This window comes from Eretmochelys imbricata, chromosome 2 (assembly GCF_965152235.1).
Source record: "Eretmochelys imbricata isolate rEreImb1 chromosome 2, rEreImb1.hap1, whole genome shotgun sequence".
NCBI lineage: Eukaryota > Metazoa > Chordata > Testudines > Cheloniidae > Eretmochelys > Eretmochelys imbricata.
Window position 1 is genome coordinate 243,583,646 of NC_135573.1, and position 72,089 is coordinate 243,655,734.

The following is a 72,089-nucleotide window of genomic DNA, read 5'->3' on the forward strand; positions in this document are numbered from 1 at the left end:
CACCTGCTGCTGTTGCCGTTAATCTAGTCCTTCATCTGCCTGCAATTTGCTCCTCATTCATTCACACACACAATTTGTTCATCACATGATACATCACTGCAGTTGCAGGACAAAGGTGTTGGCAAATGTCTACCATGAGTGAAGCAATAAATAGCATTTTGTGTTGTGTTTAAAAATCACTCTGTCTGCAGGTCATTTCATAGGACCTTGTCAGTGTAATCCCTGTTCATTTTCAAATTCAAGTGAACTCTGTGACCTGATGATTTTTCCACATATTAGTTTTGAAAATAAACCCTTTTGATAAGGTCACTTGTTGCTTAGTTGGTGATTGCTCTGTTCCTAGTAGCATAATGCTTGCTTATGTTTACTGTAAAGTACAGGGGCAGGGGGAAAAACATGGGCCAGACTTTCAGAACAGCTGAGCATCCTGTAGGATCCTAAAACTCCTACTTTAGGTACCTAAACAAGTTTCAGATTCTCAAAAGAGCCCGATTCTCATTTATTGGTCAGATTTTCAAACATGGTTAGCCCCCAGCAGCTCCTGTACAGAAAAATGGGTTCTGCTGCGTGTTTAGCTCTTTAGAAAATCTGGCCATTTTATTTGGGTGACATAAATGGAAACTCTGTTCCCATGAAAATCTGTCCTTAAGTCATATATTCGCAAGAGAAAATAGAAATAGTTTTGCTTCATGTTAAGTCTGTTGATTCAATAATATTCTGTTAATTTTAATAAGGTGATAGTGATTAAATTATCCAGTGTCTTTTGAATATCAATCTAAATAGAAAGGCCTCAATCCAAAAAGAGATTTAGGCATTGCAATGCTGAGTCACTGGAGCATGGGGGACTGAATCTTGGGTCTCCCAGCTTGGTGCTCTAACCACTAGGTTACAGAGTCATTCTTACTCACGTGCTCTTTCTGGCTCAATTACTCTTTCACTAGTTACTCACAGTGGAATAGTTTCTAAGGCGAGATGGCGGGAATCCCCACCTCAGAATGTCACATAGCTCAGTGGTTTGAGCATTTTCCTCAGAGGTGGAAGTCCTTTCTTCTCTCCCAGCAGCAGTCTGTGTAAGTGTTTTATCCACTGGGCTAAAAGTTATAAGGTGGGCACCACCTTAGTTGCCTAGGGAACTTTTGCAGCAAAAACATAGGTGCCAAGCGAGTGTAAGCAGGAGTTATGTGGAGCCTAAAATTGGATGTTAAGCATGTAAATCTGGGGGTACCTTTGCAAATCTGGGCCAAAGCCCATACATTTTCTGATGTATTATTGTTGCTGTAAAACATCTTTGTCATTTTGAAACTAATTAAAAACAAAAATTGTTAGCATCAGGGACAATATTACAGAAAAAAACAATTAGCAGAACTACTCATCCTGAGTAGATAATTAGCCTACTTCTAAAATAACATAGACTGAGAGCTTGTTGCTCAAATGCAGTACCCTTGTAGTAGAAAATCTTGTAACTGCAGGATCTAGTTACAGAGTTCCTCTCTGTGGGAAAAAAATAAAAACAAACCACTGCTCGGTCACACATATGTATATGTATTTTGTATCTACTACAAAAACAGTGTGAAAATGAAATGACACATATATCATGACATTAAATGGTTTAGATTGTAGCACTACATGTGATTACTGAATAATTGTGTCCTAAATTAAAATGTAGAGACAATTTAGCAATTCGTTTGAAAGGAATTTTGCACGGCAAGTGAAAACTACCCTAGATAGAAATATAGCATATCAGGAGACTTTCAAAACAGGAATCCCAACTTAATCTTGAGCTAAGTGCTCTGTAAATGAGTCTGTTAGCAGTCAGACACATAGCAGATTTGGGATGTGGGAAATCCCTAACTTGGGGATGAGACAAACCCACAGAAAAATTGAAGCGGCAACTGACAGCTTTTGGCAAATTAGAGAGTCTTCCTTTATGTTAAGATGTGAGCGAGGGCAGGAGAAAAGCCCATTGCATATTTGATTCACTCCCCCGCCCCGCCCCCCCCCCCCCGAAATGTTAATCCAGCTTTCTGAAGAATAAGTAGCATTTCTAAGGAGTAAGTGATTAACAAAATCTGGATTTGCTCATGATGCAGTATAAAAACCCTCAACCTTGCTGCATTGATATAAAGTACTATATTTTTCATTTGTGTAAGCATGTTGACCAGATGTCCTTGAATTTAATTTATTAAAGCTCACACTCTTGAGATTGTTCAATAATTTATATAGCCTTCACTGTAGAATTTTGCATTTGGTGATCTATTGAATCATTGTTTATTAATACAGAACTTTTAATTAAATATTAAAATCTTTGCTACAGTATACAACTGCTTTATGTAGGAATATCATATAATCAATAAATTGGGTACATGTAATTAATAACCATGACATAGAATGCTACTAATGAATGTAATATTTGCTAAGGTTTCTGACATATTTCAATAAAATTGAACTCATGTATAGAGGTTATTAAAACCAGAACAGATACAAAGTAGACAACATTGGCTTTCCTAATGTACAATATACAGTAGTTGAAAAAAAGACACCATACACTAGTAATGCTATTTTAAGAGTACCGTATCTAAAAATGTCTACAGGTATATACAAGAACAGAAATCCCTTAGAAGTAACCTGGAATGCCATGCTAAGGCAAAAATATAAATACAAAGTAGCAGTATACAGAATAAGGCAGAATAGCCAAAAGTTAACATTGATCTCATATATGCACTTTTGTCCTATGTAAAACTGCCCCCATTTTATGCTAGATTGTGGATACACCTGAAGCCCTGAGACTGATCTCTTTGAAACCCCAAATTTAAAAGTGTTTGGATTTAAGGTTTTGGTCCAGACCCATGTTTCCTACTTGTAAAACTGGTACAAAAATCACCCACTTCTTCCCCAGTACCTATTATCCCGAATAACCTCTTTCTCTACCCAGTTACTATTGATGGATTTCCAACATATATCGTAACAAGGAACACATAGGATTAAAATCTGCCCTCAAATACACTAAAAGCAAGCATATTGATGTTGATATGGTTACATGACATAAATCAGGGCTTATCTACATGTTGTTTTAGCATGTAGTAATGTTTGAAATGGGTTTACTGTGTTTCCACATGGCCCGGTTAGTACATGACACACTAGTGCAGACTAAAATTTACAGCTCTCTGGTGGGGACTAATGCAACATGTAGACAAGCCTTAGAGTGAATTTGCCACATTATACATAAGGCAGAATATAAGCTTGCTATGAAGCAGATTTGAATCAATGTTTAGACTTAAAAATGCCAAAATTCTCATTTCTAAACTAGGCTGCAAGTAACCCTGGAGGTTTCATATTATAGACTATCAACCACCATGTTGGGTAGCGAGGGTGGATATTATAATGGTACAAGTGTGGTATTTGTTGTTTGTTTTGTTTTGTTTTTTTGTTTTTGTTTTGTTTTTGTCAAGGAAGCTTAGCAACAAGATGGCAATAACATCAGTGGGTTTTTTTTGTAGAGAGGATTGCTTAGACAGTAGTTTCCATGGAAACTCCTGAAAATAGCATTTTGACTCCACCCTTTAAAAAGCTGAGGAGCTTCTTTATTCTAAATTTTTTGTGTTCATAATAAATGTCTAAAATCAGTATTTATATAAAAAAATCTTAAATTACTTGCATGCAAATTGGTAATAGCTTATTTAAAATAATCTATTTAGTTTTAGACCGACGCGGAAAATAGTTCTGCTCCTGGCCCTCTGCTGCCAAAGAATATGTAGCAGCACAAAAGGTCACTGAAAGGAACATTGTTTAAATTAACTGTCACTATAAACAGCCTGGACTGCAAAAGTTTTGTACTGCACTGTAGCTCTTTATTTGATAGGATATGAGTCACAGGGAAAAAATTATATACCTAGCTTTTAGAGCTTGTTAAAATAGCTGCAGCTGGGAGGTGTAACTCTCTCATGAATGAATAAGATAGTAAAAAAATATATATATCCTCTATAGGGAAGCTTCTCAATGAAAAAGCTGGTAAACAAGCCTGAGAAAAAAGGAAACAGATGCTGAGTGATAAGAAAGTGCCTGTTCTGACAGGGGAACACCAGTTTGTGTGAGCAGTGGATTGAAAAAGGGGACAGAGGGGGGCTTATTCAGCTGTTTCCTCATTGCTCTCCGTAGTGAATTAGTAAAAAATAATTTTGTGCCTGAACAAGGAAATGACATTTTGCCTCTGTGTTATAAAGGAAGTGTTCCTTTTGTTCTCTTGCGTAGAGGCCACCTCAGGAATTCAAGATGGCTGGGGCACAGCCAGGATTCAGAGAAAATATTTAGAAGGCACAAAATGTGCACACAGTTACAAAAATAACCAAGAGGCCAAAGGCAATGGACAGGGTTGACAACTGGTAACAGGCCACACATGGAACCTCAGCCAGCAGCCATGAAACACTTCCGAGGTCCAAGTTGCCTAGACCACTCCCACAAGTGGTGCTGCAGGGAGTCGAATTTCTGGAAAACCCATGACAGACAAAATTCATACTGGGGAAACATAGATTTTAATTTTTGTTTTTGCAAATACAGACCTCCTTTGTGACCTTGGAAACTGGGGATAATAACACTTTCCTGTATCTAAGTGTCGTCGCAAAGCTAAACATAAAGATCATTGAGATCCCTCCAATGGAAAGCACTATGTATATGAGAAATATCACAATTACTTTTTCATGTATCTAGATGCAGCACTTTTACTCCATTTATTTTTTGTTTCATTTAGACATGACTAATCATCATGTATTAGGGTTCTTTAGTGGTTAAGACTTGAGCGAGTCCAGTATTCTCTGGGCTGAAACAATTGTGACAGTCTTGGTCACTGGCACTCTCAGTCCAAAAAAGCACCAAGGAGATTGTGCTCCAGCCATAATGCTGTTGGCCACAGGCTAGTGGCAAAGTAATGTATTTAAACATAATACAATACTTTGCTGGATGTGAGGGAAAGTTTTCTTTTTGTCACCATGTGATCTGTGAACTCCTGACCAGTGGAACTGTTCTGGATGCCAGGCAGCCTGGTGAATTTGGGTTGTCTTCACTCAGATATAAATGTCAGTGCTTTTCTGGGAGAAGATTTTGATCTATTTTATAGCTAAGAATGCTGGGATTCAGACCAGATGGGTAAAATTTTTGGTAGATTTTATTTTATTTTCCCTTTATTTTTGGAGATTGTCAAAATCTGCATTCCAGATGGCAGGGTGTCAGCATTTCTCATACAAACTATTGCTAACCCTGCTAAAGAAACAGTCTTGCCCAAATGCTTAAGGTCTATCTAATCACCATATTTTCCCCTGGGTCAGATTGGCAGAGACCCTAAGAGTTTCTTTGCCTTCGTCTGCAGCATGGGGCGTGAGCCACTTACAGGTTTAAACTAGTGTAAATAGTGGATTCTCTGTAACTTGAAGTCTTTAAATCATGATATGAGGACTTCAGTAACTCAGCTAAAGGTTAGAGTTCTATTATAGGAGTGGATGTGTGAGGTTCTATGGCCCGCAATGTGTAGGAGCTCAAACTAGATGTTCATGATGGTCCCTTCTGAACTTAAAGTCCATGAGTCATAAGTAATCTCTTAAATCTGGTTATTGCATCAGTTATCACTCTGCCTCTGATCTTCCCCCATATAAAGAATATAACTGAGAAGGTTGTGTTGGTGATGAAACTGTGGCAGTACCAGGGAGTCCTTGGAGTTCTTTGAGATCTTCAGTGTGGGTTTAGCCCTTCAGTCTGGCCTGATAAAGAGGCTGCACTGGTCAACGTTCTGCTCCTGGACAAAGATCAAGAGCTGCTGAAATATAAAGGGGAGGAGACAAAATTTAGAATAAGATTAATTCTATAGCTTTGAAATAGACAAACAGAGAACATCATTATAAAGTCAGTATTTGCCAACCGTTACCACATGGTACTATTGAAGATTAGCACAGTTTTCCCTATGAGGACAATAACAGATATCTTTGTTAACTGTCTACAAACGTTGACTTCTAATGACTTCTCCTGTAGATAGCATGGTGAATTTATTCATGGCACTTCCCTCCACTCTTAACACTTGCACCACACAGCACTTCTGGTGATCTACAACTGAGGTGGTTAGCCTACTTTGAAGTATGCAGGTGCTCACTGGATTTCCTTTTAACATCCTTTGCAGGCTTGAAGGGAGTAAGCAGAGCCTTGATTCCATGTCCTCCATGCGCATGCCAGCTCACCTGAGCCATTGAGGAAGGTGTTCTAATTTGCTGGTAGAACAGACCAGCAAGGGGCAGCACAGTGCCTTCCCTGCGATGCTATGGCGAAAAAGCACTATATGCTGTCCTATAGAGAGGACTTATGACAAAGCCACAATGTGATATTCTTGGATTTCACACTTCAGTCAACAGAATGTATTCTTCTGATGTTGCTTGGTGCAGGAGGTGAGCTATGGCGGTCATGAACTTAGATGCTCTGAGAATATTCAGACTCAGTCAGCATCAGATTTTGTCCTTTCTTCCCCACTCTATCTCTCAGTTGAGCAATGTGATGTGCAGCCGTTAATAGCAACACATCTGTAATACACTTAAATTAGTGCCTCTCTTTCACAACAGCTGGGTATAATATGATTAAGGTGACTCAAAAGTCTTGCCTTTTTTGCTCTCTCTGATGTCACTCTGTACAGTCATGAGTTGTGCCATTTCTTTGGGTTTCTCTCCTTTATATTTGATCAAACTTCACCTGTAGTCCTGGCACTGGTTTGAATCTGTGATGTACAAATACAAACCCCTTTGTTTACAAGGCTGCGGGAAAAGATTAAATAACATCTGTTCAACAGTGCTGGAGAAGGGTTGCCTGCAGGACCATTTTGGAATGAAATTTCCAAATCCTTCCCCAACATTTTTTGCCCCCTGTGCCCAAGGCAAAAGGCTGGATAGTGGGTTTGCTACACGGTAACTTGTAGTTATGCTGCCCCAGGAGCAGACCAGGAACCAGATTGTGATGGAGAGATATCCTGGTTTCCCTCTTGCTCCAGGGGGAAGCAATTGGTGCCAGCCAATGTGGTGCAGATAGGGTGACCACATGTCCCATTTTTAAAGGGCGAGTCCCGGTTTTTTTGCTTTTTCTTATACAGGTGCCTATTACCCCCCCCACACACACACCCCTGTCCCATTTTTTCACAGTTGCTATCTGTTCACCTAGGTGCAGATTACTTCCCCTGCCACACCCACCAATGCACCCAAGGTGTCATTCACTGTCCAGTCCAGACCCACCTGCGGGAGGAGAAGTAGCAGCAACCCCCAGAAATCTGCTCTCTCCACATTTGCTATGGGTAACCTATGCAGGGGAGTAAGGAGCTACTGGGCCTTTGAGGTAGAATTGGATTAAGTGTAGTGTTTTGATATTTGGTGGGCTATTGACCTCAATGGTAGTTCATTTTTTTTTTTATTTTCTATTTTGTTTGTGTGTGTCGGGGGGCGGGGTGACTGTATGGTAAGGATAGGCCTTCGGATTCAGTGTGAGTTGTGCTCTCTTTGGATCTGTATGATTTGTAAGATATGTGCAAGTTGCCCAGAGTCTGTAATAGGTGCTTTCCTTATGTAGGTCCAAACTGAAATGCATAAAGGAGTAATTGTGTACAGGCGTGTGGGGAGGCTACAACAAAGACCTACCTTTTCAAAAGTGACCAGTGATTTTCAGTGCCTCAGTTTCTGGGTAGACAGCCTGAAATACCTGTAAGATGCTTAATTTTTCTGAGAGTGAGTGCTCAGCACTTCTAAAAATAAAGCCATTTATAATGTCTCTAGCTGGGGACTCAGAAACTGAAGCACCCAAAATAACTGCTCACTTCTAAAAATGTAGCTTGTATCATATATTTAAAAGTTATAAAAAGGACTTCATATTAAAAAAAAAATTCCCATGAAAATGCAATTTTATAAAGATTCCTGAAAATGACAAAGCAGTACATTTAACTGTCCTTTGCAAAAGCAGATGCTACCTGTAATAAAATAGCAGGTCACTGACAATCCTTACCAGGGTTCAGCTACTGGGACCAGAAGCAAGCAAATTCGCAGAAATGTAGCAGACTGCTGGGGCACTTGTCATCTGCAGTAATGTGCCCTCCAGCTAATACTAAACTCCCCTGTCTTTCCCAAACAATCAATCCGCTAAATTTTACCAGTAGTGATACTTACAATCAGCAAACATGTTCAGATTGTAAACCAGCATTTCATATGAACAGGGACAAGTTTGCTTTTTGTAGCGAGGCAACACCTTAAGGCTAGCAGGGAAGTGTAGCCATTAAAATACTTTTATTTTCACTCCTACTGCTGGCATCCCTGCAGGATAAAACTCCTACCATTCATTGCTTCTCAATTATTAGCTCTCTTCCTCTGCACCATTTATTTTTGTAAATTAACAACACCATATTAGGTCCCCAATCCAAACTCCCACTGAAGTCAAAAGAAAGACTGGCATTGAGTTCAATGGGATCTGATCCTAAAAGAAAAGACAAAACAAAAAGCACTTAAAAACTATATGACCGCTTCTATAACAGCTCCCATTGTAGTGTCAGGCTACATTTACACTAGGAGCTGGGGATGTGATTCCCCTGCTTGCTTACACATACTCGCACTAGTGCTCATCGCGTTAGTGTAAGTATAAATAACCGTGTAGCTGCAGTTGATGGGTGGCGGCAGTGGAGGCATGGCTTAGCTGCGCCAAGTATGTACCCATTGGTTTCGGGGGGGTTGGGGGGGAAAGGGGGGAGGTTTAACTTGGCCGAGCTCAAACGTGTCTCCACTGCCACCATTTGTGCTACTGCCACACTGTTGTTTATAGTCAAGCCAGCTTGCTGAGAGCTAGGGTAAGTATGTGTACACGAGCAAGGGAATCACACCCCTAGCTCATAGTGTATGCGCAGCAGCTGTCAAATTCAGTACTGTAGTCTCTCTGCTTCGTTTAAAATTGTCATGGTGTGAGGATAGCACGGTTAGGCGTTGGGGTGAAGCCAGAGAACTCCATATTACTGAAATTCAGATTGGACACATAAGTTTCCCCTCACTCAAAAGACGTAGAACCTTAAGGACAGAGGGAATAATAATCCTTTGAACTCCAGCAGGGACCTGGAGAAACATCTCTTTCCCATATCTCTTAAGAAAAATGAGAACGTAGTGAGGGGTGGGGGCAGGATGACAAGTCTGAGGGCTTTGGTGTATTGTTTGCAAACTTTATGCTTACTTTGGTAAGAAAAATAATTAAGATAAAGGATCCTGGATTAAGGAGATTTTTAACTTCTACATTTGTATTGGACTCCTAACACAGAGCCCTGAAATCTCTCTTGTACTTGAGGTTAATTTAGATTTATGGCTTTAGAAGAACAGTTCAGTAGTCATCTCTAAATATCAATTTAGCAAGGAGAGCTTGAGATAAGACATGCAATTATCTTGAAGTCTATCTGCACAGCCTGTTTTAGGAAAGATGCCACTATCGCATCACTGTCCTGGGAAGTCAGATTGGTCTCTGTAATTAGTTCTTCCTAAAATGCATTTGTCATATATTATAGGTATCTTTTTGGATACATTTAAGCAAGTGAACAGTTACTCCAAACAGATTAATACTGAAGATGGGCTCTGAGGTGGAACAAGGAGAGGAGAGGAGCTGAACACAGCAGAAGTGATGATCATTCTGGGAGGCATATTAATGGAGCAAGACCTTTTTAATCTGCCTCTCTCTATTTCTCAATAGGTCTAGGATATCCCTACATTAAACGATGTGACATATTTCAAAAATAAATAAAACCAAGTGCCCAGATGTCTAAAAGCACAAACGGCCTGAACCAACTCCCTTTAAAGTCAATGGAAGTCTTTCTTTCACTTCAGCGAGCATTGAAACATGCCCTGCTTTATCAGAAAACATACCATGGCAAGTAAATATAAAATTCAAAGGAAGGGGTGGGTAGACAAGAATAATATGATAGATTCTCACTTATCAATCTAATGTCCAGAACAAATGAAGAAGAAATGTGTATTAAAAGAGGAGAAGCTGCATTTTTCATTATTCTCTTCTGCCACTGCTACGATTTAGAGCTTGATTCTTCAAGGTGCTGAGTTCAAGCTGGATGGAAAACAGATTTTCTATCTGTGATAAATGAAAGGGTGGGTAGCTCCCTTTTATGGACACCCAGCCAGCCAGTTAGCTATAAAATTCCTCTTAGTAGTTGTTCTCTACTTGCTTTACCTATAAAGGGTTAAAAGATTTCCCTGCATAGGTAAAAGGAAGGGAGTGGGCACCTGACCAAAAGAGCCAATGGGAAGGCTAGAACTTTTTAAAATTGGGAAAAAAACCTTCCCCTTTGTCTGTCTGTCTGTTGTTCTCAGGGAGAAGCAGAGACAGGGCTGGAACTATCCTGTAAGACACTTGGGGCCAGGTACGAAAAATCATCTGATTCATACCTAGAAACTACTCACTTAAAACCCCCAGATATGTAAGTCGATCAGGAAATGTCTAGGAAAACGGGATTAGGTTTATTTCTTTTTATTTCTTTATGGCTTGTGGATTCATCTATGCTAACCCCAAATGCTTTTGTTTTGCTTGTAACCTTTAAGCTGAACCTCAAAAAGGTTATTCTTGATGCTTAATTCTTGTAAGTGGGGGTTTTAAATCTAGCAATAGCCTGAGTTTTCAAATGTATTTTCTTTCTTTTTGTTTTTAATAAAAATTACCTTTTTAAAAAACAGGATTAGATTTTGTGTCCTAAGAGGTTTGTGTACATGTTGTTTAATTAGCTGGTGGCAACACTTGATTTCCTTTGTTTTCTTTATGAGCTCTTCCCCAAAGCGGGGGTGAAAGGACTTGAGGGTACCCCACAGGAAGAAATTCCCAAGTGCGACTTCCTGGGTTCTCAAAGGGGTTTTTGCACTTGGGTAGTGGCAGCATCTACCCATCCAAGGTCAGAGAAAAGCTGTAACCTTTGGAGTTTAATAAAAGCCTGGAGTGGCCAGTATTAATTATTAGAATCCTTGCGGGCCCCCACCTTCTGCACTCAAAGTGCCAGAGTCGGGAATCAACCTTGACACCATTCCATGAATAAATTCAAGATTTTGAAAACAAAAAATTCTTCATTCTATATATTTTTTTAATATATAAAATAGTGTATATTTCTAAATGAAAAGTTGTTTCAAAAGCAGAAAAAAACAAGGTTTTATTTAGAAAAGGTTGAAACAATACATTTTGACACTTGCAAAACTTTTTCTAGTTTTTCTTCTAAATGAAATTTTGTCAAAAATCTATATGATCTCACAACAATTTCAGTTTTGTTGAAATGAAATTATCTGACAGAAAACTGTTTTGACAAAAAATTTCCAACCACCTCAAGGGCCAAGCACTCTCTCCTCAATTCAGCAGAGAACATAAGCATGTGTTTATCTTTAGCACGCATGACGTCCGATTAAAATAATTTCCTTGTCTAAATTGACAAAAAATTATGCGATCACTCACATACTTCAAGTTGAGCATGTGTTTAAGTGCTACACTGAGTCAGGGCTAGAATGCTCAGCAGCACTGTACAGGATCAAGCCTTTAATGACCTGCTATAAACAGGGTGTACCCTCAGATACAGGAATAACACTCTACCCCGATACAGTATGTCAAAAATTGGATAGAGCTGTTTCTTTGCACGTTTACACATTTTTAAAATTCCTGTTTGATGTTTCTTTCCTTGAATGTGTGTAAAGAGCTCACTTGAGTTTTGTGTTTCTTCTGACCATTTTGTGAGCACATTAAGGAATGCTATAATTAAATTCCTCCTTCACTTCCTTGAGTACATAAATGTTAAAATGTGTTGCCCAAATTCTATTTATTTTATTAGCACAGAGCATGTTAGTCAAAATACTATAAGCCTTACTAAAAACTCACCCTTTTTGAGAAACACTCAGATGCTAATGGCCAGTCGATAGATGTTCTGCTTTGTTTGCTCAGTTCATTTCCTTTCTGTCTTTCGACTATAAGTTCTTCAGGCACTGCTTTATTACAGTACAGTGGAACATACATTTATGGTGTTTTACACTTTCTATTTTAATGCATGCATATTTTACATTTTAAAATACAGTGACAGATCAGACATGTCTCTTTTTGTCCTAGGAAAATTTTTTGCTTCAATGATTGCAAGGGTCATATCGTGGTTCTTTTTTTTGTTGCATTGGCCGCAGTCTGCATGACATTGCATATGGGAAAATCTACCAATGAGAGACTTTAAAAACATTTGAATTTAAGAATTTTCTTAGAGAGTAACTAGAACAGTTCTACAGCTTACATTTTAAACCAAACATTCTGCACTTTTAAAAAGCAGCCTGTTGAACTTAGACATCAAGCACAAATCTCTGCTTTCCATCCATCCATTGCAAACGTCAATCACTGCTCAGTGTGTGTTACATTTTCTACTATGTGCCAAATGCACAAAGAACATGCCTGTTACAGCTCACAGCCACAGAAAGCTAGGCTTTCAATATCAAGATGTAGTGAATCATGTTTTCATTTGTGGAAGTTCCCCAGTTTAATTCCTAGGCTGTTGGCCAAAATCATGACTATCACACAAACACACATGTAAAGAGCAAGCTAGACAGAAGAACTCAGAAATGAGGATGTAATGTGGGGAAATAGATAAGGCTACTAGGTGACTTGCTTAATGAATCCGTAGTCCAAGTGCTATATAAATATTGCAAATAGTTTCTCCTTAAAATATAACAGTCTTGCTCAGCGCTATCCTGTAAGGGCCAGAAACTTTGCTGACGTCAATAGAGTTGTGCTGATTTTCACTAGCTCTATATAAAGAAAAGGAGTACTAGTGGCACCTTAGAGACTAACCAATTTATTTGAGCATAAGCTTTCGTGAGCTACAGCTCACTTCATCGGATGCATTCAGTGGAAAATACAGTGAGGAGATTTATATACACACAGAACATGAAAAAATGGGTGTTATCATACACACTGTAAGGAGAGTGATCACTTAAGATGAGCTATTACCAGCAGGAGAGCAGGGGGGAGAAAACCTTTTGTAGTGATAATCAAGGTGGGCCATTTCCAGCAGTTAACAGGAAGGTCTGAGGAGCAGTGGGGGGTGGGGGAAATAAACATGGGGAAATAGTTTTACTTTGTGTAATGACACATCCACTCCCAGTCTCTATTCAAGCCTAAGTTAATTGTATCCAGTTTGCAAATTAATTCCAATTCAGCAGTCTCTCGTTGGAGTCTGTTTTTGAAGTCTTTTTGTTCTAATATTGCGACCTTTAGGTCTGAAATCGAGTGACCAGAGAGATTAAAGTCATTACACAAAATAAAACTATTTCCCCATGTTTATTTCCCCCACCCCCCACTGCTCCTCGGACGTTCCTGACTCCATCTGTGGACGCATCTGGCCTCTGACTCCAGCTGTGAGCCTGGGTTCCCATTCCTGACTACCAATTCCTGCTCTGAGCACTAGGCCTGACTCCTGCTCTAATCCCGGCACCCAATCTCTGACACAGCGTAACTGAGATCAGCATTGGCTTTTTTATATTTATCATAAAGACCAATTCAAATGGCAGACTTACACAAAGGTAATTTAAACATAAAAGACATTAATTCTAGCTCATGATTTCAATATTTAAGAAATGTACTGGGAAAGGTCATCACCATTAAAAATGAAAATATCAGCAAGGGTTTGTCCTTCTTTTCAATCTCAAGATTCTTGTGGTAGACTCTTAATTGGAGACCTAGGATTTCATTTCACAGCTAGGGAAGGCAGACTATTAGAACTATTAGAAATGAACAGGTAGAGAGTAACAATACTTTGTGTGTATCAGAAAGAACAGTGAGGAAAAATACTCTTCCATCTTTGCAGCCTTCTCTAATGAATTACTAACCCATGATCAAAATGTTCAGGTCACAGAACCAATGTCAAGTCTGACCTGCCATCAAGATGTCAGAAAATGAAAATTGTTATACCATAAAAGGCAAATATTGCACTACTAGATAGCTGTATTTCAGCCCAGGATGGTGAAGTTGTGGAGGAAAAATTTGCCCTCTGCTAACATAGGTTCACACTATTGTCACAGACAAATGTGATCTGATACTATTTATGTGTGGACAAGGAAAGCTGGCTTTTCAGGGAGTTACTGACATTCGTCTCTTCTCTTGCCACTGGTCTTTTGTGTAGTAAAGTAAGTTCTGAATAGGAAGTGTTTTTATTCCTTTAAGCCTCTTTTGCTTCCGCTCAATGTGAAATATAAATGATTTTTTAGTTACACTTGATACTGAAGTGACATTTATCCACTGTGAGACTAGACCATGTCAGGAGAAAATTTATCTGCCAGAACTGTGAGAGATGTAAGATGCCCAGATCAAACTGTTCATCCTAGCATCAGATGCCTCACAAAAAAGCAGGGTGCAGCCCTAACCAGGCAGGCATAGATCAGGGATCTACAGGTTACTAGTACTCCAATCCTGTATATCTCCAGCTACATTCAGTAGCAGAAACTCCTCTGCAAAATCCAGGACTCCCCAGGCCAACGTGATACTCAGAACTCCCACAGATGTAACTGATGCACCCTTCTCCACTTTTACATCCAGCGCCTGCAGCTAGGAAAATTCATATGGATTTTGATCTGAGGCGTGGGCTGCTCAGTAGAATAATATGTTAGACTGCTGAGCTATTATTCTACTGAACTTTAAACCCATCCTTACTCTCTGATGAAGTACAAAAGAAAACACAAGGCATATCAGTGTGGTAGCTGGACTGTGGGTGGATGTGTGTAGATTGATAGCGCATAGTTGAAATCTGAATCCATCAATCAAATAAAATGAAAGCCATAGTCAGCAGCTTGTGTCATTGTCTCTTCACAGAGATTATCAAACCATTTGCTCCAGGTGGAAAGAAGGCAAGTGTGCTTAAACAATCTTGCGTTATTGATCCAGTGCAACTCTGGAAAACAGCAGAGAAATTGCACTGTGGTAGCAATTTGATAGATGACATTAGTAGCTAGACTAGCATGATCATCATCCACACTGATTTAATAAGGGTATAGAATAAAACAGGAGCAAACTGACGAAGCATATGGAAAATATGATAAATAACAATCCAGCTATGTTAGGTACTTCCGTGGCCTCTGTCATGTTAGTATCTCAGCAACGCACCATCTTCAATGCACTTGCCCACACAATACCCCTGTGAGACTGAAAAGTGCTATTATGCCCATTTTACAGATGGGGAACTGGGGCACAACTGTTAAACAGAGAGACTAAATAGCTAAGTGATCCCTTCTGGCCATAAACTCTATGATTCTATGACTTATTTTGTGGAGGGAGGGAGGATTTTGTAGTAAGTCAATCCTTTATGGAGCAGAAGTCCTGGGAGCATGTGACCTTATGATTGTATTGTCACTACGCTAATTATGCATCAAATTATTTATAAATCTGTTGTGGATTTGTGGTAACTATTATCTTTTTCTTCTGAGGTTCTAGGGAAAAAGACCAATCGCTTTGATGTACACCTGTTCTTCGTGTGTTGAAACTTTAGCTGAAATTAGTTATCCAGGGTCATTAGTTGAGCTGTATGAATAGTCAATTTTCCAGTTTGGTACCTGAACTGAAAAAAAATCATTTATGGATTACCCAAAATGAAAACAAAAAGATTTTTTTCAGGAAATCAAAGATGTTAAAAAAACCATTTTTGATCAAACTATCCCTTTTGTTTAACCCCAAAGGAAATATTTTGCTTTGTTTTAAGTGATTTTTAAATAAAATTGGTGGAAATTCCAAAGCAAAACATTTTTCCGAAATGAAAAATCCAAATATTTTGTTTGTCTAAACGGACTGCATAAACCTTCCTGATTTGTTTCAACATTTCTGATTTGTTTCCACTGAAACTATTTGCCAGAATCAGCCCAAATTTGCAAATTGTTTCAGTCAACATGAATCTGTATTTTTTGGTGAAAAAAGTACTGATATGAAAAACTTGGCAGTGCTCTAGCCATGACTAAGATTTTATTTCATTTTAGTTAAAATGCCAAATGTTTTCAGTTTGCCACAGTTTAGTAGTTTAAGGGGAAACCATGCCTAAAACTAAAGTATATCAATTTCCTCAGATTAAATCATGTTCTCAACTGTTAAACAGAACTCCCCCTTAATTTCAGTGCCAGGATCAGTGCAACGATATGGTCCATTGGAAGGGAGTGCCAGTAAACCATATTAGTCCCTTACCATCTGAAGGAAAAAAGAGAAATATGTGTTTCACATAATTCACAATTAGCCTGTGATATTCATTGTCACAAGATATCACGGAGGCCAAGTGCTTTGTAAGCTCAAGAGAGGAAGGATGGATCAGTAGTTAGGATCTAGACTAGGACTGGGGTTTAAATCCCTGTTCCACCATACATTTCCTGCATAACCTTGGGCAGATCACTTTGACTCTCTGTGCCTCAATTCCCCATCTGTAAAATGGAGATAATAGCACTTCCCAACCTCAAAAGGCCTTGTGAAGATAAATAAGTTAAAGACTGAGGTGTTCAGATACAGTAGAACCTCAGAGTTATGGACACCTCAGGAATGCAGGTTGTTTGTAACACTGAACAAAACGTTATGATTGTTTTTTCAAAAGTTTACAACTGAACATTGACTTAATACAGCTTTGAAACTTTACCATGCAGAAGAAAAATGCTGTTTTCCCTTTATTTTATTTTTTTTAGTAGTTTACGTTTAACACAATACTGTGTCGTATTTTTCTTTTTTTTTTTTTTTTGTCTCTGGTGCTTCCTGATCGTGTATTTCTGGTTCCAGATGAGGTGTATGGTTGGCTGGTCAGTTCAGAACTCTCATGTTCTACTGGGGGCCATACAAGTACCTAAAATAGATTTTAAAAGAAATTAGGCATTCCTCTGAGTGATAGCCGGAGTGATAATATTAATAAAATAATGAAGGGATATAAATTCTCAGGGCTTTAGGCACCTCTAACTTTTGGGATTTAAGAGCGAATTTTCCGTAGGCACAGGGCATCCCACAACTGCTTATTTCAGGGTTTCTTGAACCTCGTCTGAAACATCTGGCACAGATCAATGTTGTAATAGGATGCTAGACAAACAACTGAATCAGAACCATCTCTACCTGTCCCCCTGGGGCCCGACAACGTGTATCACTAGAATTCTCTTACATAATTTGTGCTGCTAACTGTGACAAAGAACCAAGTATTATAAAAATAGAATTACCTTGAATTTCTGAATGCAAGGTTACATAAGTTGCTAAATGTGAAATAATTATTCCACAACTGGATCATCCGTGGGCACATGTGCTTCATATAGCTGAATGACAGGATATAAATGTACTCTCTTAAGAAAAGTCTCTAATGAGCTCTTAAAATTTTAATACCTGAACTTAAAATGTTCACTGTACATCAGCTAAAGACAAAAGTGTTAAGACTAGGTATGAGTATATTGAACACTCTTCAAAGGAAATATAATATGAGAACAACTGAAAATAGCAGGAAGATCCCATGATAAACTGTAATATATAATTACCAAGTTAAAAATAAAAGAAGAAATTATTTTTATTCTAATACCAATAAAACCATGAGAACCCACAAAGAAAGATGAGTTGGCAATTCTAACCTCAGAAGGAGACTGCCTGGAGGAGATATATTGTATAAGACAGAGGAAAGGAAAAGAATGTTACAACAGTCTGCAAATATGTTTAAAAAATCACTGAGCGGGAACACAAGAGATATGGTGATTCAACAGAATTAAACTCACTACTTCACCTATTTAGAGTGGCTATTCTTTAATCACAATCTGCAGTGCAGCTAGTGTGGACTGGGGCAAAAGGGACATGGTTTAGCATCTAATGAATAATTTGATACACAGCACTTGTTTTATATACTAATTATATACAAGATGCTGAAAATTGTTACTTGAAATTAATGAGATTAAAAGGACCCATCTTTTTCTGTAATGCATGAACTAGGGAGCTGATCAGATCTCCTTTTATTGTTCCTGGGGGTGGGAAAGAGACTTTTTATTACAAAATTCCCAAGGATAAATTTTCAACATGGTAATACCGGAAAGGACAGTTGTGTGTCTAGAGTTATAGGTCTAGTCCTGCAAAACTGTAGAGAACACAGGCTAGGGGGTGATGTGAAAAGATAGCATGAATCTTACTTTTGCATTCCTGATTTGCACTGGCTAGCCTCCATGCACTGTTACAGTCAATTCAAGCCAAAGTCTGCTCTGTGTTACATGGGTGTAAGTGTGTAATCCACCTCCACTGCAGTCAGAAAAATCCCCAATTGATTTCACTTGCAACGAGTCTGAGCTATAGCTAGTTGGAAAAGGGATGTGCAAAACTGCCTAAAACTGAGACAATTTCAGCCAAAAGAGTAAACGATTTAAAATGAAAACATTTTTGGTCCTAGTTTTCCCTTTCCCCCTCCCCCATACCCCCACAACATATTTTGGTTTTCCAATTAATACATTTTTTAAGGAAAACAGGTCTGTTTCGTTGAAACCACAATTTTCCATAAAAAATTAGGTGGATATTTTTTAAATCTAACTACCTAGTAATTCTACCATTGGAATGAAGTTACTGGGAATGTAAAGAGGTGTCACTGAGAAGAGAATTGAATCACATGGACTTCAGTGAGTTCAATTGCCTCAAAATGAGATTTGAAGTTCAAAATTTAAATGGAGATGTTCAGAAAGAGACTCTGTTTCAGTGCTAAGAAATATCTTCTGTTACTTTCAAGTTTTTGTTCTTCTGACTAAGGTTCTTCAATAAAAATAATTTTATTTACATTGTTTTCACTCTCGCAAAAACAGTTTTATGTATCAGAGAAACAAACAAACAAAAAGCTAGAGATGGAAAAGATTGATTACCAGTCTATTTCCTTGCTAGATCAGGGATGTACATTTTCTAGTGTTTTGTCTGATGTGGGTTTTAAAAGTCCCAAATTACAAATCAAAGGGCTTGACTAGATGGAGAAATGTGGCATGGCAAGCTGTGGTATAGAGCACTGGTGCGCAACTGACTAACTGGCTGTGTGGACCCTGCTACCACGTGCTGAATGTTCTCAGAGCACATTGACCTACTCCTGTGTCATTCATAAAGAATTAAGGGAGGGGGGAATGTAATTAATGCTAATCAACATAGGTTTATGGAAAATAGATCCTGTGAAACTAACTTGATATTTTTTACGAGATTACAAATTTGGTTGATAAAGGTATTACTGTTGATATGATAGACTTCCGTAAGACATTTGACTTGGTGCAACACAACATTCTGATAAAAAAATATTTAAAAAAATATAAAATTAACATGGCACACATTAAATAGATTGAAAGCTGGCCAATCCATAGTTCTCGATATTTAACTGCAAATGAGGAATCATCATTGATCAGGTGTGTTTCTAGTCAGGTCCTGTGGGGATTGATTCTTCACCTATGATATTTAACATTTTTATTAATATGTTAGAAGAAAACATAAAATCATCTCTGATAAAGCTTGCAGATGACAAAAATATTGGGGGAGAGGTAAATAATGAAAAGGACAGGTCATTGATACACAATAATCTGGATCTCTTGGTAAACTGGGTGCAAGCAAACAATATACGTTTTAATACCGTATGACTAAATGTAAATGTATATATATAGAAACAAAGAATGTAGGCAATACTTACATGATGGGGACTCTATCCTATGAAGCGGTGACTCTGGAAAAGATTTGGAGGGTCATGCTGGTTAATCAGCTGAAATCAGCTCTAGGGCAACACTGTGGCCAAAAGGGCTAATGAGGTCCTTGGAGATGCAAACAGGAATCATGAATAGGAGTTGAGAGGTTATTTTACCTCTGTATTTGGCACTGGTGCAACCACTGCTGGAATATCCTGTTCTGCTGTCTCCAGTTAAAGAAGGATGTTGATAAATTGGAGATAGGTCAAAGAAGAGCCATGAGAATGATTAAAGGATTAGAAAACATGCCTTATGATGATAGACTCAAGGAACTCAATCTATTTATTTTAACAAAGGGAAGGTTAATAGGTGACTTGATTACAGTCTATTAGTCCCAACATGGAGAACAGATATTTGATAATGGGCTCTTCAACCTAGCAGTGAAAGGTATAATATGATTCAATGTCTAAAACTTGAAGTTGGACAAATTCAGACCAGCATAAATTTTTTAAAAGTAAAAGTAACTAGCTATTGCAACAATTTTCCAAATGTCATGGTGGATTCTGCATCACGGACAACATTTAAATCAAGATTGGATAGGTTTTTTTCCCCCTAAAATATATGCTCTGGGAATTATTTTGGGGAAGTTCTATGGCCTATGTTATGTAGTAGTTCAGACAAGATAATCATATAGGGGTCCCTTTTAGCCTTGGAATCTATGAAAGCGCACTAGAGAACTTTTAATTCATGGCAGCAGAGTCCGCATGGTCAGTTAGTGAGCAGCATGTTAGTGTGCTATAGATTTACACCTGAGCTTGCAGTGCACTAACTCTACATGTAGAGAAGTCCTATCTATATTAAGAAAACTGCAAGGATCATATGCTGATGCAGGGCATCGAAAGTTCAATTATGCAAGATTTAATGAATGGAGATTGGAGGATATTGCCTTGCTAAGGCATATTCTACACAAGATCCTTTGTATCATGCATGTATGATCATTGAATTTTTTGCTGAGAAAGAGGCAGGATCCACCATTTTTCAGGGACATTATTACAAAGTCTAACAGATCTCACAAGTAATAAGTTCTTCCTGATAGTCAGCCTAAAATTTCCATTTCTTAAAAAAGTCCTGTCATGCAGTTATAAACCCTCTTGCCACCATAAATTCCTCTTCTAGATTGTGGTTTATGTGTTATAGACTGTTATGTGCACCACTCCATTACCTCTTTGCCAAGGTAAATGAGAAGACCTTGAACCTTTAAGATATTTTTGTAAAGTAGAAACTCTTTAAATAGGGATACATTATAATAGCAGCATTCATGAATGGGAATGGGTTTGTGGTCAATAGAATAAACAAAACTGAGATAGGCCCCCGCTAATATAAATCAACATCTAAATTCTGTGAAGTCATGTAATAATTAATTATTGCCTCCCATAATAATGGTTCCTATCTTGCATCAAGTTCTATTAGTATGGACTCTTGTGCGTGTTGCTACAGAGTTCCTCTGAAGATAGTAGGAATCCACATGGGTGCAGGGATCCGATATCGTGGATCTCAATTTAGGATCAGAGCCTCAGTTTCAATCTAGCTCACCAGAATGATAATGAAAGCGCAAGCAGTGGCATTTCCTGCAAGCCTGCCAAAGAATAATGTGAATTGCAGTAAGTGCCAAAGGGCAAATAGTAGGGGAAGGAACATCAGGGTGGGGGTGGGACAGAGAGAAGTTTATGCAGTGTCTTTTGTACATGACAACTATTGCACCTGAATACAGTTAGACCTTTCACTCTTGATGAGGTTAGATAAAGTGGAGTCACTTTGTTTTTATTATCTTTTATCACAGACAAAAAGCTGCAGCTAGTTAAATAACTCCAGATTTCCAATTCCAGTTATTTAATTGCTAGATCCATCATCTCAAAGAGATAATCTTATGAAAATGTATGATTTGAATGTAATTATTCAGGCATTATGTCTTTCTGCTCATTATAATCTACTTGAAAATGTTCAGAGTCCTTGTAACTCCTCAATAACATGCTTCAAAAAGAAATTGGGCTTTTCACTTTCATCTCCCATCCTTATACTACAAGGTATATTATGGGTGTCTGGATTGTTTTCTCTGTGTCTGAGCTAGACTTAAGCATCTGGCAGGTGGGTAACATCCCTCTTGCATTGTATCTTTGTACAGCACAGAGCACACTGTCAGCCTTCATTAAATTAATACTTCAGTTAATAATCAGCTCATTTGAGCCTTTAGGTGCCCTGGGAGCAGCTCAAAAAGGAATTCAGCCTCACACACACACAATTCTCCAGAGCTACTTTTGTCCATAGAGGGCTGGGAGAGGGTTTAATTCATCTGCCCAGTTCCAGATGCATTATACTAACTGACCCCACCCTTGGGCTGGTGAATGAGGAAGGGGCAGAAGTAGGGCCTTCTTCTGGCCCCCTCATTTACAGGAAGGTGTAGAGGACGTGCAGCACTTACTTTCCCCACCTGTACCTGGATCTGAGATTTAGGCAGGCGTTGCATAGCCACACAGTTATGTGTAGGGAATACTCTTACTCTACTGCCTTCTAAGACCCAGGCACAATCTGGCCTATTAGTAATTATAGCTCTTCCCTTCCTGCCAACAATTTGACAGGAATTTTAGAGGAGGCTACCCAAAGCTTTACTGCACATAAGCTGGTGAGTGCTGGGACACTAAGAGAAAAACAAAACAGAAAAATGTGTCCTTTGAATTTCTTTATTGAGAATTAATCAGAATATAATAGGTGGGAATATGTGTAAATCGAGCTGTCAGTCACTGGATCAGGTCAGCTCTGAGTCATGACTCATGGGGCTTCCTCTCCAAAATCCAATTCCATTTCTGCAAAGATAGGAATGTGTTAGCATCGTCAGGAACCACCTAATGGAGGGCAACCACCTTAAATGATAAGGAAGACTTTAAGACAGACTTGGACCATGAAAACTGCTTTTCGCTACAGAGAAGCCACACGGAAATATTCATGGCTAACAGCCAGCAATGTTTGCTCTCAAGTGAAACTGGAAAAAAGCCAAAAAAGTCCTGGCTTTGCTTTTAATACAAACATTATCACACAGTTCTCATCATGACACAATAAAAGACAAAGCAGTACTCAAGGGACTGAAGACATCATCCGATGCCACAAATACAAGTGTCCTGTCAGTCTCCCCTAACAAAAAAATAGTGAGAATGAATTCAGGGGTTGAAGCTATTGGCTAGATTGTGGAATCCTTATTCACACTGGTAAAAATGTACACTTTTTGGACTGCTCATGAGAGTAATTGCTCACTAAGGACTCTATCTTGCAAGTCATCCTATTTACCTTTTTCAAATTTTGGCACATTAGCTTTCTTCCAGTCTTCTGTAACTTCCCCTATGTTCCAAGAGTTATTAAAAATCAACATTAGCAGTCCAGCAAGCTACATAAACTTCAGTATATATGGATTGCAGTTAAATACCTTACGTGCAGAGGGCTACATTCTGCTGTCAGTTTCAGAGGTGCAACTCCTAATGAAGTTAAAGGAAACTGTACCTAAATAACAGAGGGTAGAATTTGTCCCAGAGTATTGGCCCTAAATATGCTTCAGTGTTAGATTTTAACTCACACAATTAACTCAAAAAAATTAATCATGATACAAAAATTAAATACTGTTAAGCAGTAGAATACCAATTGAAATTTATTAAATAATTGTGGATGTTTTTCTATATTTTCAAATATATCTATTTCAATTACAACACAGAATGCGAAGTGTACAGTGCACACTTTATATTATTTTTATTACAAATATTTGCACTGTAAAATGATAAACAAAAGAAATTGTAATTTTCAACTCACCTCATACAAGTACTGTAGTACTTTATCATTAAAGTGCAACTTACTGATGTAGTTTTTTGTTACATAACTCCGCTCAAAAACAAAACAATGTAAAACTTCAACGCCTACAAGCCCACTCAGTCCTACTTCTTGTTCAGCTAATTGCTAAGAGAAACAAGCTTGTTTACATTTACGGGAGATAATGCTGTCCACTTCTTAATTACTATGTCACCGGCAAGTGAGAACAGGCATTCGCATGACACCGTTGTAGTTGGCGTTGCAAGATATTTGCATTCCAGATGCGCTAAAGATGCCTCTTCATGCTTCGGCCATTGTTCCAGGGGACATGCTTCCATGCTCGTTAAAAAAAAATAATGCATTAATTAAATTTGTGACTTAACTCCTTGGGGGGAATTGTATGTCTCCTGCTCTGTTTTACCCGCATTCTGCCATATATTTCATGTTACAGCAGTCTCAGATGATGATCAGCACATGTTGGTTTTAAGAACACTTTCACTGCAAATTTGACAAAATGCAAATTTTTTAATTCACACGATTAATTGTGATTAATTGTTTTAATCTCTTGACAGCCCTAGTTTTTACCTTTTCTCAGGCTGATCTGTTTTATATATTATACAAACCATGTGGCTAATCTACTGGTGTTGGTACCAATAACTATTGAGCAGCAATAATACAATGTTATTTCAGTTCACATTAATAAAATAAAATACAAATAATGAGCAATTCTATTGGTATAGTGGTTTTCCTACATCGATTTCAAATGATGCACGAAAGCAGGTAAGTATTATTATCCTGAATTACAGATGAGGAAATAAAGGCATAGAGAAGTTAAGCGACTTGCCAAAGGTCACACAAAGGTGCCATCATAAAGTTTATCTAATTGTATCACTTTTGGTATTCCAAAATATGTAATCCCTTTCTTTTTCTCTTTCTTCTGATGCATATATAGAAAAAAAACATTCTATAGCATTAAAAATCCTCCTATTTTCTGCAAACTTCTTGCCTCACAAAATGAATGCCATTGCAGATGACCTTGTGGTTAAGGCACTGAACTAGGACTCAGGAAATCTGGATTCAGTTTCTGGCTCTGCCACATGCTTCTTGTGCTACCTTCAGTCAGTCAGTTAATCTCTCTGTGTTTTAATTCCCCGTTTTACAAATGGGGTAATACTTCTTTTTGCCCATCTTTTGTTTATCTTGTGGCTCTAGACTGTACGCTCTTCGGGTAAGGAACAGTCTTTGATGATGTGATTGGACAGTGCCTAATATAACGGGGCCCTGATCTTGGTGTGGGTCTTTCAGTGCTCCTGAAATACTACCTACTACTACTAATAATAATAATAATTAACTCATAATAATTTTCTGTAAAGGGAACTGTGCCTTCCTGCAGGAGAGGAATTTCGTTTTAAGGCTTCAAGACTATGATATTTAAATGCTTCCTGTTCATGAATCTTGCTCACAATGTATCACTTTCAGTGTCAGAATCTTTGTTGTGCTTTTAAAGGGGAGATGCTGGAGGGTTTCATTTGTTTTGTTTTTGTTTCCTTCCACATTGTCAGTCTGTTTCTGTATTGGTCTGTTGGTTACCTAGGAAACCACTACAGGATGGAACTACTGGCTGCTTTCTGAGGCTGTTTTCCAGTGTTTCCAGGTGCTGGGCATGAGAGTGATGAAATGCAGAAAAAGGAAGCAAATACTGTCACAGTGACCATTGTTTACAAAGTAGATTTCAGGAGTGGGACTAATGTCAGGTCCTCTTTATCCTGAGTTGTTTAATTCTAACCTACCTGCCTGTTTGTCAGTCTCACATATTATATGATTATCATATAATGATAATCATATAATACATTATTTCTGCGACCATTGAATAAACTGTATGACCACAGAGAACATTAATCTACAACCTTTGTCTACTCACCTGCATGCTGCCCATTGATCCATCTCTGACAGAACTATTACTAGCATTACAAACTTCTTAGCTGATATAACAATTTTTTATAAACATACAAAAATATTCCTTTCACACACATATTCCACATAGTGGGAGTTTTCTGGCTTGTGGTCCATGACTTGCTATAATCAATCGTGGATCTATGACAAGTTCAATGTTTCATCTCTTTCCATGTATCAATGCTGGAAGAACAGTTGGTGCAAACTGATGTAAGTCCATGGTGCAGCAATGCCAGTTTATACCAGTGGAGGATCTTGTTCCCAGGACCACTCTTGGGAAACTGGAATGCCCGTAGTGCCAGCCACAACTTATTCCTAACTGGAACATTGTGAGATATTAGACAATAAAATACATTTTTTTAAGAAAACCCTACTCTAGACTTTTAAAAAGGTTTTAATAATCAATTAGTGCTATTTTTTCCTGCACTGGTACAATATTGACATTAAGCCAATTGGGTCCTATGAGCAGAGGCATATGAAAAATAGTTTAACTACAATGATATAAAACATTCTAGTACCTAACTAAATTAGCTTTTTGGAAAAAAAAAGTGGGATAGACAATATAGATCGTGGTATGTCACCTATAAAAGTTTTATTCGCTGTATCAGGTATTTCATCTTTTTTTATTCCCTTTTCCCGTCATTGACTTTTTTTCTCCTTAAAAGTACCAGGGAAATTAGGAAATTAAATGCAAAAGAAAGAAAGAAGAGTGTTAGTATAAGATCAAGGTTTAAAAATCAAGCACTCAAAAGCCAGGAAAGGACAAAAAATATTTTTCTAGTGTAGCATTAACTTGGCATTATTCCACATTTTCCTTTTAAATGTAACCCTCAAAGTATTACTGTTTCTTATTTAACATATACCATCCACTCCACAGGATATTCAAGTTCATTGGAATTTCCTGGTTTTGAGTGCTTTATTTCTCAGTTTTAAAGTTCCATCAACACTTTTCTTTTCCATTTAACTTTCATATATATTACACACACACACACCAATTAGCTGTAAATCTTTCTCTCAGTAAATCTTTTGGATCAGAATATCTGCTGCAGCTAGCTTCAGCTGAGCACTGGTGCTATATGAGACCCTCTACAGCTTCCTGGATCTCTGCCTAGCTCCAGCCCTCAAGGTCCAATTGCCAGCTAGGGATTAATTTGACAAAATGAAGTGTTTTCTGGCCACTGTTCCTCTCCCATGCCTTCTGCAGGGGGGGAGGGATGAGAACCAAGTATGCCAGCTCTATATTTTCTTGGAACTTCCTTAAACAAGTCTGTTCCCTTTGTGTCACTTAAATGGCATGAAGGAAGCAGAACAGGCCAAAGAACTTGGCTCTGTAGCTTTAGACAATACAACCAAAACAACAGCATCATATTATATTGCATCACAGTGGCAAGTACAAAATGTTTCCTGAGGCCTGTATTCATAGAATCATAGCATCATAGAAGATTAGGGTTGGAAGAGACCTCAGGAGGTCATTTAGTGCAACCCCCTGCTCAAAGCAGGACCAATTCCAACTAAATCATCTCAACCAGGGATTTGTCAAGCAGGACCTTAAAAACCTGTAAGGATGGAGATTCCACCACCTCCCTAGGTAACCCATTCAAGTGCTTCACCATCCTCCTAGTGAAATCGTTTTTCCTAATATCCAACCTAGACCACCCCCACTGCAACTTGAGACCATTGCTCCTTGTTCTGTCATCTGCCACCACTGAGAACAGCCAAGCTCCATACTTTTTGGAACCCTCCTTCAGGTAGTTGAAGGCTGCTATCAAATCCCCCCTCACTCTTTTCTTCTGCAGACTAAATAAGTCCAGTTTTCTCAGCCTCTCCTTGATGGGGTAGAATTGTCCTGCAGGTCTTTCCCTTTTTCATTCCTACCATTCTCTTAACCATGAGGGAGCTGGTCACTTTCACATCTTTTTTTCATTCTCTTCATGAGACATATAGTGAAATGGATTTGCAAATACAGGCCAAGAGGGTAAGTGCTGGACATCTCTGAATTTAATTTAAGTTTTGTTTTATTTCCCCTGCAGAGGAGAAAGATGCTTCTGAATATTAAGTTATATTTTTTCTTTCTTAAAATGGTTTATTTGGTAAAGAAATTGAAAGAAATTGGATGTTTTCTATTTTCAGCCAAGTTTTAAAACAAATACATGATTAAAACCCATTCTTTCATATAACAACACATGAAGATAACTTGTATGTCCCCTCGTTTTTGACATTATTGAAATCAATTATTCAGAAAAACAGCTTCATTTTACAATTAGATGTGCCACCCTTTGAATTTTTAGCTCATTATTGTGGGCTTTTGCAAAAAAAAAAAGAATTAAAAAAAAGTGTTTATTCAATAATGGATTGATTCATGTTTACTAGAGAGTTAGTCTTTTGTATGAGATTCTAATCTTCTTTCCTGCCACCAATATATTTAACAATTTAAGAAAGCCTACAGACCAGAATATTACATAATGAGAGATAGGGAAGCAATTTGTTCAGGTGTGTCAGTGGAAAATATCCAAACAAAGTAACTGATTGGAGTATTTCTGTGTTTCTGTTTCACAAAAGCTATTGTTATTTTAAAAAAACGCTTTCTTATTTTTAAAAATCAGCATATAATGGCATGAAATCAACAAAGTTACAGCTGGTAAAGATCGGATCAGATCAAATACACCATTTCTGCAAACACTTTGGGATACACATTTTTCATGGGTATATAGAGAGCTTGGAAACAGACAGACTCTGATTTCAGCTGGCCCTTGCATCTGGCTTTCAACCATAACATTTTATGCATGACAGTAAGCATTTTGAAATTCAAAAAACTGCATTTTATTAACGTTAAATGAGAAAGAAACACAGAAAGCTTAAGGCTTACAGTGAGAACACAGTGTAAAATTATACTATGTAATAGAGCAGTAGACAAGCAAGCTGCCTACAAGGGTAAGTGGAGGAATCTACCTGGATAAAATAGAAACAAATCTAACTCTTTGCACAAGGCCCCAGACGCACACAAATTAGGGAGCAAAATCCTTTTACAGATGGGAAAATGTCCTCCTAACTTTTTATTTCATTATTTTTCATTTTTGCAAGTGGAAATGTTCAACATTGCAAGATAGATCGTTCCTACAACACGTTTGGCCAAACTATCAAGTGCTGGAAATCACACACATGGGCTTTGCAGACTTGCAGCTCAGTCTGGTAGATCTAAGAGGTTCAGATATAAATATTTCAACTTGTAAGTGCCCCTGTAAACTGAACCAAATCTCCTAAACTTTTTGAAGTTCACCTACACTATTTCATATTGAATTAACTTACCAATCAAGCTTCTTGTGCTCTACAGAGCAAGCAATAAGGCCTATATTTTTTTAAACGGACACTGATGCCTCAATTTGTATGTCCTTCTGAGACAACTTTTGGGCCTGATTTTCAGTGTCTTAAGTAGGACAACCTAGGATAGTCTAGGATACTTTTGAAAAATTTTACATAAATGTCTGGAGATGTGACCCTCTACAGCCGATGAAAATGGAAAGTCAATGTATGGGCCAGATTCTCTGCTAGTGTAAAAGATGTGCTAACTATAGTAGAGTTTCACCCATTTACGCCAGTAGGAATGAGGAATTTATCCTCACATGTTCCATCACTGCGTTCTGTGCCCACCCACCCCAGGTGGGAGATGAACTCATGTGAATGCACCTCTGAACTCTGGGTCTTCACTGACCAAGGATGACAAGTGGAATGGAGGGTGGTGGAGGGAGAGGGGAGTGACATTGAAGGAACTTCTGTTTGTTGGACTTTCTCACCACAAGGTAAGAATCTGAGGTAAAGAACACTGCCCAGCATACTCTGTGGTGGGTGTTCTGCTCATGGTCCTGTGCTTCTGAACCATGCTTGCAGTGTTTTCCCACATTAATGCCAGGTTATTTTCTCCTTTTTATTAAAAGTTTCTACACATGGACTCAGTCCTTTTGAGGGGAAGTATTGCCTCTTAGAGGTGCCCGGGGTGGTGTGTCATTTTTCCCAGGTTACTGGGTGGGGGCTGGAGCCAGTTTTGTGCTATATTGTTAAAAAGGAACCTCTAGATATTGAACCCAGCCCTTGTCACTGTCGCCTCCACCTACCAGAAGCATTACATTTTATTATTTGTTTATTTGAGAATAAAGACACTTTACTTTTCTACTTTTCAACATTGAGGTGTTGTCCTTTCCCTTTTCACAGATTCCAGTGCTAGAAGAGATGATTGTGACCATCTAGTCTGACCTCCTGTATAACAAAGGCCATAGAGCTTCCCCAAAATTATTCCTAGAGCATATCTTTTTAGATTTTAAAATGGTCAGTGATAAAGAATCCACTACCACTCTTTCAGTAAATTGTTCCGATTGTTAATTACTCTCACTGTTAAAAATGTATGCTTTATTTCCAGTCTGAATTTGACTAGCTTTAGTTTTAAATAGCACCAAGGGAGATCTAGGGCAAATTATTGCACCAAACTCCCCTTTATAACTGATTTTAAAGCAAATGGAATAAGGCAGTGTAGGATGAATTATGCTGGATTGTATTATAGACAGACAGTGATCCCATTACTTTTGAACTGATTCAGCAAAAATGCTTTTATTCCCTTCAAACAAACCAAATTAACTATTCTTCTCCAATCAAAGGTTATATGTTATTACACACAGCCAAATTATTATATAAAGACAATTATTTTTCTAGCTTTGATCTTTGTGATGAATTTTCTCTGGTGATAGAGCAAAGCCACATTGTCCCGGATGGAGCATCAGGAGGTACTGGGAATCACTAAAAGGCACAATTCCCCTCAGTGCTCATTCTTTCCTGTGAGTCAAGCTACCTCTGCCACCCAGAGTGGGTGTTAGGAAGGAGCAGTATCTGTGCCCAGCAGAAAGCAGAGACTGTGATTATAGATAGCCCCTGTCTGTGTAAAGTTACCAGGGACGAAAGTTTCGGACACTCTCCTCACCACCTTCTACAATGCTCTTCACACTCTGGCTGTTAGGGATGGAAGAACCTGAGAAACACATCTGCCCTGGATCTCATTTGAAGGCTTCTAGGTTAACAAAAAAAGCAGCCTGACAGGGTGGACTCTATTCCCATCCATTCAAAGTAGATGGGTGGAGTCAGGAAGAGACAAGGGACCATAGACTGCAATTTGAGCAGAGGAGGGACTTCTTTATTCAGCCACTTTTCACAGGCAACATGTGAAGCTACACCTATCTTATGAAGGGAAGACAAGCCCACTTATTAATAGCAGAATCATAATAGAGGTTTCTGGGGTCAGGTGCTGCATAAGATTTTGCTCATATCATTCAAGATGTGAGGTGAATATCTCAATGACATAAAAGTAAGGCAATATTTTACCCTGATGGAAAAATGCTGCTAATTAAATCACTGTGTTGCTACAGGCACCAGAAAAGATGGTTCCAAAGCTCAGATGTATGACAGTGGCATTTATTATGTGCAACTAACAATCAGAATGTGTGGCACACAACAAAAACATAGCAGAGGACCTTGGACTAGCATGGGCTGAATTTCTGAAACATATTTCAAGGTTTCTAAAAACTTGTTTTCACCTAGTATTTCTGATATTAATAATTTCGTAGTTCTGCACAGCCAGATAACACTGGACTTGTATGCCACAGAAGAAAATGTGTGTGATGTACTTCACAGTAAGTAATTGTGGGTAGGATGGAAGGAAAGGGACCTACCTAAGAATGAATAGATGGAATAAGAAGAAAGGCCAGAGTCCATATTTAACTCCACATCACATTTCTGTACACTCAAGGGCCATTCTTCAAGCCCAGATGCTTCTCCCTGGAATGTTTAGAGGTTTCAGACCTACTATATCGTTACTTTATTTACTATTAATTCATGCTTCCTTTATGTTAATTCCACTTGACTGCATAAATATTTGAGATTCTTCTCAAGTCTAATTTATGTCTTCCATTTTCCTGTCTTGGCAGAAATTATGAAGAGCTTTCTTGTGTTTACACTGTACAAAAATAGCCAGCAGCCCTTCTATCCAAAGAAAGGGTTTGGACATTGCTGAAGAAATTGTGTCAAAAGAGCTCTAAGTAACTTGGTCATTAAAGATAACCTGAGGTCACCTAAGTGCCAGTGCTGTAACATTCTTTTTTTTTTTTTTTGGTAGATTTCATAGGCAAGCAAGAAGTTAAGCAAGGAGACTTCAAACTATCCAACAGAAACTAGCCTACCTAGCTTCTGTAACAGAGAACCTACTGGATATATAGGCATGGAAGCTCATCCTTTTTCAGAGATGGTACTTCCATCTGAGTAGTGGCTATGTAATGCCCATTCAGGCATTACATCAAGGCCCAAGACATAGGGAAAGAATCAATGAGAGCTGCTTTAGGCTTTTTTTTTTTTTTAATTTAGACAACAGTAAAAAGAAAAGGAGTACTTGTGGCACCTTAGAGACTAACCAATTTATTTGAGCATAAGCTTTCGTGAGCTACAGCTCACTTCATTGGATGCATACTGTGGAAAGTACACAAGATCTTTTTATACACACAAACCATGAAAAAATGGGTGTTTACCACTACAAAAGGTTTTCTTTCCCCCCACAAACCCACTCTCCTGTTGGAATAGCTATTCTAAAGTGATCACTCTCCTTACAATGTGTATGATAATCAAGGTGGGCCATTTCCAGCACAAATCCAGGGGGGGGTAGGAAAAAACAACGGGAAATAGGTTACCTTGCATAATGACTTAGCCACTCCCAGTCTCTATTCAAGCCTAAGTTAATTGTATCCAATTTGCAAATGAATTCCAATTCAACAGTCTCTCGCTAGAGTCTGGTTTTGAAGTTTTTCTGTTGTAATATCACAACTTTCATGTCTGTAATCGCGTGACCAGAGGGATTGAAGTGTTCTCTGACTGGTTTATGAATGTTATAATTCTTGACATCTGATTTGTGTCCATTTATTCTTTTACGTAGAGACTGTCCAGTTTGACCAATGTACATGGCAGAGGGGCATTGCTGGCACATGATGGCATATATCACATTGGTGGATGTGCAGGTGAACGAGCCTCTGATAGTGTGGCGGATGTTATTAGGCCCTGTGGTGGTGTCCCCTGAATAGATATGTGGGCACAGTTGGCAACGGACTTTGTTGCAAGGATAGGTTCCTGGGTTAGTGGTTCTGTTGTGTGGTATGTGGTTGTTGGTGAGTATTTGCTTCAGGTTGGGAGGCTGTCTGTAGGCAAGGACTGGCCTGTCTCCCAGGATTTGTGAGAGTGTTGGGTCATACTTCAGGATAGGTTGTAGATCCTTAATAATGCGTTGGAGGGGTTTTAGTTGGGGGCTGAAGGTGACGGCTAGTGGCGTTCTGTTCTTTTCTTTGTTAGACCTGTCCTGTAGTAGGTGACTTCTGGGAACTCTTCTGGCTCTATCAATCTGTTTCTTCACTTTTGCAGGTGGATATTGTAGTTGTAAGAATTCTTGATAGAGATCTTGTAGGTGTTTGTCTCTGTCTGAGGGGTTGGTGAATTTAATATATTTTTACATCTGTAGTACAGAATTCTATATGATGGTACAGAAAAAACAACAACAACAGAAGAAAAGCTATCCTTCTCCAGGAATGATGTAACTATTTAATTTCTGTTAAATCCTGCACATTTCTGTAAAACCCTATTGATTTCATCACAATAGGACTTTTCAAAGGGAATAATAAGGAATAGATTGCAAGGATCTGCCTTAAGACACTTTTCTTCCAAGTTTTGTGCTATTGCAGAGTATACAAATGTCTACCGTGGGCTCCCTAGTTCCAGTGGAGGGCTGGATAGATCCAGGATAGGGTGTTTGAGGAGTACAGGAGTTTATTTGATTGACTTCTCTTTACCTCGAGAACCTCTGTGTCTGCCTGATGTACGGGAAAGGCTTTTCTTGACCTTTCATGCAAACTGGTCAGCCAGCATTCATGCCCTTCTGCAGCCTATGCAATCTTGGGGTGAGGGGTGGGAGGATGGCTATTTTCCACTGGCATTTGCCTTTTGACATGTAATATGCAGCAATATGGAGCTGAGCACAGTGCCAGCAGCAGCCAAAGCATCATCCAGTTCACAGGCGAAAATATGCCCCTAGCAAGGAATTGGAAATAATGTGCCTCTTATAAATCAATAAGATCTGAACTATCTAGTGTGATAGAGAGAGCATCTTTTCTCAGAGATGATTATATACCATAACATAAAAATGGGGAGAAAAAACAAAGCAAAACAGAAACGGTGTCTGCCTATTGTTGTTTGCACTTTATCATTCTTCTAATAAATTGGTTTTGGTTCCTCAAAAGTAGATTAGGCAGAATGGGATTTTTATTTTTTTTATAATTTCAACAGATAATATTTATGTTTACCTTAAAGCATTTTTTAAAATCAATTTAAATGTTCAAACTTGTGTGAAATTGGGGGGGGGGCAATATAATAATGGGGTTGGATAATTATTTAATAACAGTAGATCCATATAGTTAAAGCTTTATAACCATTAAAACACAAATTTTCAACATCACATGTCAAATTCTACAAAGTTTGATATTTAATATATTTAAATTAAACTCTAAAAAGTTCTTAAGTATCATTGTTCTTACTTTCTGTATCTGTACCTGTATCTGTAAATTTCTATTATTATTGATGAAAATAATTTTTCAGAAGTTTCTGTGTGTATGGTGAAATCAACATTTACTGACATTTAACAATAAAATCTAATCCTTCCAAGTTTACTCAAAAAGGACAAGAAGTATTTTTTTTTTCTTTTTTAAGTTGGTGATGAATAACTAACACTCTGTTGGATTCATTTTCTCCTGATCATTCTCATTTTATGTTTCTACCATATTTTTTTCTTGTATGCTCTTTTATTTTTCATTCTTGTAGTATTTTTTCTCTCCTTTGTCTATCTTTCCCCAGCTCCCTTTCTGTGACTACCCCTTCAATCCCTCTCTCCCATCAATGTAATCCATCAGCTTTTCTCCTTCCTCCATTTCCTGTTTCCAGTACAGTTCTCTCTCTCTTTTTCTCCCATTTGTCCTCCTTTTCCATCACACTGTGTGTGTCTCTCTCTCCCTCTCCAAATCTTCCTTTTTCAAATCTCTGTGTCTTTCCTATTACTCCATTTCTTTATGCCTTTTCCATTGCTTCCTCTGGGCTTCAAATCCATTCTGATGTAAGATAATTGCAGACAGATGCCTGCCACCACCTCTGCTTCTGCACTCTAGGGCCTGGCCCACGCCAATGCAGTTTCTTCAGGAGCTGCAAGGCCCCCATGCTACAGCCATAATCAATTCATTGCCTTTTTGGGGCCTACAGACCATCACTCTCTCAATGAGTGTGGGAGGGACAAAGGGAGGGATAGCTCAGTGGTTTGACCATCGACCTGCTAAAGCCAGGGTTGTGAGTTCAATCCTTGAGGAGGCCATTTAGGGATCTGGGACAAAAGTTGGAGAATGGTCCTGCTTCTTAAGCAGGGGGCTGGACTAGATGACCTCCTGGTCCCTTCCAACACAGATATTCTGTGCTGCTTGCGGAATTCTAGAGTCTAGGTTCAGCCATAGAACTTCTACTCCTGCTAAAATTCTGTGCAATGCAGACCAATTGTGATTTCTCCATGCAAAGCCCTTCCATACACTCCATTCATTTCCTAACCCCCTTCAAGTCCTGCCAGCATAGGCTGTACTGTTTTCTGTTTGTAGCCCTCTCACCCACCTTTGGAACATCACTTGTCTTAGACTTTTTAGCAGGAGTAGAAGTTCTATGGCTGAACCTAGACTCTAGAACTCCACAAGCAGCACAGAATATCAGGGTTGGAAGGGACCACTTAGACTGTGACCTCTTTGGGGCAGGGACCATGTCTCTGTATCTGTTGTATAGAGCCACATAAACAGAACTCCAGTTCTGACTGAGGCTTTTGGGAGCTGCTGCAATAAATATATTATAATAATTGGAAACATAGTATATTCCCATTTATCCAAATAGCCAGGGTGACTCAGATTTTATTCGGATAATCGGGAGTTCAGATAATTGATAGGGCAGGAGCAGCAATGCAGGGAGCCTCTCTGGTTCCACTGTCATGTCCCCGCTCACTCACTCCCGTGACAGTGGGCTGCAGAGGGCTCCCTGCACTGTCACAGCAGCCATTCAACAGCAGGACTGCCTCCTCCGCAGCTGGGAGTCTCTACTCAATTGTCTGAACCTCTGGATTATCCCCTATGGGGGACCGGGAAGGGATTGGGAGTATGCAGATGTTTGGATAATAGGATCATACCCAGCTCTTACGTTGCAATTTTTAGTCACTGACCTCAAAGGACTTTACAAAAGAAGAAAGCAGTGTTATTGCCATTTATCGATGAAGCACAGGGTGGTGAAATGACTAGTGCAAGGTCACTTAGCAACCCAGTAGTACCTCAGTCTCCTCAGATCCGCTTAAAAGCTTTATCCATGCTGCACTTAAGCATTAGGAAAAAGCCACTTAAAATGACCAAGAGAGTGCAACTAATTTAAGACTCAACAGAACATCTGTTTTCTAGCATAGAAGGCTCTCCAAAGATCATGTCATCAGTGTTTTACCAAAGGGCGCCAGCAGCATCTGGGCTGTTATTTAACAGCTCAGGCCCTTCCACTGGAGCAGACATCCAGCTGCATGCTCAGATTGTTTGATGTGGCACTCGTGGAGAAAGTTTTAAAGACAGTTCAATAAAACTGGCGTGCCTAAACTGTGACAAAAAGTGGATGATGATTCATCCGACATAAGGAGGTTGCCTTTTCCCCACACTATTGGTCTGCTCTGCCATAGAGAGCACATGGCAGTAGCAAAGCCTGCCTTAATACTGCTCAGGCTGTTTTTTTTTTTCCCCTGCCAAATAAAACCCAAATGGGAAATAGCTCCAAGTACTGTAATATCAGAGAGTGATTCATCTCCATAAGAATTATTACAGGCAAAGCATCCTTCTTTGTGGAGTGGATTGCCTTCAGTGAGGCCACTCACTGTTTTCCTTCATCGTTATTTATTAGCATTTGGTAGTGACTCAGAATTTGTAATAATGTTATAAATTTAAAGGGCGGGAAAGGCTGGCTTTATCTTTTCACTTTTCATTATACAGTTTGCTGCCATAAATCTTTCACATTTCTTCAAAAAATAGAAATACCCCATTACAGCTGTTTGAAGCAGAATAAAGCTATGACATGATAACTATGTTTGTTATTTCGTTGTATGGCATTGGTCCTACTCCCTTAATGAGATGGATGTCCTTGCTCCAGTGGTAGCTCTAAATTCAGTTTGGATACTGGTTAAAGCACTTTCTACTCCCCTGGAAAAAAGGATTTGGTGGCTGAATTGCCTGGTTGTAGGAATATTGCTGCAACGAGATTCTGCATATCTCTAGCTGTTCCCATCCATTTTATTTTCCAATTGGCAATTTCTATTTTCATTCTTGGTTCACAGTTCATTTGTACTTGATCCTCTGAGACTTTTCTTGAGCAGGCAGCATGTAAAAATACAGAAAATGGATTAACCTCAGTAATCTACTGTTCTTTGGATGTGTGTACACTCTAAAAAGCACTTACGGTGGATACATTGGACCTCTTTTCCTGTCGATTAGCAACTGCAGCCTGGTTCCTTATGGTCTATTCCACAGCTTTTGTCTCTCTATAAACATGAACTGCAATGCATGTTTTTTACAGTAAGTTAATACACCAGATTCCTTCACAAGTCACTTGAGACACAGTGCAAGAATGAATTACTCTGAGCTGTCTTTCTGTCTCCTGACAGGTCTGTTTGAAAAGCAGCTTGCCTCAAGCAGAATTCATTGTTATTTCACTTATCTCAGAGTCAGCTAGAGACAGTTTTACAAATCTCTAGCATAAGGCATGAAATGGAATTCAACAGCAACACTGAGTTTCCTCTTTTCATTTGGCTTTAACCAAATGAGTAAGGGCTGGTATATTGTTAACACAGAAAACACACTTTTGTGTGTGTTCCTTGAAAAGTTAATCATCTTATAATCAGTCGTCCTGTGAGAAATATAGTGTAATTTAATGGAAAACCAGATTTTTCTGATTCATCTATCTTTCCTTTTATCTACCTCAAACTAAAAACTTCTTGGGTGAAGCATGATCATAGATGGTAGCATTTTGTATTTTTGACAAATATAGGTGGCAAATTAGTTATTTCTCTGATGACCAATTAAAACAGAAATATTATTTTATTTATTTATTTATTTATTTATTATTATGGGCCAGGTAAAACCTTGCTGTTATGGGTTCGGCATAACCTCCACCTTTCATTCAGGATGAACATAAGGAAGTGACTGAAATAATAGGATTCTCCAAACCCAAAACACAGACACATGTCCCTGCCCAAAACAAAGGCAAATGTAAGGCTGCCCAGAGATTTGGCTGATTTGCATGGAGGGAATTTCTGGGCATGTCTGGGGTTGTTGGGGAGAGGGTGTGCTAAAGACGGAGGAACCAAGATGACTTGGACAGAGAAATACAGTCTAGACAAGCATTGTGCATGACCCTGAGGGAGGGAGATTTGGGTTCTGATGCTGGCTAAACCCCTGCCACAGACCGGAACCACCTCTCACACCCTGAACCCCTCATTTCTGGACCAACCCCAGAGCATGCACCCTCAGCTGGAGCCCTCACCCCCTCCCACACCCCAATCCCCTGTCCCAGTCCAGTGAAAGTTAGTGAGGATGGGGGAGAGCAAGCAACAGAGGTAAAGAGATTTGAGTGAGCAGGGACAGGGCCTCAGAGAAGGGGTGGGGCAGAAGTGGGGCAAGGGTGTTCAGTTTTCTGGGATTAGAAAGTTGGCAACCATATCAGAAGAACAGGCATGAAGCAGCCTCTGCTCTCCCCCTCAACAGGAGGGGAAGATTTTCAAAAGCACCTGAGGAATTTAGACCATTGGGTGAGATCCTTAACCCTTGCAAGCCTTATTACACCATGTGAAAGGCCCTAAAAGTGTTACTTCTGGCCAGAGGAGAACTTCCCCAGCACAGAAACTGGGAAAGACAGCTGTAGTAAGGCTGCCTTCTGAGATCCCTCTTGGAAGCCCTAGCATAGGGAGCAGTGGGAGGGAGGGACAGGGGAGCAGAGGAGCATGTCAGGGATAGGGTGCAAGCACACAATGGTGCAAAGGTATTGGGTAGTGCTGTGGACCATAGAGCAGCCCTGGAAGGCTGCATAACTTTTGGGCTCCCAGGGCTTCCTAAGTTATGCCAGGAGCCCCTGGAGCAGCCCAAAGTCAGGAGGGTGCAAAACGTGGCTTAAAGCTACCTTAGCTCCCTCCCTGCCCCCTGTGTCTCTTGAGCAACACAGACTCCCCACCCCACACTGAATTTCAATTGGATTTGTGTTTCTAAATCCCTGAGGTGCTTTGGAAAATCTCCCCCAAAGGCTGCAGTGCTGCCTGACTCTCACGCAGGCTAGGCAAGGTGCGGGAAAGGCTCCTTATACCCTTCCAAATGTCACCTCTGTCAGGACCAAGCCTATAATTAGCATCATTGTATTTATATGAAATGTTTGGGAGCTCTTCACAGAACAAATTCTGCAGCTGACTATTAAGACAAACTGTCCATTGAAATCAGTAAGAAGTTTTCTGCCCAGAAATTCCCTCCATGCAGTGAGTTGCATTGTTAGGTTCTCAGTGTTAATTTATCAGTTAATAATGCACAGTAGGTTTTCTTAGCTTCATCCAAAAGACCAGATAAAGCATTACATGGCATTGCAGGGATTTTTAATCAACTGTAATTATACATGTAATGATACAATATTAATCCATGGCAGTCAGTTTAGAGCAGATGACTGTTTCTTCAGGGGTCTCTCACTTTCTGCCGTAAAAACTGGCACAGGATAGATTCCTAATCGGCAACTCAGAGAAGCTCAGGTCCCTGGGGAACGTCAAAGACAAAGAGATTTCCCCGAGCTGTACTACTCTAGTATCATTCTAGCTCCTCCTCCCTTTCTTTTCACTGTTCATTTAGTGAGTTAGTCAGCTTTAACTTAGTAAGTCTAAAAGTTTTGCATGAACACCGTAACTGGCGAATGCAAATGTTCAGGAGTTGGGGAGCTGCCACTGTACACATTGTGTTTTCCTTCAGCATCAGCAGATTTCAGGGCCGAAGTCTGTATGTTGGTTTATGCTGCTAGAAACAACTTTACGCGTTTCCCTTGGCAATATGCCTTTGGAACAGGGGTGAATGTGCAGTTAGGGGCTTGGTGGGTAGTCAATGGTAGTAGAGTTTTTAACTGAAACTATTAGCACTGAAATTTGGTTTCTGATAATTTTAATAATAATGCAAATAATAGCATCCCTTTCCCCTTCTCCAGTGCCCTGAGGGTACTGAAGAATAGAGCCAGGCAAGATTTTTTTTTCTTCTGTCCTATGGGAATTTTCAAAATTTATACAAATTTTCCAGCCCACATTAGGACAAAAAGTTGAAATCTTGATTATTTAGATCAGGTCAATTAAAACTTTTTTTTATATATAATTCTGAAATATTTTGTTTCAATTTTGACCTTTTTTAATTTCTTTAACTTTTTTTTTACTACAAATTAACTTACATTTCAAAACGAAAGGTCATTTTGACCAAGGACTAAAACGTTTTTGTTTTGAAAATGTTGAAATGGGACCATCAAAAGTTTTTTGAAAAAAAAAATTTTTTTTTTTGAATCAGGCAATTCATTGAAATCAAGACTTTCTCAGTTTCAGTTTTGGCGAATCAGCATTTTCTGACACAAAGATGTTGGGTCCAAAAATTCCCAGTTCGTTCTACTGAAGAAACAGAATTAAAATATCATAGAATTAAGGTGTCCGGGAAACAAAAAAATGAAATATTTTAAACCATTGAAACTGGCGCCATAAATAAGGGTGGATCCTACACAAGAGTGTGTATCTGTGTGTGTGTAAGTTCCTCTCCGTTTTCTGCGGATAGGAGGAAGGAATGCGGAACATTCTTTTTTCTTGTTCACAACTCACTCTTTTCTTAAAAGTCAAACAAATGACCTTTATGATAAGTTATTTTTCACTATATATCATCAGAATTGGGGAATAATTGAAAAATATAAGGTGAAAACAGAAATATTCATCATTATCCTCCAAATGTACAGTGGATCCTGTCCAAAATTCCTCATTTGCTTGAGTGCTCAGACTTTACCCAACTGTTATATGATCACCCTGCCTCTGATACCTCTCTTACACGCACTGTTCTAATTACATATTTAGAGCTTCATCATCCATCTGGCTTTGATTTTAACAATCCAATGTGACATACAAAACTGCAAAACAGAATATATATCACCCTTGTTGACTGGTGTATCTACAACTAGCCATAAACATTAATCATAAACATTACTCTTGTAATTCTACAAAATTCAAAACAAATGCAATGGAAGTATATGTTATGGTACGTGTAAACACATATCAGTTATATCTTTATTGTTCTGGTTCCAAATTACATAATTACCTTGTATTTAAACCATGTAGTAAAATGGATTTTTTTTTCAAGGCAATACGTCAGAGAGCCAACCTAAACAAGAACAGAACATACATGGACAGATCCTGATGTCCGTCATGAAGAGATAATAGAGTTGATCTGGATTTACAAGGTGCAATTGACAGAGGAATTTGACCAACTTCACCAGATTTAGAGCTATGTAAAAAATTCCCATCAGTCACAATATACCTATCTCTAGAGACAGAGATAGATATAGACAGATATAGATACAGAATATATATATTTTCTGACACAAAGATGTTTTGTCCAAAAATTCACAGTTAGTTCTACTGAAGAAACAAAATTAAAATAACATAGAATTAAGGCATCCAGGAAACAGAAAAAGTGAAATATTTTAAACCATTAAACTGGCGCCATATGCCTGGCACTGTCTTTTGATTTTTGCGTTACCACACGGAAAACATATAATTGCACATAAAAGCTTGTGAAAAGAAACTAGGCAATTTTTTGTAAGCCTCTGTAGACTATTGTTTTAAAGGAATCCACCAAATACAGTTGCTTGCAGAAATATGACATCTACTTTAATCCTTTATTCAAATATCTCAACTTTCTTATTCCTATTTTCATTGCTGCAAGCTAGATTCTGAAGCCCTATTCCTTGCTCTATCATGCCATCAGGTTTTAAGTAGAACTCTTTAGTGGTATTCTCAGTTTCTATTCTATTGTTACTCAGAGAAAACTCTCCTTGACTTTACAATTTGGCCCTGCATTTTGGTATCAGTTTTAACCAAAGCAGGTATGCTGCTAAAACAGATCCCAATTTCCTAGTGCAATTTCTAAGGTTCAGACTGTGTCATTTAAAATGTGCTTTATGGTGGGGCAATGCAGAGCTGCATGACTCTAGGAGAATTTATCTGTGGGGGTTTTACTTCAGGGGGCATAATCTCTCTCCAGCACTATGGTACACGGGGCTGGTGTGCACACTGATCTATTTGTTTAGATAATGCAGCCTGGCCTCCACACCACAAGCCCAGCTATGTCTGTGGGCCAGTGCAGAGGGGATGTGAGGTAACAAAGAGTTCTCTTTTCCCCAGTGCTCTCATAGGTCCTGTTTGCAAAATGCTGCTGCTCAGGTTCAGTTTGTGGGCTCTGGATTGGGTCCGATGCTTTTAATCTCTGCTCAGATTTCAAAGTTGTCTGAACTAAACTGGGTATCTTTCAAATTTCTCTGATCTTTAACCTTTCTTTTTTACTCAACTAAATTCTCCATGAACAGTACCCAACCAGGGACTATGCTATGGAGGAAGGGAGGGGAGACAGTTGCCCCACCCAGACCTTGATTTGCCCCCACACCCCGACTTTCCAGAGGTCTATATGCTTCATTTCCCCCTCTCCCCGCAACTTTGCAGGATATAATATAGACACAGATAATGTTTGATATGCTGACAGAACTTTGCCCCCCACTACTTTCATTTTTTCTGAAATGACTTCCTCGCACTCATCTGTTTCCCATTCCCTGTTATCAAAGAAGACAAGGGGGTCAGATTTCAATTTTTATTTTAAATTAAACTCACATACATAACTCAAAAACACCACAATCTGAGTCAAACTCCTTTTGAGAGTTAGTCCTTTACTGTTGAAACACTGAACTGTAAGAACTTAGGAATTGCGATACTGCCTGAGACCCATGCTCCATCCATTCTAGAATTTAGTTTTGTGACAGTGGCCAGCACCAGATGCTTCATAGGAAGGTGCAAGAAACCCTACCATAGGCAGATATGGGATAATCTATCCAGGGAAATGTCTTGCTAGCCTCTATCAGTTAGAGATTGGCCTGAACTGTGAAGTATGAGGTTCTATATCCCTTCAAAATTCTTCAATCCTTGGTGGAAAATTAGCAAACAGTGTACACAATGATATGCAGTGTCCTACATCATCTCAGTAACATCTTAGCAACGCTAAAACATATTCCTAATTTACTTTAGTTTTACAATATCATCTTAGTACATGCCTTTATTTACTACCCGTGGCACTGGACAAGTGGATTAATAATGATGTGTATATTTTATGAAATAAAATTTTATGCAAATTGAAAGATACTCAAATCTAGGTCCAACATGTGTATGTAAAATCACCATTGGTATGGGGTTGTGCAGTACGTGATGTACTGTACCACCAGGAATTTGAAAAGGTAAGGGATAAGGGGAGGATCCCAAAAATGTAAGCAAACTCCACGAAAAAGGAATGCAAGGAGTTCAGCATTCCTCTTTGCACTTACAGACATGGAAACGATAATAACATTCTCTTTATTGACATACTTTGCAGATCAGCATTGCCTTTCCTATATATACGACCACACATGGTACATTGAATTAGTCAATGACACTCTCATAACCCTTTGTTCTGCTAGCTGGGGAATAGAAGCACATTCTCTCCCCTGCCTCTCTGACACACCAGGCTAGTTACAATATTGAGTCTCTTTGTTAGCCAGTCACTTACTAGGGACAGAGCTTACCACTCAAGCACTTCAGGCAAGTTTATCTACAGAGTTCCTCACTCTCGCTAAAATTATATTATCTTTTAAAATGGTCTGGTCCCATTTGAGTGAAAAACTAACCAAGCCACTAGGAACTTTAAAAAGGGAAACCTAAACTGATACAGTAACATATGTATTCCATCCACAGCCTTTTGGCCCTCAGGGTAGTGTTCTTGGGATGTTACTGCCAGGCTTAAGGGAATATACAGGCCACCTGAAAACAGGATTCCATACAACGTTTGTACAGATGCACGCAGTGGTGAGCTGGGGCCGGTTCGCACAGGTTCGCGAGAACCGGTTGTTAAATTTTGAAGCAGTTTTAGTTGTTAACCCGCTTCCCTGCAGGGGGCGCTGAGGCTTTGATGGGCTCCGGCCAGGAAATGATGTAATTCCTCCTCCGGCCGCCGGGGGCACTGCGCTGAGGAGCCATGTGGGCTGCCGCCTGGCCCTGGGCATGAGCCCTGTTGCTGCTGCTGCTCCCCTGGCCCTGGGGCTCCCGCTGCTGCCTGGTGGGTCCCCGGCTGCTCCTCTGGGCCTGGGCTGTGTCCTGCTGCTCTCCCCGTGAGTACCCACCACCCTGCCCGCAGCCAGCCCTTGCCGCACTCCCTGCCCTGCCTGCAGCCAGCCTGTCTCCAGCCACCCCCTGCCCTGCCCGCAGCCAGCCCCTGTCGCACCCCCTGCCCTGCCTCCAGCCACCCCCGCACCCCCGCCCGCAGCCAGCCCCTGCCTCCAGCCACCCCGCACCCCCTGCCTGCAGCCAGCCCCTGCCTCCAGCCACCCCGCACCCCCTGCCTGCAGCCAGCCCCTGCCGCACCCCCTGCCCTGCCTGCAGCCAGCCCCTGCCTCCAGCCACCCCGCACCCCCTGCCTGCAGCCAGCCCCTGCCTCCAGCCACCCCGCACCCCCTGCCTGCAGCCAGCCCCTGCCGCACCCCCTGCCCTGCCCGCAGCCAGCCCCTGCCTCCAGCCACCCCGCACCCCCTGCCTGCAGCCTGCCCCTTCCGCACCCCCTGCCCTACCTGCAGCCAGCCCCTGTCTCCAGTCAGCTCCGCATCCCCTGCCCTGCCCGCACCAGCCCCTGTCGCACCCCCGGCCCTGCCCGCAGCCAGCCCCTGTCGCACCCCCTGCCCTGCCTCCAGCCACCCCCGCACCCCCGCCCGCAGCCAGCCCCTGCCTCCAGCCACCCCGCACCCCCTGCCTGCAGCCAGCCCCTGCCGCACCCCCTGCCCTGCCCGCAGCCAGCCCCTGCCTCCAGCCACCCCGCACCCCCTGCCTGCAGCCTGCCCCTTCCGCACCCCCTGCCCTACCTGCAGCCAGCACCTGTCTCCAGTCAGCTCCGCATCCCCTGCCCTGCCCGCACCAGCCCCTGTCGCACCCCCGGCCCTGCCCGCAGCCAGCCCCTGTCTCCAGCCAGCCCTGCACCCCCTGCCCTGCCTGCAGCCAGCCCGTACCTCCAGTCAGCCCCTGCCCTGTCTCCAGCCAGCCCCCCCCTTGCCTTCAGCCAACCCCGCACCCTCCTGTCTCCAGCCAGCTCCGCACCCCCTGCCCTGCCCGCAGCCAGCCCCGCACCCCCTTGCCTCCAGCCAACCCTGCACCCTCCTTCCAGCCAGCTCCGCACCCCCTGCCCTGCCCGCAGTCAGCCCTGCACCCCCTGCCTCCAGCTAACCCTGCCCCACGCCCCTGTCTGCAGCTGGCCCCACGTCCACTGGTGCCCTGCAGTTACCAGTGCAGTAACCCTGCACGCCTGCTTCAATGAGGGGGGCAGGGAGCAGCTGGGACCCACACATGTGCACACCCTAGGGTGACCAGACAGCGAGTGTGAAAAATCAGGACAGGGGGTGGGGGATAATAGGAGCCTATATAAGAAAAAGACCCCCAAATCAGGACTGTCCCTATAAAATCGGGACATCTGGTCACCCTAGCACACCCTCAGGGAGTGGCGGGGACCCACACATGTGAAACGGAGCTCACTTCTAGTTCAGGCCCATCTTTTTAAAAAGGAACTTTAGGCAGGGTTAACATACATCCGTATTTTCCCGGACAGGTCATTGGTTCTTAAATTGCCATCCGGGAGGAATTTAAAAATTCCTCCTGGGAAAATACAGATATATGGTAACTCTGTTGGTACAAAAAATACATACTGGGGCACATCCCTTAAATCAGAACTTTTTATAGGGAACCAGTTGTTAAGATTTTGGCAGCTCATCACTGGATGCACATGTGTATGCAGGAAATGGTGATGTTGCCAGCAGGTGTGTCACTGTGAAATTGCAGTGAATGGAAAGATGGAGAAGAGCATTTCTATAATCTGTACCATATAGTATGATATTACAGAGATGGCAGTAAGGAAGAAACAGTGGCAGAAATAACTCTTTAACTGCACCCCAGTCCTTACATTGTGACATTATACTGTTTTTCATTCCCTATTTATTACAAGAACAAAATAGCTTCAACATGAGTTCTGAGTTTGCATTTTATTTAATTGAAACTTTTTGGTGTGCGTTATTATAGACATTTTGAGGAGTGACATTGGTAGAGAATAAGTTCATCTTTTATATTTCAAAGTTAATTAAGAACTAGTATGCCTCCAATTTGCTGCAGCACATCAACCATTCTGAACTACTTTTACAAACTCATTAATTACAGCACTCTAAGAGATTAGAAAGGTCCGATAATTTGGCCAGTATAATCTTAAGAGTCTGTTATACATTCCACATGCCTGTGGCTTCTAGTAATGTTAATGAGAATTTCAGGCACACAGCAGTAACAGAATAAACTCTTTGAATTGTATGAGCTCTTGATTCTCTTTTTGTAATGTCCTAAGTTAATACTACTGTCCTAATGCAATTAGTCTGTAAGACAAGGCTATCACCTGCTTTAGATTCATATAATACATCTCAGATAAGCCTTTTAAACAATCACACCATTCAGAAGGGAAGACCCTACCAAACAGCTTTGCAAATTCTTCTAAACTGTCTGTGTATTCATCTGTTTATCACTGTAGTGTTCATCATCAAAGAATTTGACCACTGAGATTCTTCTAGCAAATTTTTCAAAGGGACCTCCACTTGTCCTCCATTTATGCATACACAACTTGGAAATCACTTTCCCACCTAATTATTGTACACTCTTGCTTCTACCTGGTATTTAGATGTGCAAAGCCCATTTGTACTCCACTTGCATCTCATGCACCATTGGGGTTTGCATTTTATCATTTTCATACACAAGTGTTAGTCCTCAAAACTGCACATACAGCTTGTTTGAAAGCTTTTCTCTTTAATTTTAAAACTACAGCTCTGGGCATGAATAAATATTTAAGTATTTTATAACAGGAGAGACTGAGAGGGTATGTCTACGCTGCAATATAAGCCCGGGCTCAGACTCAGGCTTGAGCCCAACCCCCCCTTCAGTCTATACGCAAATCTCTCAGACTTTGGCTGAGACCTAGAGTTTGAGGAACATGTAGGGGTGGAGAGTCAAAGCCCATGTCAAAACATGGCCCAGGGTTCGAGCCCTATTGCTTCACAGTGTAGATGTAGCCCCATTTGATTCATGTCCTGGGAGTCTGCCAACTTCCTTTATCTTCTTTATCCCAACAATCTTCAGTCAACACAACTGAAAATGGAAGCCGCCCCCATCCCCATGGCATATAGCAGCAGTAGATCAGTGAGTGGGCGTTAACCCTTCCATTGTCTTCTGACCACCAAGCTGCTTCATAGTCATGGTCGTGGGAGCACAGACAGATTTTGGTGAATTTCTGGTGTGAGGCCAGCAAAACTATGGACTTTAGCAACAGTGCCAGGAATGACCACTGTCACGTTGTCTGGAGTGGTTCACAAACATGAGTGCCAACCTCAGGGCAGACTGTCAAAAAGCAGGGTAGACACCCAAACTGACTGCATGTTCTATAATTAGATGTCATCAACCCAGTAACAAATGTGCACTCCTGAAGCACTATATCAGTCTGACCAGTGTCACAAACATGCATACCAGCAAATTGTTAAAAAGCTTTGCAAATTTTCCAGACTGGTGATCAGTGCAGGAAGTGGATTAAGAGACTGAAGAGCAAGTACCAGAAGACTAGGGACTAGAACCGCACCTGGGGCCACTCATCAACCTCATACCCATTTTATGAGGAGTTTGACCAGCTGCTGGGCACCGCACCCAGCACAGAGCCAACTTTGTGCATGACAACCCAGTCAGCTGATATGACGCTTGACTGGTCCCTAAATCCAGCATGAGAGCCAGCAGCACATTTCAAGTGAAGACCATAAAGACACTCTTTGTCTGAGACTGATCCCAGGATCAGCAGCAAATTCTGGATCTATACTCAGAGGAGCAGTCCAATGCCCCGCCCCCTCCCCCATCCCGCCTCTGCCCAAGAAACAACAGCCTGCTGCTGAGCCTGTAGCAACCCAGAAGAGACAGAAGCTGCCACTGAGCCTGGTAAATTTCTGACTCCAATTTAAAGTTTATTCCTGTAGTAAAGGGAGGGATTTCTGAGAAGCCCCAGCTAACAGCATGTATCAGCTAATGGTGGATTGTATCCTAACCCCTTGTGTCCCCTCTCTCTCTCATCCCCACCAGGTGGAGTTCAAAATGGTGACTGGGAAATGCAAACGGTAATATTTTTACTGGAAAGGCACAAATTTCCTGTTTTCCTTAGAGTAATAATGGCTTTAAGTTTACCACTAGGTAATCACTCAGTGGCTATGGCGCTGCATGGAGACAGTGAACTCAGCGTGTGTTTTTGGGGAAATGTGTCCTATTTCCAAATCCAGTCCATTTCTGTCCAAGGCAATCTCTTGATGACAAAATCATTTGTCCCAAGCGCTATTGGGGTGTCAGTTTTTGCTGTGGTGTTCTGAGTGTTTTCATGCCACCCTAATAGGGTAAGCCATGTAGAAGCTAATGCAGCATCCTGTTAATTCCCTCCTAGATTCTGACTCAATCTCAGGTGTTGATAGCTGCAAACTTTTCCTGACGTAGGAACTCCAGATAGAGACTCACACGGTGGGGAAGGGTGTATTTTCACCTCTGTAGCTGACCAGACCATGCTACTTATAGATGCACTATTCAGTCACTATACATTTCAATATTTCAGCCGCGTACACCGCAGGTTTCCCAGCAGCAGCTTGGAATACCATCTTTCTTTGCCAGTGGCAGCTGCAATTGGCCAAACCTGCAGATGCAGCTGGTAAACAAACTGGCTCGGCCCGCCAGGGGGCTTACCCTGGTGGGCCGTGGGCCAAAGCTTGCCGATCCCTGGTGTAGACACTCAAGCCCTAGTTTCTCTAACATGGGTCGGCTGACTCAAGTTCCACTAACCCTGGGCTTACATTGCAATGTAGGCATACCGAGAGAGACCAAACCCAGAGTACCCTATAGGGCAGAAAAGCCTCATGTGGGAATCTCACCTGGGATTAGGCACTGAGCAGCATGGGAGCATCAGGATTTAGGCAGCTTTGTTGTTACCCACTGTCGGACATTTAGTGGAGGGGACTTTCTCAGTGGAAAATTAGGTTAGGTGGCCACTGAGCTGGGGTTTTGAGCATCTCAGTTTGGGGTTTAGGCATCTAATGTAGCAATTAGTCACCTAAATCCTTCTGTGGATCTAACCTTAAGACCTAAGTCACTTTTGAAAGTGAGACTTAGGCTCCTAAATTAATTAGGCATTGCAATGCTGTGAGGAGCAATGCCAAAATACCTTTGAAAATCTCGGCTGCATCAAGGACTTCCAAACTCATCCTTTGTATGTGACAGTACAAATACTAATGTGCATGACCCTCGGAAAGATTATATAAAACAGTAATAACTACTGTAATGTCCTTGCTTTTCTTTTTAACTGGACAAAGATCTTGTAAAGTGGAACACCCAAATTGCCACATGGTATTGCAATTTAGGGAGGAACCTGTAATTACATTGCAATCTGTGTACAGTTGCTCTCTATTTCCCAACTTAATGAAGAAAGGTCTACCATGGTTTCTTGAAAGGCATTAAGAATAAATATCCTTGTCAGGTCAACAGCTTTGGCAAAGGGCATTTGAAAGGTCACCACTTCCTTGGGTGTTACTGTAAGTGATGCTAAATCATGTTAATTATAGAAACCTCCTGTACCTTGAGGTTGCTTTTCAGTAGCTCTTGATTCTACTGTTTTAGAAAAATAAGTTTTTCAGCTGATGGCAATTTCTGGAGCTAGGCATCTGTTATACACAACTGGAAATTCAGTTTTCTGTTTTCATTCCTCCTTCTGCTATCCCATTTCCTTCCTGGCCACAGTTCAGTAAGCAAAGCAGCAACTGGGAGTGTTAAAACTGTTACTGGACCACTATAAAACATTTGCTACTGCATTAACACCAGAAATGCTTTAAACCCAATTAATAGGGAATGTCTCTAAAAAGCACCATTATCTCTTAAAAACTTTTTTACTCACGTATGCCAAAAGCTCATAAATAACAGAGGCTGAAAAGGAAATCTCTGTTGTAAATTGCCCTGAAGTCTGAAGAGTGTCCAAGTGGAGGTGCCATATTTCAACTTGGAGCTGTTGAAAAATAAGCCTATGTTCAGCATAAAAGACCATGGAATGAATCATGATTTCATTTTGATATGAGTGGGGGTGGAGATGGAAGACTTTGGCCAGATTAGTGTTGTTACAGACACACAAGGGAATCAGGAAGTCTTGCATTAAACAAGCGGATTTCAATTTTTGTTTATTGCTGATTCAAAGACATTGTTAAAATAAGGCAGAGGGAAATACGCAAAAAGAGATACATAAATACATGTAAAGTTATATAGGTAAGTGATGTAAACAGGCAGGAACACACAGATAATTATGACCCATTCTTACACTGATAGCTGGCAGTCCGGACAGTAGATAGTGTAATAAATCAATTAGTAAATGAGTAAAATAGCAAGTGAATCTGTGTATGTTCAGTGATTGCTGTGATATATATATGGGTAAGCACTTAAGATGTCATACTTCCCTGGAAAACCAGGCTCATTTTGGTGTTTGTGTTTTAGTTTCAGGCAAGTGTTTGATTCTACTGTTTTTATACTGTTTTATACTCTTACGTGCTGTAAGCGGTAAGGCCCAAACATCCTGACTGGTCTTGGAATTTCCAGATTCAGGCTGAAGTTTATTCTGTGTTTTGTATTACTTATGTCTTGTCTAGCCACACCTTAAATAAATGCTTGTCTTGATAAGCCATAATATGGTGAGAGCAACCAGCAGAGGAGTCTAAGGATTGTTAACGTGAATCAAACCAATCAACCCTTTCATCCAGTATTCTATCTTTGACAATGTCTAGTTCCAGATAAGACTGCAAGAAACTCTAAAGTGCAGTGGTTCTCAACCAGGGGTCTGGACCCCCGTGGGGCACCGAGAGCAGGTTTCAGGGGGCATGGCCAGCATAAAAATCGCTAGGGCCCAGGGCAGAAAGCCGAATCCATGCCACATGGGACTGCACCCCGAGGCCCCAAGCCCACCACCTGGGACTGAAGCCAAAGCCTGAGCAACTTAGCTTCACAGTGTCCTTGTGACGTGGGGCCCCAGGCAATTGCCCTGCTTGCTGCCCCATAACATCGGCCCAGGCTTTTATATACAGAAAACCAGTTGTTGTGGCACAGCTGGGCCATGGAGTTTTGATAGCATGTTGGGGGGGGGTCTCAGAAAGTAAAAGGTTGAGAACCCCAGCTATAGTGGACAATTATAGAATGACCAGCCCATAAATTCTGTCATTATGGCTTCAACTATATTGCACACTTAACCTGGGATTGACACTCAGGTCAGCTTAGCCCAGGTGTGAGTGCCCTCACTGCAAAGCCAAATCTGTGCTTCTGTGTACTTACTGTTTCTGTACTCAACCCGTCAACATAAAAATATCCCATTGTTTTTATGTTGAGATGCTCTAGGATTCTTTCCCAGGCAATTATGCCAATTATGGGATAACTTACCTGTTCTTCACGAGAAGGCCATTGGAGGACTATCAGTGCGTGACTGATTTAGCCTGCATATTCACTGCAAAATGGGCTGGTTCCAGCATGAGTTAAAGCAGAGGCTGTGTTCTACCCACAGCCCCAGTCAGGTAAACCAGCCTGGGTATAAAACACCTTCAAACCTGGGTCAAAGACTTTTCTGTGTGCACAGAAGTGAAAGTGAAGGCTAAACCCCAGGTAAGACCCTGCTCAACTGTGCAGTATAGGAATACCCTCAGAGGTTAGCTCATGTCTTGAAGCATGATAGTGTGTATACCTTCTATTTTTTCTTCTTATCTAATGTAACTGTGGATGTTCTCATCAATGTTTTGAAAAACGTTATTCTACATTATTCTTAAAGGAGCCATGGATATTTACCAGAATATAGGATCTGGATTTTTATCAAACTGTGTACTGAAGGCCATTTTTCTATTGCGTATAAGTTTGGGGTCTGTGAGCAATCCCAAAAATATGTGTATGTGGGTAACTCATTTGCCTGAAGCCATTCTAACAAATACTGGCTATGTTTAGCTTCTTGTTGTTTGGAATAACTTGTATGGAGACGAAATGTGTGATTATTTCCCATTGATAGAAAGACAGATGAAAAATTCACTTCCATACTATGAGTTCAGCAGCTTAGTTATCTTCCCCTGTTTTAGCCTTTGGGTTTAGGGCTTTACATTTTTTAGTAAAATATCCCTCTGAATTTCCTGGATTTTTACTTCCACTCAATCATTTAGCGTTTTGACTCTATCCTTTTGCATGTTGCTCCCTCTCCAATTTTGGCATGTTTTATAAAGCGGATCCCCGTTGAATTTGCACCAAATAGTTCCCAACAAACAAAGACATAAAGCAGCAGCACAGCATGCAGAGAAGTCTACCTTTGCCAGTCAATTCCAAGTCAATAGTTTCTCTGTCATTTTGCAGGAGAATGTTTTTAACTCGAATTACTGGAGCACACTTGGTGCCATACTGCTCACTGCCTCCATGGGTGATACCTACTGCAAGACATTGCATTTGTTCTTATACAAATTCTTGTTGTTCAGTGGAGGAAGAAATGAAAGAACAGCAAGCACTTCATGTTTGTGCAGCAGTGTGACTATTCTTCTCAGGTTAAGAGGTAGCCTAACCTCCAGAGTGACTTTCAGGAAGAACTCTTTTGATGAACATCATCTCTTTGACAAAGAACAGAGCAATAACGCTCGTGAGAGTATTCATATAAGTCCTCTTTATAGTTGAAGAACTAGAAAAACCTGTAGAGGCTGTGGGATCATTATTCCGAGGCATGACACATAGGTGTGGCTGCAGAAGACTTTCAGTTTCCATTGTATAGTTTCCATTCTTTTCTTTAGGCTTGTAAATCTTTGCCACCGAGATTTCTCACAGATTAATGGCCTGTATGGCAAATAACACACAATAATAAAATTATAAAAATGAAATTCACATAAGTGATTTCTGGTGGAGGGAAAATATATTAACAAAAAAGGAGAAGTAATTAAATGTGTTTGACATATAATTAGCTCTCACATAGGAATCCACCTTTTTCATAGTCCCATGAAGCAGAGTAAGGCAGAAAAAATTCAGCTTTTCTTACAAGACACTGGAAAATTGGAGTCTCAAAGTTGCTTTAATGTAAATGTTATTAATTGTTTTAAATATAATGTTTTGGTTACACTAACAGAACTATTTAGAAAATATATAGTGTTTATATTAAAACAATATAGAAGCTTTCTGATGGGTCTGAACTTTCTCAGTTATAATCTGTCGAGGTTCAGTATCATGCTTGGTAGTATTGGGAAGTTATTTCATAAAGATGGTATTTCCCATAATGAGAAATAACAGTGTCATATTGTGAACGGAGGTACTAAAACAATAATAAATATATGGTGAAACACTGCACAAAGGTATGAGCATTCTGTACAACTCATTTTCAATTATGTTATAGACTGAGGCAGTAGCAATGCCAAGGGTTAAGGTTGCCTAACACTTTCCATCACAAGCCCCTGTTTTCAGTTGCTTTGGGCTGAAAGTTTCATTGCTGGGTATCTGCTTGAGGCCAAATTTTTATTTTAATGTTTCAGTGAAATTGGTTCAGCCATTTCCAAGAATGTGGTTAGGGAAAATAGGTAGTTTCATCAAATTAATATATTTTTTTCCAAATTGTTTCTTCAAATAGCTCTAGAACCTCCACACATTTAATCAGGAATTTATAATCTAGCAGAGAGATAGTCCTGGGGTCAGACACCTTTTGTAGTTATACGGTTCTACAAATTGTCATTTGTACATGCTCACTCTACTGAGCTTTAGAGTCTAGCTAGAGTGCTCTAAATTCACACGCTAATTTACTCTGCACTAACTCCCCATGCAGATATGCCCTAGTTGCTAAAATCTCTGAAGATTCTATTTGCAGTGAACATGTTGCTCCTCCATAGACATTTTTAAATGCCGCTGCCCAGAGTGTTATCCCAGCCCCCAATAAGCTCCTTACATGGTAGGTGTAGAGATGAGATAGAGCTCAGGACAGCCAGTCTTAATTCCTGCATTTCCTAACTTCTGAATACTTGGGTTTACAGCTAGAGCTGGGCAAGAAATGGTTTCCCCATTCCAGGAAAGTTTTCGAGATTTTAAATGAATTTCCCTTCCTGACTCCGGACAAAAAACTGGGCAATTTTTCAAGAATCAACAATCTGAATATAATTTTGGTTTGAGCCAATTGAAACACCTCATGCAGAAAATTTTGAAAGGTATTTTTTAGTTTCAGTTTTGACTTTTTAAAAACATTTAAAAACTATAATTAACTTACATTTTAAAATAAAAATGCCATTTCAAACCAAAATGTTTGGAAAATGTTGAAACGGGACATTTAGACAATTACAAAAAAAAAAAAATCCCCAATTTTTATTCCACAATTAATCAAAACCTACCCTATCCTTAAATATTTCACTGAAAAATTCCTGACTAGCTCTAGCTACAGCCTTAATGTTGTTATAACAAAGCTTTTTGCATGTCATTTTATCTATCTATTTATATATATTTATATATCTATGTAGATAAAAATATAGGTATATTCTCAGTAAGGACACAGATTGGGGTTTTTCATCTGTCCTTCATTCATCCTAACAGAAGCACTGAGAGGCATTGTGTATCTGGGCCAAAGAAGTTGGGCCACTGTAGGTATGTATACACTGCAATTAAACACCTGCAGTTGGCCTGTGTCAGCTGACTCAAGCTCAGGCCACAGGGCTATAAAGCTGCAGTGTAGATGTTTTGGCTCCAGCTGGAGCCCAAGCTCTGGAACCTTGCTGGGAGGAGGTTCCCAGAGCCCAGGCTCCAGTCCAGGACTGAACATCTACACTGCATATTTGCAGCCCCACAGCCCAAGCCTCATGAGCCTGAGTCAGCTGACATGGGCCAGCCACAGGTGTTTAATTGCAGTGTAGACATATAGTATGTGATGTCTGAATCAGACCATCACCATGAGAGCAAGCATATTGTAATTATTAAAGCACAGGACAGGGAGCTTGGAAACCACTTTTTTGTTACAGGCTCTATTGGATCTGGCTTTGTAACCTTGGACTTCCCCCCTGTGTGTTGCAGTTCTCCCATTTGTAAAAGGCAAATAATAATATCTGTCTCCCTGGGGTGTTGTGAGATTTACTTCATGGCAATTAGTTAAAGCACTTGGAGGTCCTTGGATGGAATGCACCGTAGAAATGCAAAGAATTATTTTCCATAGAGGAATATGGTGACTTATATCCCTGGTTTTGAATACATTTGTGAACTGGGAGGTGGGAAGGGGATCATGTTCCTGATACTCGTGTAAATTGGGATCCTGGTATCTTATTGCTTTCCGTGGGAGTCTGAGATGGTCTTATGACTCTGCCAAGTTCCTGTAACTCATCGCTCGCTGTACTCTGTGAGGTGGAGTTCCCCTGCTCTGGCTGCCAAAGACTGGATTCTATTTCACAGCCCCGAGGATGGTGTAAAATGTCACTTACTCACTAGCAGGCTGCTAGCTACTGCTGCAAAAAGTATTTCAGATTTGTATTTGGCTTGAATTGGAATTCAGCTGCTAACACATACATGCATGTTTGGCATTGTTCCAATCTTTAGCAAAGAAAAGGGACATAAGCCACTTACAATTCACTGTGCCCTGCATGGTATGTTTTATTCTCCTTTCAGATAGAATGGGCACTATCTCAAGTCAATCCTGCTTTAAAAGGTATGATAGTATACTACACTATACTTTCCCCTGATACGGGGACTAACATTTGTGTAATGCTGACAAGACTGGCAGTGACTTTGCACAAATCATCCACATATTGCTGGTTGTGCTTGGAACAGGCAGGTGTAATCCTGTGAAGATAAATATAATCCAGTTACTGGCGCTGATTTCTTTAACATCTTATCAAACTCCCTGTTGTAGCAACAGTCTTATGCTGTTTTTCCATTCTGCTTAACCAGCAGATGACTCAGTCTACAGACCAAGATAATGTAGTACAATTATAGCATTGAGAATGGTTTATGTGTGACTACTCAAAGCTTGTCTCAGCTCTGTTTATTGGTTAATAGCACACTAAGCTAAATTCAAGTTAAAAATTCCTAAAAATACCCCAGGGATGAATCATCCTTTTCAAAAAGGGTTCTGGAGAGTGTTTACCACTGAGGTGGTAAGTCACAAGGTACCAGGCAAGCCAATTTCTGTACAGAAAGGGAGGAGAAAAGCTTGAGTCAGCCAAATGCTATGTTACAGCTTCTGCATTCACTGCCCATTAAATGCTTATTATTATAAGGAAGTGCCCTCAACCATGGGCACTTAAAGATGGGCAGCTAATGTAAATTTTTCAAAAGTATCCAAGTGAATTAGGAATCTAAATTACACCGAGTTTCAATTGGATTTAGGCTCCCAAGTCACGGGGGCACTTTTGAAAATGTTACCCCTCAATCCATATTCGGGAACCTAACTAACTGGCCTGATTTTCAAAGAGAATAAGAGCTGCAGATCCTGTTTACTTCAATAACAACTGTGAGCTGAAAATCAGGCCACTTGTTTAGGTACCTAACTTTGAATTTAGTTGCCTACCCTTAGGCACTTAAGTTTGAAATATTTGGCCTAAATCTGTGACACAACAGATTGTTTAAATTTCATATATCAGTTGTAAAATGGACTGACGAGTTTCTGAAGGAAGGAGACTTCAAATCAAGTAGTACTTCTGTCCTTTCAGAACTCAACGGCTGATACTCTCAACATTAAAAAAAAAAAAGTTAATGGTAAAATAAACGGGAAAAATAAAATCTAGATGAAATTAACATTAATTTTTCTATCTATGCCCTACAATAAAATCTGATAATCTAGGTTCCATATGGGTATGATACTCATCTCTCTGAAGTGTTCTTCATTTCAAGGCATGCTGGTCATTTTAGTCCCAATGTTACCTATTTTCCATGGAGATTCAGTGTTCCAGCACATTTGTTGTTGAGAATTATTTTCACCAGAATTAAAGAATTAAGAAATTATAGAAAGAGCTATTCACACTGACGGAATGGATTTCACAGCATTTTATCATTATTCTCTGTCCCTCATTCTGAGCGTTGGCACAAATTGCATTCCATCTTTGGCTCTTGATAGTTTGAGAAGTATAATACTACTGATCAGAGAAATGGATAGGGACCAGAATAAAATACCTTGCAAGGATCCTGAATCAAGTGGTTGAACATAAAGAAGGTGCCCCAGGGACCATTTCCAGCATTCCTCTTTTAGCGTATCACCTTTCATTTGTGAGGCTGATGTCTGATATCACAACAGTGAGAAAGGAAACTAGACACCTGCCATATCAAATTAGAATCAAGAATGTATTTAATATAATTAATTTATGTTTGAAAAATAGCAGCTTGAAAGTCAGGACGCTGCATGCTGCACAACTGCTTGGAGTCCGTGTTCTAGCACCATCCAGAGGCTGTACAACTAAGATTAAACAGCAAGTTTAAAAACAGAGGCTGACCATTTTAATTAGCATATGCAGAATAGCACAAACTGAATCCTTTCACTCTGTGCACCTGCTTTACAAAGCTACATCCTTGACAGTCATGCAGTGCCGTCACCAGTGACTTCAGAAAAGACTATACTGTTTTTTATTTATTCTCTATTTAATAGAATTCAGTAAACCCTTATTTCTGAAAGGAAAAAAAAACTTGCCTTACACATGTCAGTATAATTACTGTTTAATCATAATCTCTTTGCTCTAATAATTTGGTAAACCCCTGTCTCTCTCTCTCACAATCATACTCTAAGAAGCAGGGTGATGTTTGTCTTGGAACAGTGTTATAAATCTTTAAAAAATAGCCTATTAAAATACTCACGTTAGCTCTCACATCTCCAGTTAGATGGGAAGGTGTTGTATAACATATGCCGTAGCCCTATTTGTGCAGATGAACCTAGGGAATTGCCTGGTGGAAAGCCTTTTTTGTGAAGAGTAAATGAGGATACCTTTAGATAATTGCCTGTGTTCAGGGCTCTTGTATATGCCCAAGGAATAGTTACAATAGTAAAACCACCTACTTGATTCCTCAAGAATCATAACCATGGTACATGAGCAGCAGGCATGTATACATTTGTAGGTGTATCTAACGCAATCCCAACGCTTGCTGTGCCTGCGTTTTGTCAGAGATACACTCCTCGAATGATGGCAAATGTATTTTGAAAGAGGGACCATAATGTAGCTGTACAAACTGCAATGCAAAATAAATGAGACTCCAGGCAGGAGTGTGCTTACGGCTGCTGAGAGCTGTTTGTCAAACTACAAGTGTGTCTCAAATATGTCACTGGGTGTAAGGATGTTGCAGGACACCCAAATTGACTCCTGGGAGGCTGAAGACTTACTAAACAGTCCAAGTAGATTAGGAGACAAGGAGTTGGGAGTAAGAGGCAAGCTGAAAATTTGAAGGTTTTTTACAGAGGTATGTTTTATTTCCTCCAGGAACGGAAAAAGGAGGCCGACAGATTTTGGCCCTCACATCGCTTTTGTGCCAGGGAAGATCCAGCTTTTGGAATCAAAGAAACTCACAGTCCAGGGTGGTACCTGATTTTTGGTGAGTCAACAACTTACAGGACAGCCTCAGATTTAATGGAGGACTTTGTGGTCTGTTATTGTCTATGTGCAGTGATGAGCTACCAAAATCTTAATGATGGGGTCCCTCCTCACTCCACGAGGGGGTCGTTGCCCAGCCCCGCCCCCTGAGACTCCTGCCCCATCCAACCCCCCCGTGTTCCTTGACGCCCCCTCCTAGGACCCCTGCCCCATCCACCCCCCTCCCCTGTCCCCTGACTGCCCCCAGAACCTGGCAGGAGGGTCTCGTGGGCCACCGTAATGGGTGCCCACCCCACCCCTAAGAGCCAGAGGGACCTGCCGGGGGGCAAGGTGGGGAGTCCCGGCAGTGCTTACCTGGGGCAGCTCCCAGGAAGCATCCAGCAGGTCCCTTTGGCTCCTAGGGGCGGGGGAGCGTAGGTGGGGGGGGAGCAGGGGGAGCGGCTGCACCCCGCACTGATCACATCAAAAGTGGCACCTTAGGCGCCGACTCCGTGGGTGCCCCGGGGCTGGAGCACCCATGGGGAAAATTTGGTGGGTGCAGAGCACCCACTGGCAGCTCCCTGCCCCGCGCCCAGCCCCAGCTCACCTCCGCTCCACCTCCAGCTCCTCCCCTGAATGCACCGCCCCGCTCTGCTTCTCCGCCCCCTCCCCCCGCCTGCCCGCCTTCCCACGAATCAGCTATTCGGTGAGAAGCCGGGGAGGGCTGAGAAGCAGGCTGCGGCTTCCCGTTCAGGCCAAGGGTGGCGGAGGTGAGCTGGGGCGGGGAGCGGTTCCCCTGCACCCTCCCCACTCCCGGGTTACCTTCTGCAGCACGGGTGGCCCTCCTCGCGCCCCCGCCAGCCCGAGCTCACGTCCGCCTCCCTGGGCCTGAGCAGGAAGCCGCAGCCTGCTTCTTAGCCTGCTTGGGAGGGGAGGGGAAGCAGAGCGGGGCGGCGCGTTCAGGGGAGGAGGTGGAGGCGGAGCGGAGGTGAGCTGGGGCTGGGCGGGGGGGGGGGGGCAGGGAGCTGCCGGTGGGTGCTCTGCAGTGTCCAAATTTTCTCCTTGGGTGCTCCAGGGCTGGAGCACCCGTGGAGTCAGCGCCTAAGGCGCCACTTTTGGCCGGTTAAATTTAGAAGCCCTTTTAGAACCGGTTGTCCCTCACGGAACAACTGGTTCTAAAAGGGCTTCTAAATTTAACAACTGGTTCTAGTGAACCGGTGCGAACTGGCTCCAGCTTATCACTGTCTATGTGCATCCATCATGTGTGGAGAAGAACTGGAAATTAACGAGGTTATGGAAAAAAGAAGATCAGGAGGGGCTGGGTGCCCTGAATCCTAAATCTGACTCTGTCAAGGGCAGAAAAAGCAATTCTGACATAATAAAATACATCGTGAAAACAACACATTTTCCCCACTTTTTGCAAATCTGGCAACACTGATTGTACACAGTCTTAACTGACACCCGACAAGTGTTCACACTGCTTCTGATTATATCCTCTTGATCCTTTAAGCTGATGACTAAAGATAGATGAATCTCTTCATAGTTTTGCAAACATCTCTAACTAGCATTTGGATTAGTTGGAATTGCAATACTAGTTCAAGTTCAAAAACCTGTCTTTGCTGAAATTTAAACCAATCTTCTCCCTTCCCCTTCCCCCAACAGATATACAATTAAACCAATGTATTGTAGGTGACAATAAGCTTGCATTAGGGATTTTAAAAAAATCATTCAATTGTATACTTAGATTGAAACTCAGCAAAGTGCATAGAATGGCATGTGCAAAATTACAGGTACAGCTGAGTGCCTTATGTGTATGCATTTCTCAATTGCATGTGCATTTGTCATGCATTATAAAATTAAAGTAATCTTAGCAACTGCATGCACAATTAGGCATGCAATTACACACAATTTTTTGCCAAAAATCTAGCTTAAAATGCATTGATTTTTTTTCTCTTTCATCTCTGCACATTTTCCCCACTATCTCAATATTTTTTTCTGTGTTTTGCTCCTCCTTCTACTGCCTCCATTTATCACTCACATTTTTCTCTGCTTCCCCTCTGTTCATTCGTGCAGTCTGTCTTCAGCAGAATGCAAATTAGGTAATAATCAAGTCAAAATTTTTACAGATTCAAAATTCAGCACAAGGATGTTCTCCCAACCCTAAATACTCCAATTTGCGTTAGGATCTATCACTTCCTCACAGGAGTGCATTAGCACTTTTTGTGTCTTACAGAAGACATCAGTGATTTCCGTGGCTGAAATACTAATGCAGACTTATGCCACTAGCCTCTAACCGTGTTCTTTTTGTGTAACAGACTCAAACTAGGTCTAGTCTACTGGTACAATCTAATTCAATGGGACTCTTTCTGTCTATTTCAATGAGAGCGGAACTGGGCTAGATATGGAAGAACGATGCACGTGGACAGTTGTCTATCGAGATCAGCATACACTACCAAAATATCATTACATGCTGCATTGTTTTATTTTTTTACACTCTTTGAGAATTAGTCACACTATTGACCTTACAGGACTGGGGATAATTAAACAAACATACAAACAAGACCTTGTTCTAACAATTAAGCAAACATGGCAAGCAAATCATCAGGGTAAGATCATGCATATGCACTGTCAAGGTGTCATCTTGACAAAGTGTCTTTTTCACTACGGTCATGTGTTTCACATGCAGCAAGTTTTAGAAGTGAAATATATGTATTTCATTGTTAGAATTCAAATGAAAGCTTGAAAAACCATCTCCTCAGCCTTTTCCAGATTCGTATTAAGCAAAAATGCTGTTAATGCACCCAAACAAAAAAGCATAGAAGAAGGTCAGGGTTGCAGATTTAAGAAAGTGTTGATGATAACTCATTAAGGATAAAGCTAATGAATAAATATTACCCTTGTTGCAGCTGGTGCTATACACTTTTTTCAACAGTTCATCTTGGAAGTCAGGCACTAAGGTCTTGATTCCTTAAAACATATGAGCAAATGCTTACAGTTAAGCATGTGCTTAAGATCATCTCTATTCATTGACACATTTAACCATGTGATTAATTCCTATTAACTTAAATGGAATTTAAGCAGGTGCTTAAGTGCTTTGTTGAACAGAGATTGACGGAAGCATTTGCTTAAAGTCAAGCATGTGCTTAAGGGTTTGCTGAATTGAGGCTTGAAAGCGTGATCTGACAGCCAATGAGAGTATTAGCATTAACTTCCCTGAGAGTTGGATCAGACTGTGAATGAGTAGCAAGACTCAACACCCTCTGATTCATAGTGGGGGGTTCAATGTCAGGTGTGAGATACAGGAGATGGGTGGTATGGAAAAATGTGAATCATCATTAGCTAGGCAGTTCCTATATTGTGCATTAAGTCCATTAAAATCAGTGTCCTTCAGCTAGATTTGAGTTCTATGAAAATGGTCATACCTAGAGTAAATAAAGTGCAATATATGCAAGTGTCAACAAAAAGGAAAAAAAAAAAAACCTGCCAGATTGTTGCACTGATTTTACCCTAAGAAACCTGTTCTAAAGATGAAATTCACCTTATGGTTGAGGGCCCATTCAAGGCCTTTTGTGTCATGGAAAAGCCTATGGTACCAGAACAGTTGTGCAGAGCAGCCTCTTCATCTCTGGAAGATCCTCTGTGCTTTGCTAAATGCACTTTCATAGGGAGAGACATCCCCATCTGTACTTGAGAAAATCAGGTGGACACAAACTCCTGCAAAAGTATATAGAGTATGATCTTTATTTCAGCCTAGGGACTGGAATAGCAGCCATGGATGGGGCACTAGATGGGGAGGGCTCTAAGTTACTACAGAGAATTCTTTTCTAGGTACAGTAGCTGGCTGGTGGGTCTTGCTCACATGCTTGGGGTCTAACTGATTGCCATATTTGGGGCTGGGAAGGAACTTTCCCCTGGGTCAAATTGACAGGCGCTGGGGGCAGGGGCAGTTTCACCTTTATCTGCAGCATGGGGCACAGGTCGCTTGCAGGTTTAAACTAGTGTAGATGGTGGAATCTTGAAGTCTTTAAACCATGATTTGAGGACTTCAGTAACTCAGCGAGAGGTTAGGGGTCTATTACAGGAGTGGGTGGGTAAGATTCTGTGGCCTGCAATGTGCAGGAGGTCAGACTAGATGATCATGATGGTCTCTTCTGGCCTTAAAGTCTATGAGTCTGAGTCTATGAGTGGTTATGAAGCTGCTCTGTGCCCCACATGCACACATTGTCTGCATTCACCCTGCACATGGTGATGGGGGGCATTTTGCCTCATTTCTCAAAACTTCATATGAATGGCCTAGGCAAAGAGAGTGGAAGTAGCCAAATGGTACATGATTATGTGTTAATGAGTCAGCGCACAAAAGGGAGTGCAACCAAAAAAAGGAAATGGAAAATGGAGAAGAAAGACTAATTAAGACAGGAGAAAGGAAAGAACCTGATACATTTAGTAGGAAGAAAAATCTGATTTGAAATAGATATGTGATTTGTAATTGTTTAATAGGGAAATTATTCACAGGGGATTTTCAGGTTCAAGAATAAATACCAAACATTGTTTTGATTGGCAATGCTTTTGGTTATCAATTTGCTTCCCTTTAGTTTGTAGCTGCTGGGGCTGTCAGCCTGCCTATTCCAGTCATACCTCCTGCTGTATTCAGATGCAGCTGTACCCAATGTAAGGCAGGCTGCAAAGCACTTATTTCTACCCATATTCCAGTATACTGTCAGCTCTCTAGCAACAGGAGATTGAAACAGTTAACTGCAGTGATGGGAGCATAGCTGTGTATTGAATTTGTTTAATCTCTTTTTCTCTTTGCAAATTGTCCATGCACTGATGGTGATTTTCTCAAATGTATTTGTTGTGCAGAATAATTCTGCAAATAGTTCTCAGCCTATCGTGGAGCTGGGTGATTTACAACCAAATATTTATTCGTCAAATTTCGCTTTTTTTCTCTGCTTGCAAATTGTTTGAATGGCTTATGATTGTCACAAACATTGTTCAGTGTTTGTTTATCCAAAAAAAGTTTAATGATATTAGTGCAGATATTGTTCTGAGTATGCAATACTTTGAATTTTGAAATTGAGCTGTTTGGATAGATCTTTAAATTACGCAACATTATTTCCATTCATTGACCAAATCAGCACACCTCTGAGAATTAGATTTGAGATTAGGAATTTAAATTGTGTTTTATATGAATATTCTGCAATATTAGTTTAAAATTTCAGCCCATATTCTTGCTAGTAAAGTTGTTTCTCATAGATATTTATGTTCCCTCCCTTACTATAGTATCTGAGCACCTTACAAACTTTAAAGTGCTCTTATCCCCATTTTATATATGGGAATGTTAGGCACAGGGCCGAAGGGCCAAATTTTTAAAGATGTTTAATGCCTACTGAAACGAATATAAGTTAGGAACCTAAATATCTTTAGAAATCTGAATCTGCATAATTTGTTCATACTCAGAAAGGCAGAAGAAGACCAGGAAATTGAATCTGGATCTTCAAAATAACTGGCTAGGGCCCCTAACCACTGGACTGTCCTTCCTGTTAACTTGTATGTTAGACTATTTTCAGACAGCCAGTACAAGAAGGGTGTGAACATAGCTGAAGCATGTTCATTTAAAATTTGAAAGGATATTCATAAAATATGTAATTCAGTCGTCACCAAGTGCTCTTATTATTATCAATATTATTTATTTGTATTGCATTAGAACTTACAGGCTCCAGCCTCATTGTGGTAGGCACTGTACAAATATATAACAAAGAGACAAAGTCTGCCCTGAAAAATATACACTCTAGGCATGTTCTAGTCAATAGCACGGAAGCAAAGGTATTTCCCACTGCTAAACAGAGAGGTAGCGTGGTCCACTGGATCAAATAGTGGATTGGAACCTATGCTGTGCTAGCAGACTTCTTGGTGATGTTGGGCAAGCCACTCTACCTCCCTGTGCCTTACTTTTTCCATCAGTAAAATGTGGATAATGTGGCTTAACTTCTTTGTAAAAATCTTGGAGATCGGCAGGAGAAAAATAATAAAAACTAGAAAGAAGTGCTGGCAGATATGGTAGCTCCAAAGACAACATCTGTAAAGCATTTTGAAATGTAAAAGTACCATCTATCCCCGTACAAAGATTTATCTTCTCTTTTATATAAGCCCAGTAAAAGAAAATCTCATAAAATCCCACCAAATGAAACTCAAGACAAGGGAGTTGTGAATAGTGTAGCAAGACCAACATCTGCCAAGGCAGAATACATACAGACATACACTTACAAAACTTTTAAAATCCTACTAATATTCTTCCCTGCACAGAACCTTACTCTATACATTTTTGGAAAGTTTTTTCTGGAGTCATTTTAACTTCCTCTTCATTGTATACAACAGATCTGTTGTCCGAAAGCTTATGCTCAAATAAATTGGTTAGTCTCTAAGGTGCCACAAGTACTCCTTTTCTTTTTGCAAATACAGACTAACACGGCTGTTACTCTGAAACCTGTCATTATGCAAGGCACTGCATTTAGCCGTATGGAGTGGAAATCTATCAACTGCATGAAGAACCTTGTACAGATACAGACATCATCTTCCTTTCCAAATGCAAACAGATGGACATCGTACCAAAAGGACTGAAGGTAAAAAATCCATTACAATCTACATACCACACAGACTATGCTGACAGCTTGTGCCACATGCTCTCTAAGAAACTGCGGAATCACCTGATCAACATCTTCTACAGCAAACAGGGAAAGATTAAGAATGAGCTCTCAAAAATGGATACTCTCATAAAAAAACAACCTTCCACACAAACTTCCTCGTGGCTGGACTTTACTAAAACTAGACAAGCCATTTACAACACACACTTTGCTTCTCTACAAAAGAAAAAGGACACTAAACTTTCTAAACTACTACATGCCAAAGGGGCTACAGCAATGGTTCCCTCAACCCACCCAGCAATATTGTTAACCTATCCAACTATACTCTCAGCCCAGCAGAAGAAGCTGTCCTATCTCGGGGCCTCTCCTTCTGCCCCTCCACCCCCACGAACATGATACAGTTCTGTGGTGACCTGGAATCCTATTTTCGACGTCTCCGACTCAAGGAATATTTCCAACATACCTCTGAACAACATACTAATCCACAGAGACCACCCTACCAATACTACAAAAAGAAGGATTCTAGGTGAACTCCTCCTGAAGGTCGAGACAGCAGACTGGACTTCTACATAGAGTGCTTCCGCCGACGTGCACGGGCTGAAATTGTGGAAAAGCAGCATCACTTGCCCCATAACCTCAGCCGTGTGGAACACAATGCCATCCACAGCCTCAGAAACAACTCTGACATCATAATCAAAAAGGCTGACAAAGGAGGTGCTGTTGTGATCATGAATAGGTTGGAATATGAACAAGAGGCTGCTCGGTAGCTCTCCAACACCACTTTCTACAAGCCATTACCCTCTGATCCCAGTGAGAGTTACCAAAAGCAACTACAGTCCATCGGTGATCTTCCTGATAACACCATCCTGGCCACTATGGATGTAGAAGCCCTCTACACCAACATTCCACACAAAGATGGACTACAAGCCGTCAAGAACATTATCCCCGATAATGTCACGGCTAACCTGGTGGCTGAACTTTGTGACTTTGTCCTTACCCATAACTATTTTACATTTGGGGACAATGTATACCTTCAGATCAGCGGCACTCCTATGGGTACCCGCATGGCCCCACAGTATGCCAACATTTTTATGGCTGATTTAGAAGAACGCTTCCTCAGCTGTCGTCCCCTAACGCCCCTACTCTACTTGCGCTATATTGATGACATCTTCATCATCTGGACCCATGGAAAAGAAGTCCTTGAGGAATTCCACCATGATTTCAACAATTTCCATCCCACCATCAACCTCAGCCTGGTCCAGTCCACACAAGAGATCCACTTCCTGGACACTACAGTGCTAATAAACGATGGTCACATAAACACCACCCTATACCGGAAACCTACTGACCGCTATTCCTACCTACATGCCTCCAGCTTTCACCCTGACCACACCACACGATCCATCATCTACAGCCAAGCTCTGCGATACAACCACATTTGCTCCAACCCCTCAGACAGAGACAGACACCTATAAGATCTCTATCAAGCATTCTTACAACTACAATACCCACCTGCGGAAGTGAAGAAACAGATTGATAGAGCCAGAAGAGTTCCCAGAAGTCACCTACTACAGGACAGGCCTAACAAAGAAAATAACAGAACGCCACTAGCCGTCACCTTCAGCCCCCAACTAAAACCCCTCCAACGCATTATTAAGGATCTACAACCTATCCTGAAGGATGACCCAACACTCTCACAAATCTTGGGAGACAGGCCAGTCCTTACCTACAGACAGTCCCCCAACCTGAAGCAAATACTCACCAGCAACCACATACCACACAACAGAACCACTAACCCAGGAACCTATCCTTGCAACAAAGCCCGTTGCCAACTGTGCCCACATATCTATTCAGGGGACACCATCACAGGGCCTAATAACATCAGCCACACTATCAGAGGCTCGTTCACCTGCACATCCACCAATGTGATATATGCCATCATGTGCCAGCAATGCCCCTCTGCCATGTACATTGGTCAAACTGGACAGTCTCTACGTAAAAGAGTAAATGGACACAAATCAGATGTCAAGAATTATAACATTCATAAACCAGTCGGAGAACACTTCAATCTCTCTGGTCACGCGATTATAGACATGAAAGTCGCTATTTTACCACAAAAAAACTTCAAATCCAGACTCCAGCGAGAAACTGCTGAATTGGAATTCATTTGCAAATTGGATACAATTAACTTAGGCTTGACTAGAGACTGGGAGTGGCTTAGTCATTATGCAAGGTAGCCTATTTCCCCTTGTTTTTTCCTACCCCCCCCCCCCCGCAGACGTTCTTGTTAAACCCTGGATTTGTGCTGGAAATGGCCCACCTTGATTATCATACACAATGTAAGGAGAGTGGTCACTTTGGATAAGCTATTACCAGCAGGAGAGTGAGTTTGTGTGTGTGTGGGGGGGGAAAGCGGGGTGAGAAAACCTGGATTTGTGCTGGAAATGGCCCAACTTGATTATCATACACATTGTAAGGAGAGTGATCACTTTAGATAAGCTATTACCAGCAGGAGAGTGGGGTGGGAGGAGGTATTTTTTCACGCTTTGTGTGTATATAATAAGATCTTCTAAACTTTCCACAGTATGCATCCGATGAAGTGAGCTGTAGCTCACGAAAGCTTATGCTCAAATAAATTGGTTAGTCTCTAAGGTGCCACAAGTACTCCTTTTCTTTTTGTCTGATTCCTGAAATGCACCCAAACAGAACTTTTAATTATATTGGATTTGAGTTTCTTCCTCATTCCACTGGGCAACTGTAAAAAAACCTGAGAAAATAAGATTATATTGAGGAGAATGTTAGTTTGTTCCATTCTCTGTGCATGAAGTAATGTCACATTTTTGTATGTAATCATAGCACAATATCACAAACCACTTGGATGGTTTCACAAATGTTGTTATCCTCTTTGGCCATCAGTGAAAAGTCAGAAACAATGTTTTCCTGCCATAGGTACAGAGTGAAAGTAGAGTGCAGTGCTCTACCTATTCTTTATTCCATGAGTAGTCTGGGATTACAGATAGCAATCGTGTCTCTTGGATTTTTATATCTTCCGATAAAAGAATACTGCAAATTGTACTCCTAGCTGGCCTTGTTCATAGCTACTTGTTCATAAAATGGTTACCCTTATCCTTTCTCTCCTACTCTCTGTGTGTGTTTGTTACATCCACTGGTTGTACCCTATTTTAACACACAGTTTTTCTAGAAGGGCGATTTGCAAAGATGTGATTGCATGCATGTTAAATTATGGAAATTTATGATGTAGACTCAATGAACTAGTGCAAAGCAGGGAAATTTACGCCGCTAACTTACAAGTGTAAATGACATTAGTGCAAACTGCATCTTACCCAGCACGCCTACACTTGGCCCTTGCACCTTATTAGCTACATTGATGTGGCTACATCAGTGCAAAAAACTACAGAATAAACAGAGCTTTACAAGATGCAAGATGATCAGTGTAGAGAACTGTGCATTTCAATGGGGCTCCGAACAGGACTAAAGGTCCACCCACGTAGATCAGCTTGCAGGACTAGGGCCTTAGAGTGTAATTTCTTCAGAACAAAGTCTGCCTCTAACTTTTTTTGTGTATTTCATCCTGCACAATGAGGCCTCTGTGTACTATTTGAATACAAGTATTATATAAGAATAGTGAGATTATCTTTTTGCACTTCTGCAGTAACTGCCACCAAAGAACCTCAATGCACATTTGAAATATCAGCAAATTCAGCCTCAAAACACTTTGTGAGGTAGCTAAACATTATTACACCCACTTTATGGAGGGCGAAGCTGATGCAGAGAGAAGGTAAATGACTTGCCTAAGGTCACACAGAATTCCATGGTAGAGCCAGGATGTGAACCTAGTGGGGAGGGATAGCTCAGTGTTTTGAGCATTGGCCTACTAAACCCAGGGTTGTGAGCTCAATCCTTGAGGGGGCCATTTAGGGATCGTGGGCAAAAATTGGGGATTGGCCCTGCTTTAAGCATGGGGTTGGACTAAATGAGGTCCCTTCCAACCCTGATATTCTATGATTGTCTAATGCCTAACTTTGTGGCTTTGCTTCAGCCACAGAGCTACTCTTTAACCAAAAGAGTACCTTATAGCAGCAGTCATCTTAATTTTATTTTAAACAGCATTGCTCACACATCCAGCAGATAATCTGAATGTATACGGACTACATTCATCTCTTGTGTAACTTCATTGATGTTATACCTGGGATGAACTCTCTTATACCTGTGTTTTGGCCTCTAGTGAGTTGGAATGTTTATGAAAAAAGTAATTTGCTGTGTTTGTTCCCGGTCCCTGTGAATAGCAGCTTCCACCATTACTCTCCTGAAATAGCCAGAAGGTCCATGTGTACCTTTCTCTCCTGTCCGACTGAGTCATAGCCAAAACCTCACCTCTCTAAAAGTCGAGCCGTGGATCTCAAACTAGTTTAAACAGCATTTTCTTAATTACAACATGCGACTGAACAGCATATTTATGGCATCCTTCATTGCTTAAAAGGGTGGTTCTGAATTAATCCTCGCTCTTCTTTGCCTATAGCAGTCGGTATTCATGTAGCCTATGAAATAGACAACTATGGACTAGTCTGTAAATAGCACACTGGGCGGGCTGAATTGGGTAAAATCAAAAGCATAACCCAGGGAGGCTGTCCCAGGCTGCTCTCCCCTAGCAATTACTACCTTATGCAGACACCGTAAAGAGATACCATGACAGGAGACTATGCAAATCTTCCTAATATGATAGTCCCTTCTCTTCTGTGCTCCTCATACAGAGCCAGCAGCTGATCTTCACCTCTCTGCTTTCTTGTGTGATCAGAAGAGAAATAGCTAAGAATGATGACATTCGTATGATCACAATTATGGTTCTAAGATAGTATTCCATTGAGATGAAGAGAGGTAGTTTGTACCTTCCAGAGCTATTGTTTGAAGCTGCTCACAAAGGAGGGTGAACTCTGCTGCCGTGACTGACAGTTGGTTCACTCTTGGACGATTATCTTGGCAAACAGTGCTAAAGTCTTCATTTGTTTTATAAAGATGAGCATCCTCAAAAGAAAAGGTACTGCTATGATCTGACCCCGGAAGGTCTGGCTTTATGGAGGCATGGATGTTTTGATGTCAGTCAGCATACAGTTGTTCTTTAGGAAATACCTTTAGCTCATATGACCATCAACTACAGAGCATGAGACCAAAAGCTAGGGACTCGTGAGTTCTAGTCCCAGTTCAGCACCCTGATCCACTCCGTGGCCTGGGACAAGTTACTGAGAGTCAGATTCTGCCTGGGCCATATGCACGTATACTGTAGGGGATGTCTACATGGCAATTAAAAATCTGCAGCTGACCCATATCAGCTGAGTTAGGCTCTCAGGGCTTGGGTTAAGGGACTGTATAATTGCAGTATAGATGTTTAGGGTGGACCCCAAGCTCTAGGACGCTGTGACGTGGAAGGGTCCCAGAGCTCGGGCTGCAGCCCAAGCCTGAATGTCTACACTGCAGATAAACAGCCCCGCAGCTCGAGCCCCACAAGCCCAAGTCAGCTGGCACAGGCCAGTACTGCACAGGGTATGTAACTGCAGTATAGACATACCCCCAGTATCTTAGCTAAGGAGACTGCAGACAGCCGTCCTCTCTTTCCCTTCTCAGAGGGTGGTGCACCTTTGATTCATAGATACTAAGGTCAGAAGGGACCATTATGATCACCTAGTCCGACCTCCTGCACAACGCAGGCCACAGAATCTCACCCACCCACTCCTGCAAAAAACCTCTCACCTATGTCTGAGCTATTGAAGTAATTAGATTTAAATAGACTTCAAGGAGCAGAGAATCCTCCAGCAAGTGACCCGTGTCCCATGCTATAGAGGAAGGCGAAAAACCTCCAGGGCCTCTTCCAATCTGCCCTGGAGGAAAATTCCTTCCTGACCCCAAATATGGTGATCAGCTAAACCCTGAGCATATGGGCAAGATTCACCAACCAGATACCCAGGAACGAATTTTCTGTAGTAACTCAAATCCCACCCCATCTAACATCCCATCACAGGCCATTGGGCCTATTTACCATGAATATTTAAAGATCAATTAATTACCAAAGTCATGTTATCCCATCATACCATCTCCTCCATAAACTTATAGGGTTTAATCTTGAAGTCAGATAGGTCTTTTGCCCCCACTGCTTCGCCTGGAAGACTATTCCAAAACTTCACTTCTCTGATGGTTAGAAACCGTTGTCTAATTTCAAGTCTAAACTTCCCAATGACCAGTTTATATCCGTTTGTTCTTGTGTCCACATTGGTACTGGGCTTAAATAATTCCTCTCCCTCTCTGGTATTTATCCCTCTGATATATTTATAGAGAGCAATCATATCTCCCCTCAACCTTCTTTTAGTTAGCCTAAACAAGCCAAGCTCCTTGAGTCTCTTTTCATAAGACAGGTTTTCCATTCCTCAGATCATCCTAGTAGCCCTACTCTGTACCTGTTCCAGTTTGAATTCATCCTTCTTAAACATAGGAGACCAGAACTGCACACAGTATTCCAGGTGAGGTCTCACCAGTGCCTTGTATAAGGGTACTAAAACCTCCTTATCTCTACTGGAAATACCTTGCCTGATGCATCCCAAGACCGCATTAGCTTTTTTCACGGCCATATCACATTGACGGCTCATAGTCATCCTATGATCAACCAATACTCCAAGGTCCTTCTCCTCCTCTGTTACTTCTAATTGAAGCGTCCCCAGCTTATAACTAAAATTCTTGTTATTAATTGCTAAATGCATAACCTTACACTTCTATTAAATTTCATCCTATTACTATTACTCCAGTTTACAAGGTCATCCAGATCCTCCTGTATGATATCCCAGTCCTTCTCTGTATTGGCAATACCTCCCAGCTTTGTATCATCCGCAAACTATATTAGCACACTCCCACTTTTTGTGCCGAAGTC